General features: G+C 35.1%; 1 pseudogene; it reads left to right on the forward strand.

Annotated features, from left to right (window-relative positions):
• The first annotated feature begins 7274 nt into the window (after window positions 1-7274).
• Window positions 7275-21413, forward strand: LOC149168124 (arginine decarboxylase-like; annotated as a pseudogene).
• Window positions 21414-72089: the final 50676 nt, after the last annotated feature.

Here is a 72089-nt window from a genome sequence, read left to right on the forward strand (position 1 = left end):
AAAATGGGAAAACATGCATGTGTGTGAAGCGAGTCGCCACAACATCGATCATCTGTGAAAATAGTGTCATGCATGTGACAGTAGTGAGATGCGAACGAAAACTAAAACGGTGCTTCTACAAGCTAACATGCATCAAAAAGACAACAAGCACTCACTGAAATCAAGTAGACATCAATCACACAAAGTGAAACCCAAAAAGTGACAAGAATGCAACACAAGACATAGAAAGTGGGCTTACCCCAAAACAACTGAGCTGAATGTGCCGAAGACTCCTAGATGCAATGTGGGATGCCAGAGCTGCAAGGTCAATGTGAGGAATGATCTCTATAGTGTCCGGTTCATGAGCTTTGATAAAATATAAGATGTGATGTGCATGCCACAAATCTAGGAAGAACGATAGTTGGTGGGAGGTTTCTGAAATGATCCTTGCATGCAACCTCCAGCTGCTAAAAGCAGATCCCTAAATCAAGGGATTCCTTTACATACTACCTTGGGAGAAGCTGCCCATGCCTGTAAATCAAGTTTTTCTCAATCCCGAAGGCACATGCAATAGTCTGCTCAGCTAGGAGGAAAAATCACACATTTATGGTAGGGACCTGGGCGGGCTTCCCAAAGGGATTGCACAATTTCTGGGTAGAGAAGCTAACTACTGCCCAGAATTACGCAATTTTTGGGTTGAGCAATCTTGCTGGGAGTATTTGTGCATTCTTTCCAGTGAATAGTGACATGCAAATTTGCGCAATTCTGGAACCCAACAAGTTGCTAGATAGAGTTGTGCAATTTCTGGATGGAAGACTGGTTCCCCTCCAGAATTGCACAATTTCTTTAGGGAGCTTATAATGCTCCCAGAAAAACTATAATTATTTTTGTTTTACCACAGTAAAACAAACTAAACATTTATGGTCGTTATTTGTTGAATTAAATAATATTAGTAATTTTGTTAAATGAGAAATGATTTTGGATGATTGGTGGATTTTGCAACTTCTGTTGGAAAGAAGTTGGAAAGGCAGTTGCCTGAAAGAAACCCTAACTACCCTCCCTAACTGGAAAATGCTCCAAGAAAAAGGAGTGAGGGGAGGAAAAACCGTGCTGAAAGGTCAGACGGTAAGGGGAAAGAAATGCTAAGTCTGGTGATGACCAGATAGCATGAGCACTGTGTGCGGAAATACTTGCAGAAGACAGTGGTCTTGCGAGTGTGCTTGGGGGGAGATGGGGTCCCGAAGGATGAATCTCATGGTTGGGTGGTGAAAGCATCAGATATTGAAGGTGAACTTTATCTTGGAGTCTTATTTGTTTTCTTGGAAAACTCAGGTATGTGGAACTCTTCTGGAATCCTGCCTGCTGGACAAGTACTATCATTGTATTTGAAAAATTATGAGTTTATGAATATAATTAAACATGTTGAGCTATAGCTCTTAATCAGGTAGATAGATGTTACTATTGCAATAGGCTTACAGAAGTAAAACATGAGAACGTAGGAGTCTTACTGTGCGAAATTGGAAATGACCCCATTATTTGAAGCAGGGTTATTGACTGAACTGAAATGATAGATTAAATCAAATATGATGTTGATGTTTAGCTGAGTGGTGCTGGCAAATGTACTGATATAATGAGGCAGAGTTTCTGATGGAGTTAACCCGTGTAATCAAAGTTGCTTAAGAACTGTGAACTCCGTTTTATTAGGGTGGGTGTATTCTTGTACCTAAGGAGTATTACTTAAAAATAACATGTATGAAAACAACACATAGACAGTAGAATGTGCCAAAAACCGGAAACATATTTGTAGTAACCCTGTGTTGGGTTAATAAAGATCTTTTGACAGGCGTAAAATTGGGTCTTGCCAGAATGAAGGATGTCAAACAGATTTGACAAAAGTCACTCGAAGGTTCCACCTGGGCCATAATACGGGATGGAACCCTATAGTAATAACCATCTCTCTCAATATTCTAAATCATTCAAGCGAAAACATAGAAGAAATTATATAAACCCTCTCTCAGCTTATTTGAAATAATTCATGTGAAAAATAGAGGAAATTATATAAACCCTCTCTCAGCTTCTTCGAAATAATTCATGCGAAAACAAAAGAAATTATATAAACCCTCTCTCAGCTTATTCTAAAATAAATCATGCGAAAACAGGGATAATTATAATAAACCCTCACTCAGTTATTCTTAGTGATCTAAGCGAAACAGAGAAGATTATTATAATACCCTTTTCCAGTTTCATTTCTAATTCGGTACTCAAATGCAAAAGAAGCATTCAATGTTGGTAAAAGACAGAGTAATCCACGTAAACAGTCATAGCTGCCTAACCACCATATATTTACCCACAAAATAATTCTTAGGCCCGTTGCAAGGATTATTTTAAAGCAGTATTAATATCTCAATGACCAGTGAAGAATCGTAATTAAAGGAACAGGAAATAGAAAAGAATTTTCTTATTGGAAGAAAACCAAACTGTCATAAACTGTATTCATATTCCAGGTAGCAAAAACGAATCATATATACAAACCCTAAGCTTTTACAGCATATTAATTTATAACTTAGAAGGACTGTAAAGGCAAGAAGACTGTATATCCATACAGATCACATGGCCATGGCCTTTTTCAATAATTGACAGAAAAATAGAGCAGTGTGAGAATAAAAGGCCTCGGCCTTGATAAATAACTTTACATATTAAATATCCTCGGGAGCCGAGAAAGCCCTAGTAAAATTTGAGGAAACAAGCGGACCAAGCCAGCGAAATCTGAACTATAGAAAACCACAATGAAACCCTCGGTCAGAGGAGGGTGGAAACACCGAGAAGCTAGCGAAACCATTGAGCTAGGCAAGAACCTGTAGAAACTTAACCAAAAACTAGAAGCAGCATATCCAGCAAAGCCCGAGTTCATCCAAGAATTCAAAGACCAACACCCATGAATCTGGAAGCTTACCCGGAGGTCTTGCGCGGCGGTGTCGAATAGCAGCAACCATGGGTGCCTCTTGTTGACACCAGGAAATTCTCAGGACTGTATCCACTAACCCTGTAGCAAAAGTGCAAGAAGAATCAAGGATGAACGATATCTGTTAATGGAATTGTGAGTTAACAAAGTAAAATGACGAAAAATACCTTAAAAAGCAACTTACATGAGGACAAGTGAAGAGTCATCCACACAGGTAAAGCAAATCCGCAACCTGGTAACCTGAGGTAGTCCTCCTGAGACAGGGCATCACCAACAGTCCAAACAGACCGGCTGAAGGAACAAGAGAGCAGCCAGTGCCAAAGAGCAAAGTTGTCAAATGAGTCCCTTGTTTCCAATCTGGAGAATGTGAAATTCCGCGGGAGTAAGCTCAGCCATCGGATCAAAGGCCTGAGCCATCCACCATTGATGTGGAGAGCATCCCAAGGCGCACAATTCTGGAGAGACAGCCTTCTCGTGCCACATAGCCATGGCTGAGCCAGTGTACACGCAAATCAACCCATCAAACTATCCAGATGCAAAACAATTATGGTAAAAAATTAATGTATAACTTAAGAACTGGACCCTAGACTTAAATACAACTGACGGATAATAGGAAAAAGGGGTACCTTATGGTACAATCTCTTAATGAGATCAGGTACTAATCGCATCAACACGGAAAGCGAGACCGAAGGGAATCGATGAACACCAAAATGTTACCATGTCACCTGTATTACGTGTCACTTTTATGTAGTGTATATAAACCTTAAACATGATCAGGGTTTGTTAAAGATTTTTTTTTTTTTAATATGGTTTTTGAAATGTAAATAACATTTGTGATTAAGTAGACTTATGGCATGTGGTATTAGAGCCAAGTTTCAAAACGGAGACCTATGGCAACTTCTATATATATATATATATATATATATATATATATATATATATATATATATATATATATATATATATATATATATATATATATATATATCGTGATCCTTATTGTTTCTGATTTGATTGATAATCACTAACTTGTTGAAGCTCAGGGAATCCATACAAAAGTAGACTATGCGAAGAACGGACACTGGACCACTCAGGAATGTGGCTGGTTCTGGACCTGCAACATTTCCTGAGCATAATCCTGAAATATGGGTGCAGTTAGGGGAGGAGGCTCGCAACACAAATCTCACAATACTGGACACGGTTCAAGAGTTAAAGAATGAGATGGCTCGTCTATGAGAGGACAATGCAAGATTAACAATGGAACAGGAAAAAATTATGAAAAAATGAATCACCACCAGCCTATTCCGAGCCTTGAATATGAGCAAAGGTCAGAAGAACATGATTACCATAGAGAACATGAAGGCACCATTGGAGGGGAGGAGAATCAGGAGGAAAAGTATGATAATTCCTTAGAGCATCCAACATCAAAGAGACAAAGAGTGGAATTGCAGGGTGAGTTCTGAAAAGTTAAACCGCCACTATTCGATGGAGAGCTGGAGGAGGCCGCCAAAGCCTGGCTTATTAACATGAATAAATATTTTCAATTATATGAATATGATCACAACCTAAAAGCTCGGTTGCCGATTTTTCAACTACAAGGGAAAGCTACTTTATGGTGGGAGGAAGTCAAGATTGTACGAGGGGTCAATGAGAAAAATATAACTTGGGAAAAATTCCAAAAATATTTTAAGGAAAGATACTTGACTGAACGATTTTATGATGAGAAAGCAAATGAATTTCACGACTTGTGTCTTGGACAACAAACCATGGATGAGTTCATCACCCGATTTACCTCTCTACTCCATTATGTACCTTACATACGAGAGGAAAAGGCCAAGGTACAGCGGTTTGTCAGCAGTTTACCTTTGGCTATGAGAGAAAGAATTGAGTTCGACAACCCAAAGACGATGGATGAGGTCATACGAAAGGCCAGAATATGTTATCAACAAAGTAAGCAGAAGGGAGAAATTCTGGGTAAAAGATGGGTTGATAAGAAAAGTAGTAAGATTTCAGTGGGTAATAAAGGAAATCATGGTGGTATGGGCAAAGGATTTTCCAAAGGACAAAACAACAGAAATCTGCAAAGGAATCAGCCCAGATTTAAGCCACTCTCCGAACCCAGAATCAGTGATCAATCTGGTAAAGTAGTTAATGAAGGGATAGCGAGGCCTCTGGTACAATGCTGGGGATGTGGAGGCCCACACTATGTTAAAAATTGTCCTCATCGAAATGACACCGAATAAATTTCTGAAATACATGAAGCATCAATAGTAGGTGACGTGGCCTGGAGTATGCCGCTCTCGACGATCATCAGGCAGAATATCAACCGACTATGGTAGAATTTGAAGACCGTCAAATTTAAAAACCCTGGGTTGGTACAACTAGTAACCGGGGCAAAGAGACATGTGTTGGCCAATGTCAATAACTGTCCTTTGGTAATAGCTGGTCAACCTGTGTTGGCAGACTTAAACGTACTTCCTCTTGGGTCGTATGACGTACTGATAGGCATGGATTGGCTGGAAAAACGTTGGTATATTATAAACTGTAAGACAAAAACTATCTGCTACAAGAATGAGTTAGGAGAAAAGCAAGAGATGCAAGGTATTTTGAGGCCGGTACAGATTCGACCAATAATTGCCTCCCAATTGGCAAAGTGTATTAGGAAAAAATGTCAGATCTATGCTATTCAGGTTGGGTATACCAACTCAAAGGACAAGTCTACCACCTTAGACAATATTCCAGTGGTTCAAGAATTTGTAGATGTGTTTCCTAAAGAGATACCAGGCCTTCCACCCAAAAGAGACATAGACTTCACTATTGAGTTGGTGCCAAGAGCAGCACCGGTGTCCCGAATGCCCTATCGTATGAGCATACCAGAACTGACAGAATTGAAAATGCAACTGCAGGAACTGTTGGATAAGAAATACATCTGCCCCAGTGTGTCACCTTGGGGATCTCCTGTGCTGTTCATCAAAAAGAAGGATGGAACCCTCCGTATGTGTATGGACTACCGTCAACTGAATAAGTTGACAATAAAAAACAAGTACCCCTTACCTTGGATTGATGAAATTTTTGACCAAGTAAAAGGGGCAACCGTATTCTCGAAAATAGATTTACGATTGGGATACCACCAGATCAGAATCAAAGAGGAGGATATAGCCAAAACTACCTTTAGGACTCGTTATGGACATTACGAGTTCGTGGTATTACCCTTTGGGTTGACCAACGGCCCCGCAACTTTTATGTGTTTAATGAACAGTGTATTTCATCAGTACTTAGACAAATTTGTGTTAATTTTTATTGATGATATACTGATATATTCCCGGACTATTGAGGAACATAAGGAACACCTCAAGCTGGTCCTGCAAACTCTCTGAAAACATCAGTTGTACGCCAAGTATAGCAAGTGTGATTTCTTCAAGGAACAAATTCAATACTTAGGGCATATTATTACCAAAGAAGGAATCGCGGTGGATCCCGAGAAGATAAGGACTATAATGGAATGGCCAATACCGAAGGACGTAGCAGATATAAGATCCTTCATGGGGTTAGCTGGCTACTATAGACGGTTTGTGGAAGGATTTTCGAGAGTGGCCTATCCTATCACCTCCCTGCAGAAGAAGGGAAAAACCTTTAAATGGACCACCAAATGCCAAAGAATTTTTGAGCAGCTCAAGCATCTGCTCACCACGACACCAATATTAAGCATAGCAGATCTGAGTAAGGATTATGTGGTGTGTACAGATGCAAGTAAGGAAGGAGTAGGGGGAGTATTAATGCAGGAGGGTAAGGAGAATTCCTGGTCGAGCCACTAACTATACTCGATCGGAGAGAAGTAATGCTGCAGAAACGAGCCATTTCCCAGGTTAAAGTGCGGTGGCAACACTTTGGGCCAGAGGAGAACACCTGGGAGGATGAGAAGCTCATAAAAGAAGCTTATCTAGGGCTATTTGCAACCAGAAAACATTGGGACGATGTTTGATGTCAGGGGGGAGATGTAATGCTCCGAAAAACTGTAATTATTTTTATTTTACCACAATAAAACAAACTGAACATTTATGGTCATTATTTGTTGAATTAAATAATATTAGTAATTTTTTTAAATGAGAAAGGATTTTGGATGATTGGTGGATTTTGCAACTTCTGTTGGAAAGAATTTAGAGAGGCAGTTGCTTGAAAGAAACCCTATACTACCCTCCCTAACTGGAAAATGCTCCAAGAAAAAGGAGTGAGGGGAGGAAAAACCATGCTGAAGGTCAGATGATAAGGGGAAAGAAATGCTAAGTCTGGTGATGACCAGATAGCATGAGCACAGTGTGCGGAATAATTGTAGATGACAGTTGTCTTGCGAGTGTGCTTAGGGGGAGATGGGGTATCGAAGGACGAATCTCATGGTTGGGTGGTGAAAGCATCAGATATTGGAGGTGAACTTTATCTTGGAGTCTTATTTGTTTTCTTGGAAAACTCAGGTATGTGGAACTCTTCTGGAATCCCACTTGCTGGACAAGTACTTTCATTTGTATTTGAAAACATTATGAGTTTATGAATATAATTAAACATGTTGAGCTGTAGCTCTTAATCAGGTAATTAGTTGTTACTATTGCAATAGGCTTATAGAAGTAAAACATGAGAATGTAGGAGTCTTGTTGTGTGAAGCTAGCAATGACCCCATTATTGAAGCAGGGTTATTAACTGAACTGAATGGTAGATTAAATTAAACATGCTGTTGATGTTTAGCTGAGCAGTGCTGGCAAATGTACTGTTATATTGAGGTAGAGTTTCTGTTTGAGATAATCTGTATAATCAAAGTTGCTTAAGAACTATGAACTCCATTTAACTAGGGTGGGTGTATTCTTGTACCTAAGGAGTATTACTTAAAACTAACATGTATGAAAAAAACACTTAGATAGTAGAATGTGCCAAAAAATGAAAACATATTTGTAGTAACCCTGTGTTGGGTTAATAAAGATCTTTTGACAGGTGTAAAACTAGGTCTTGCTAGAATAAAGGATTTCAAACAAATTTGACAAGAGTCGCTGGAAGGTTCCACCTGGGCCATAATACGGGATGGAACCCTACAGTGACAACCCTTTCTCTCAATATTCTAAATCATTCAAGTGAAAAAAGAGAAGAAATTATATAAACCCTCTCTCAACTTATTTGAAATAATTCATGTGAAAAATAGAAGAAATTATATAAACCCTCTCTCAGCTTCTTCAAAATAATTCATGCGAAAATAGAAGAAATTATATAAACCCTCTCTCAGCTTCTTCGAAATAATTCATGCGGAAATAGAAGAAATTATATAGACCCTCTCTCAGCTTAATCTAAAATAAATCATGCGAAAACAGGGATAATTATAATAAACCCTCACTCAACTATTTTAAGTGATTTAAGCGAAACAGAGAAGATTATAAAACCCTTTTCCAGTTCCATTTCTAATTTGGTACTCAAATGGAAAAGAAGCATTCAACGTTGTTAAAAGATAGAGCAATTCACATAAACAGTCATAGCTGCCTAACCACCGTATCTTTACTCGCAAAATAAATTCTTGGGTCCATTGCGAGGATTATTTTAAAGCAGTAATAATATCTCAATGACCAGTGAAGAATCATAATTAAAGGAACAAGAAGTAGAAAAGCATTTGCTTAATGGAAACCAAACCAAACTATCATAAACTGTAATTATATTCCAGGTAGCAAAAATGTTCATACATACAAACCCTAAGCTTTTACAACATATTAATTTATAACTTAGAAGGACTGTAAAGGCCAGAAGACTGTATATCCATACAGATCACATGGCCACGACCTCTTTCAATAATTGATAGAAAATAGAACAGTATGAGAATAAAATGCCTCGGCCTTGATAAACAACTTTACATCTTAAATAACCTCGGGGAGCTGAGATAGTCCCAGTAAAATTTGAGGAAACAAGCGGACCAAGCTAGTGAAATCTGAGCTATAGAAAACCAAAATGAAACCCTCAGTCAGAGGAGAGTGGAAACATCGAGAAGCAAGGGAAACCCTCGAGATAGGCAAGAGACTGTAGAAACTTAACCAACAACTAGAAGCAACATATCCAGCGGAGCCAGATTTCATCCAAGAATTCAAAGACCAACACCCATGACTCTGGAAGCTTACCCGGAAGTCTTGTGTGGTAGTGACATATAGTAGTAACCCTGGGTGCCTCTTGTTGACACCAGGAAATTCCCGGGACTGTATCCACTAACCCTGTAGCAAAAGTGCAAGAGAGAATCAAGGGATCAACGATCTCTGTTAACAGAATTGTGAGTAAACAAAGTAAAATGAAGGAAAATACCTTACAAAGCAACTTACATGAGGAGAAGCGAAGAGTCATCCACACAGGTAAAGCAAATCTGCAACTCGGTACCTTGAGGTAGTCATCCTGAGATAGGGTATCACCAGCAATCCGAACATACCAGCTGAAGGAGCAGGAGAGCAGCTAGCACCAAAGAGCAAAGTTCTCAAATGAGTCCCTTATTTCCAATTTGAAGAATGTTAAATTCTGCGGGAGTAAGCTTAGCCATCGTATCAAAGGTCTGAGCGATCCACTGTTGATGTGGAGAGCATCCCAAGGTGCACAGCTGTGGAGAGACAGCCTGCTTGTGCCACATAGCCATGGCCGAGCCAGTGTACACACAAATCAACCCATCGAACGATCCAGATGCATAACGATTATGGTAAAAAATTAATGTATAACTTAAGAACCGAACCCCAGACTTAAATACAGCTGACGGATAATAGGAAAAAGGGGTACTTTATGGTACAGTCTCTTAATGAGATCAGTTACTAATCGCATCAACATGGAAAGCAAGACTGAAGGGAATTGATGAAGACCAAAATTTTACCATGTCATCTGTATTACGTGTCACATTTATGTAGTGTATTTAAACCTTAAACATGATCAGGGTTTTGTTAAAGTTTTTTTTTTTTTTTAATGTGGTTTTTGAAATGTAAATAACATTTGTGAGTAAGTAGAGTTATGATAGAGCTGCTCAGCCTGTAGCTTGACCAAGTCTGGTGAAACAACCTTTGGGGGGGATGCAACAAGTTTTGATGGACAGACTGTCATTCTGCAAGAAAATCACTAAAGCTTGTGTACTTGACAAGGCAAGACATGCTACTGTGAAAGGTTGGTAGGGAGGCTCCAAAATGAATCTAAGGAAAAATTTCAGAGGGTGGTTGTAGCCACGACAACAAGACCTTAGAAAATATGAAGTGAAGTGAAGGCTTAACAAATCCATCATCACTCGCTTCATAATCAACAACTGAAGTAAACATTGATTCTTGAGTTTCATGTTCTTATTTTGATGATTATTTTAGTGCATTTAAAAAGAAAAATACAATAATTAGTTCAAAGATAAGAAAATGGGATATGAATCAAAGGGGCTAGGACTTAATGACCAAGGAATTATGAATCCCATCCAAGTGGTGGGATTACGTCGATGTATAGGATTGGACTATGTTAAAATGGAAGAGACATGAGAATATTTAAGTGACAAATCCAAGATAGTGAAAATCACATCACCACCTTCTAGTGATAGCAAGCATTCCAAAGGAAGAACTAAGTCCATTTATCCTTCCGAAAGTCATACCAAAGATGGTCATTCAAGGAAGAAGTTCAATAAATTTTGGAGCAGTAAAATCCATTGTAGTCATTGCAACAAGGGTGGGCATTAGAAAGCCACATATTGGAAGCTCCATATAGAGCTAGCCCAAAGAAGGAAAGGGATAATATCAAAGCACTTGTGGAGGAACAAACCAATGAAGAAGTTCAATAAGGAAGCCATATATAGGAATAAATCCCATTAATTTGGTTAGGTAAGAGATGGGTAGCCTTTTCAAGTAGTTGAGCATGGCCACCATTGTAAATCACATGTTACAAAAGTCTTTGTAAAAGTGATGAGGTGTATAAAATCACTTTTGAATGCATCATGGTGATATTTTGGCATTCTAGTTGAATAAAAAAGGGTATGGGTTATGTTGTAAAACTTGACCATGAGTGTTTTGTAAACTCTTGGAAAGTATGGACGTGTTTGGAATATTTCATGTTGGACATGTATTGGAAATTACATATTTACGTATTGATACAAGTGTCAGTTTCATCACTTCTGGTTTCGAAGTACAAATGTGAAGGAGAAGAAAGTATGAACTTTAATAGACATTTGTTATGCAGAGTGAGATTGTAGTATTGTTTATACTTTTGGAGGACCAAAATACCTTAAGTGGGGAGGAATGATTGCTCAAGTTTCGAAGTCCTCAAATCTCAAAAAAATTGGCACTAAGTTGTAGTTCTCGTCGTTATTATCAATAGGGAAAAACCGTACACACATGTGTACCGGTGAGATAAAACCCAGAGTCAAACAAAAAAAATTACAAGTGAAGTTTCTATAGCTGAAGACATCATAAAACCCAAAAAAATCAAGATTTTTCCAAGGTTCAAGTTAAAAAATAAATCTGCATGGGCTCTCCAAAAGCATAAATTAACAATTGTGCGACTTTTTCTTCGATAGTTCAAATTCCGATTCACTAGTCTATGACCACTTCACACAATTTGAGTTGGGATTCACTAGCATGTACCACCCAAGGAAAGTCAATTTCAAGTTGACTTGGAGATATTTGGCCCATAAGGGATCCTCTTATCATTCTCTTTAGTCATTTTCTCATTAGAGGGCTAAAGGATGGAATCGTGGATTCAAATTCTATATAAACAAGCCATTGGCCAAGAAAGGAAGAATTTTGAGCATGTTATGCTGGAAAAATGGCCCCAAGGAAATGATGCATTGCATTGTCGAGAGAGTTTCATCATCATTGAGATTTCTCTTAGATTCTTTTAGAGAGAGAGAGTTTGCATAGGATATTGAAGAAAGGAGTTCCTTGCTAAGAGACCTTGATGACCTTTGCTCAAGAATTTCTCTTCACGTGCTTTGATATCTCATTGTAGCTCTTTTACAAAAATTGATAAAGGGAATTTTGTTCCTATGTATTTTGTTGATGTGTTTATGCTTCATTTAAGCATTGTTTCATGTTCTTTGTTTTAATTTTGTTTAATCTTCTTCATGTATTGTTCTTATCTCATTCATGCTTTATTGGTTCTTACTCAAGCACTAACATCATCTAGTTGTTTTTATTCTCTTTGTAGGTGATAACCAAACTACAAGGAAAGGTGTTTTCGAACCCTTTATCAACATAAAACCAACTACAATTATGATTTTAGTGGCACAAATGACACTCAAATCCCAATTCTTAAGACCAACATATCACAATTTGAAGTTGATAGCACAAGGAGGGAAGGAGGGGCTATAGCATGCTACATGGGAACCAACTATTTACCTACCATTAATTAACATTTTTCACCAAGTCATTGATTCGTTGGACCCTGCGAAACAGGAAAACAATAAAATAATTTTAAAATCCCATATAAAACAAAAACCATATAAAACAAACATGGTTATATTATATTTAAACAAAAAACCCATTTTAAAACTATAAAAATGGTTACTAATATAACCATATCAAAACAAACCAATGACATGCATATGATTTAATATATTTAAATCAATTATGGTGGGAGTATGTATATGTTTCATACCATATATAACAAACTATTGGGAAGATTCTTTAATGCTTTAAATGATTGTTGTTTTTTAATATAAAATATGGTTCGGGCCTAGTTACCAATGGATATATGAACACACGATTATGTGATTCAAGGTCCAATTCAAATGACAAGTTCAACCAAAAAGGAATTTTTTATACATATAAATGGAATGTGAAGTATTTTTACTGCGGCCCCATTGGGGTCAATGTTTTCCATATGGCGTGGTAACCTAACTGCATAGCTGACTAGCTTTGTTAATATTGTCGGTGCACACATATAAAAACTCATGACATTTTCCATATGATGGGGATGAAGAGTCATGGGTGGAGCAGAATGGTTATCAGAACTGGGAGGGTGGTACTTAGAGCCTAGTGAAACCATGCATGCGGCAAAACCCTAATGGCATGATTCCTATAGGAATATTCCAGGAATATTTTTATGCAGAATATATGGAGGAATTTGAAACATTCCCTAAGGTGCTAGAATTGACAATGTTAGAATGGGATCGCGTTTATACTCATTTTAACCATAATTTCATAAGGATCACAATAGTGCAGTCATTTTTTGCATCTGAGTAGTGGATCTCAGGGGTCATGGCAGAAACACATATTATTCATTAATTGTTAGGAACAAAGTTTGGGACAACAATGCACCTTTCAGAAGTGGGTCATATTTATAGTTAAAATTCTTAGGTGGATGAGACATACTTATTGTTCTTGTGACTACTGTGTTTTGAGCAGTTGAATTTGAAGTCACTCCGAGGATTGCAGGTACAATGATGTAGTTTTCCATGTACTGGTCTTTCGTTACTGAGATGAATGAGGTGGCCTTCCCACTATTGAATGATGGCCCATAGATGTAGTCCACACTAGATGAACTCTGTTATCAAACATTGTGTGCATTGTATTCATGGCCTCGTATATGTTTCTTCTTATTAAAGTATTTGAACATATGGTTATTGTCTAAATCTTCCCACTCTTTTTTCGATTTTGAGCAACCTTAAAATTATGTCTACGTAGGTAATTTAAAGTGTTGGTTCAAGTAGATCAAGTAGCCTATAAAGATAATTGTAATGCACAAGGGAGAGAGCCTGTTGGGAATCACAATTGTCGATAGACCAAAATCCATAGGTGTTAGTCATATATCACATCACTACATATAAGGATCCATGAGAGGTGGTTAGTACATGTTATGAAATACACGGGGAGCATTGGTTTATCTGATGTCTAACAATCTCCCCCCCAACACGAGCTTGGTGTGTATCGAAATCGTGACCTACGCTCTGATACCACTTGTTAGGAATCACAATTGTCATTAGACTAAAACCTGTAGGTGTTATTTAATGATCGCATCGCCAAAGATAAGGATCCACAAGAGGCGGTTAGTCCATGTCATGAAACACAAGGGATTGTTGGTTTATCTATTATCCAACAAAGCCATGTCACAATATTTTGTTTTCAAATCTGATAAGGAAATGGGAAAACCAAGATGAATGATTTGACATCAACAGTATCATTCCTCAAATAGCATTAAGGCTAATGAGCATTAGGAACTCCTTAAACTTTAAGGCCAATGGGAATTTTAGTGTACATTTTATAAGAATCCATCATACAGATGAACCATGATGATCGAATTCAAAACTCAGACAAAGGGATTGATAAGGAGAGTTCACTACCCATTTTTCGTCTTGTTATATTAATTGCATAAACTTAGTATAAATATGTTTCTTATGTCCATGAGAAGAGCATTAGAATATTGAATTTATTAGCTTAAATGATTAGATCATGCCAAGCTTATTATGTATGAAAGAGAACATTCTATTTAAATTCCTAAGAGTTAGTATGAATTTTGAAGCATGTGTGTTGATGAGCATGTGAAGCACTATGTGGAACTGTTGTTTCATAATGGCTGAGGTTGGATTATTGCATTATGAAAAATGAACATTTTCTAATGCTTAAAATGGTTGTTGTTTTAACTATGAATCTAGGGCGAATGATGATGTGACAAAGTTTTTTTCATGAGGAAGGATAAAGGGAAGTGCTTCCTTTTGGTGTATGGATGAAGAACTTAGATGAGAGCTCATATGAGCATCAATAAGTTAGATTTGTAATGAGTTTATGGTACTACAACATATGATAATTTTCCATATGAAGATGGAATAAATACGAGGAATATTTCATTAATAGGTCAGTTAAACCTAAGAAAACAAAACCCCATAAGCTATATCAAATCTATTGGTGGAATCAATGTAAGTATGCACTTAATTATGGTTATACTTCCCATGCATTGAAGGAATAAACTAAGAATCACTTTAGTGATAATCGATATCATGAGGTGGTCATAATTGTTGTTGTAATGCATTATATGAATGCTTGATACAAGATAGTTGAGAACTACTTATGAGTAGCTTATATGCATAAGTATTGATGACTTTTTTATTGTTTTGAAATACTCACAATTTTTATTGCCTATGTGGAAGCACTCTAGCCCTAAAGAGGCCGCTTGGGAAATGGAAAATGAAATCCATGAGCCATTTTCTTCATTATTTTAAGGTCATCCAATGTATTGTAACATCCGGGATAGTGTTGAAACTTAAGGGGGGAAGAAATGTGATAACCCATATGAAAATAATTTAGTATAGTTTTGTTATTAGTTTTTTTCAATAACATGTTAACAATGTAAATATTATAATTAATTAAATAAATAAAAAAAGGTTTTATAGCTATATAACTAAACCACATGTGAAAAAGAAAAATTTAGGGTAAACCTGAAATTTGGAAAAAATATTAAAAACCTAATTTTCTCAGCTATTATTATTATAATAGCATAGGAAAAAATTAGTGTATGTGTAGAATTAGCCACCAAATTTTTTGGTAAGTTAGTTTCGAGGCCATGGAAAAGAAACTAATTATGCTAAATATAAATAGGTGATGCTTTCTTCTATAGGAGCACCTGGAGAGAGGTGTTAGGAAGAAGTACCAAGAAATGAGAATTTGAAGACTAGGAAAAGGAAAGCGAGAATCAAGAAAGTGAAGAGGCTAGACTAAAGTCTTTTTACATCATAGAAGTGGTCTTAGGGGAAACATGTAGTAATTGGAAGTCATTCCCATTACTAAAAGTTGTGGTTGTGAGGAACGTGGAAGGATTGAACTTATCATACCTATTTGCAGATATGTTTATGCTTTTTTATTATTGATGAATTATTTTAGTTTTAAAAATAGAATAATTGTGGAGAAATTTGATATTAAGTTAGCGGTGTAAAATGTATTAAATAAATTTCTAATTCTAGAAGCATATTTTTTAGTATTAGTTATGGTAGCAAATATAGAAGTATTAGTTATGGTAGCAAATATGGAAGTAATAATAAGTTTGAAGAAAACACTGATAAATCATAACATTGTAGATAGTATAAAAGAAATTTTAAAAAGAATGTTATATGCACTTTAATATGTTCTCTTGTTACTACAAATTAGTCTATTGTTAGATTCATGGAATTTCACGTGTAGAGAAATTTAGAAAAATAAAAAATAATTGAAAACCATTTACTTATTTATTGACGATTTTTGGAAATAAAATAAGAAAGTATCTAAGATATTAACTAGAATGAACTATTGTTTCATTTCTATATATATATATATATATATATTTTCTAGTAATCATTATATATATATTCTAGTAATCAATGAGTAGAATTATTAGTGATTACTAAGTTTTAAAAAGAGGAGAAACTAGCATTAGCATAAGAATAAATAAACATGTAGAAAGTAAGAACTTATGTTTTTTTTTTTTTAATTATAAAATGTTTTACTACGGAAATATGGATGGAGTAAGACATAGTTTGAAGTGTCAATAGCAATAATAGTATTGTTCTTTTCATTTTATATTAAATATAATTTGAACACAAATAACATATGTTTATGTATAAATTTTCTTATAAGTCAATATAGTTATTTGATGAAGATAAATGGTCTTTGCCACAATATCTATTATATATTGGTATTCATATAAAAATCGATTAAGATAAAATAAAATGACAACTAAATTCATATATCATTTAAATGCTTCTTTTTAAGTGTTGGTGACTTTATTGGCTAATATATACTTTTCTTATGGGATAAAGGAACAAGAAAAATGGTATTCAACATTATGTTGTAATTTATTTAATAAAGAAAAAGTAATTAATAAATTATTATTTAAACACAAATGTATATCATTGGTTTTTTTTTTTATCTTTTTAATTTAAAAATAGTTGAATATGTGATGTTGTAAATTTGGGTCATTTTGATTGGTTACGAAGAATGGTTGTTATCTCTTCCACCCAAGTTTAATTTCATAAGAGAGACATGATTATCATGAATATTGTTGAAATTTATTTTATTAATAAATATATGATATGAATAAGTGTTATATGAAACGAGTTATGGTTTTTGGGCTTGGTAAGACATAATATTGTCCAATGTTATTAAACAAATCCTAATGATAAAATAATAATATCCATAGTGGAGTGTGTGTAAGTGGTTTAACACTTGACATGGATTGATGGCTACTTATGTGTATCATCCTTTTAATTTATGTTGTTACCCACTTGTTTTATGTCAATCATTCATATAAATTCAAAAGAATGCTATCTATCTAAATATTAATCAATCATATTAAAATAATAATTATATGTGTATATATATGTAGTATCATATGCACAAACAAAAAATTTAAGGACAAAAAAAGTTAAGAGTTAGAGGATGTATATTTTATAGTAGTTAAATTGGTGCATAGTAATTGGACACAAAAATCCACTGTTTGTGTTTTGATGAAAATGAAAAAAATGCATTCAACACCATGGAGTGTAGTGGTGGAGTATCGATACGATTATTTATGTTTCTCAAGAAAAACATTTAGTAACATTCACGAAGTTATAGTAGTGAACAACAAATAAAAATGGGAGTACTAGTGTTGATAGATATATTCGATTTATATGTCCAAAAATAATGTCAATATCTACTCTATGATTAGAAAAAATCTCCTTTTGTCATTTCTTCTAGGAAGTGAGTGTGTTGTTCCACAGTGAGTAGAAAAATTAGTGAAATCTGAATTATAAATTCGTTTAGTCCACATGCAGGTCTCTCTCCTTAATGTAGGTCCACGTTATTCAATTTATACCAGCATATCTGTATTTCTTAGTGTAGCCTCATGCTTAGATCTGTGACGCACATATCTATTGACATAGGATGAAAACTTTTATAGTAGCTCTCTTAAAATTGTTCATGCTTTTCTCTAAATGACTACTTTCCTTCCATGCAACAATGACACTCTACATATTACAAAAAATGATGGACATGCAACAACCATTCCCAAGAATAATCCATGCACACAAAACATTTCAAAGACATAACGAAAATATACAATCAGGAAATATCACCATTGTACTCTTGTTTTCCAATTTCATGGGTTTTACTAAGGGAATCAAGTCCAGATGTACTCTAATAGAAATTTAATATTTAAAAGTATACTTGTATTAATCAAATAATGTTACAATATAAATAGTTGAGTGTTATATTAATATAGAGAAACTATATTGATCACATAATACACTTGGTTGAGATAATATCTCAACTACACACCAATATTGTAGGCATCTAGTTAAGAAAATCTCTCAAACCAACTAGATATAATAACCTCATAAAAACTATGAACAAACTCTTTCTCAAACCATTCATCGCACTTAAGATAGGTAGGAGTTATATTCTCTAACATTTTCTTACATATGACAACAACAACATGGATGTGTCTTCCTACAAACATCTAAGAACCTATACCCATCACAAGCTCAAATGGAAAATTATAGCTTTGAGAAAGGATTAATGAAGGGTGGAAAAATTAGTATGGACTTAAGAACAATTGTAACTCAACAAATATTTGCATATGGCATTAAAGGAAATCCTCTTTGAGACTATTTCTACTACTATTATTTTATATGGGTAAGAAGTTTGTGGATGAAATAAATCCAAAGAGCCAGGGAGAAACATAGAATAGACCAAAAGATAATCGATAACATATAATATAAAAATGAAAGGAAATATGTTTCGGGGGGGCAGGTCAATTGGTAATCCGAGATATGTGAAATCATTGAAACTCAAGAGATCCAAGATCAAATCCCCCTATTGCGACTCGAGGTACGGGGAGGAGGACAGATCATAGCCCCCCAAAGGTTTACTGGTAGTTACGTGCTAGGCGGGATACTGGGTTCCTCTGGGTCACAAAATAAAAATAAAAAAAATATATAAGGTATAAGAAGTGGTGGCAAAACCTGGAAGACGAGGAATTCTAAAATTGCATCAAACTCTAGCAAAGAACACCTTCAACTCAAATGGGGATGGCATATGATGCTTGTTCTTGGATAGATCATTGGGATATAAATAAAGACTTCATTTTGAAAAATAAGGAGAATATTAAAAATAATATTAACTGACATATTAAGGAAAATATCTAGTATAATAAGGAACTAGAGAAAGAAAGAACATGAGCTCTAGGCCTTGGACAAGGAAAATTCTAAAAACCTTCTTTAAATCAAAAAGTGTGACTCCTTTATGAACATAATTATCTTAGAGATAATCAATTTAAAAATATTTTTGACACTACAAACATTTTTAACCTTCACACATTTTAATACAATTTGTTTTTTAAGAAATAAAAGTAATGTCTTACCTTTTGAAAATTCAATTAAACAATTTTTTTTTCTTATCTCAATACATGTTAAGCATTAAAGTTAACATCATTGCAAATGAATGTTAATATTAAATTATACATATATCAACTTAAATAGTATAATGTTAGATATATATTTATAATCACATTCATTTTTTGAAACCCCTCTCTCCATATAAAAAAAACTCATTAACATCATTGCAAATGAATGTCAATATTAAATTATACATATATCAACTTTAATAGTATAATGTTAGATATATATTTATAATCACATTCATTTTTTAAAACCCTTCTCTCTATAACAAAAACTAACATTTCAGTATGTAATTATAAATATTTTGATATATACATTATTAAATATTGTAATAAAAATTATTACACATTTTTAAATATTGTAATATAAATAATTATCAATTATTACATTTTTAAAATTAAAAATTTATATAACGCTAAAAAAACATTATCCGAAAATAAATTAATTAATTAAAAATTGATATAACGCTAAAAAAACATTATCCGAAAATAAATTAATAATTAATTACATAATTATGTTGTAATGTGTTTCCCTCTGGAAAGAAATCCTCATGTGCCATTGTGCACTGTCTTCGATTTGAGGGTTTGACGATTAAAAGAAATTCCATCGTTTGATAATCATAGACCATGGAAACGGTGCATTGGAGGTTAGTTACAACAAACACTAGGATGGACGTTGGAAGTTCGTTAGCTAGAAATTCATTACAATAACGATTCATGCCTCCGGCTTCCTTACTAGTTCTGGAGATCTCCCCATCATAGATCCATGCCTTTGGCTTCCTTACTAGTTCTGGAGTCTCCCCATCATAACCCCTCAGTAGCTATGCCTTTCCCAGGGAGCTATCTCTTAGTGTTCCGATTTTTCCGAGCCCCTTCTTTTCCATGGCAGTGGTGTAGGCACTTCTACTGCACTTGTCTCCTAGTTTGTTTCCCATTCTTCTACATTGTGGAGAGTCGAGGGTTGGGTAGCTCCATATTTTGCGTGAAAGATGCCTAAATTTTAACTTCATTATTGTGTTGGAGTAAGAAGAAGAATTGGATTTTTCCCTCAATCTGAACGCAAGTAAGTTAATGACGAGGCCTGTTATTGGGGTTTGAGTCAAGTTGATGACAAAACATGGAGGCCATTTCAACGCAACATCCAGTAAGTTGGGCTCAGGATTTTGGAAATGGTTGGCATCGTTCGGAAATTGCAGAAATTGGGGATGCTCGATTGTCTCCAGCGTACAATCCAACTTCTTCATTTCCATATTGCGTCTCAGATCCATGCATTGAAGATTTTAATAATGGTGCGAGTGAAGTGGCGTATATATATATGGTGAGTTGGTTAATTTGGGTGCCAATATGAATATCATTGACATTGGAGAAAGGCCTGGTATTGATTATGAAGGTACCAATTCTTCTTTCTCTCCTATGTTTGTTTCTTACAGTCCGGAAGAATATGCAGTGATTGTGGTTAAGGCAGTTCTTCTGGACTGTAACCATAAAGGGGTAAACCATCCCATCATATGCAGTGAACTGTAACCATAAAGGGGTAAACCATCCCATCATATGCAGTGAAAGTAGGAGAGCTCTGGTTTCATACCATTCTCTTCTAGTGTTTGATGCTCTGGTGTTTGATGTTGTGTCTGTGCATGACGAAAAGACTCTGTATCTGCATCTATGGCTGGAATGAATCTGAAGCCTTATGTGGATGATTTTCCTGAGGAATTACTGGGTGAGTATAAGTCGCTCATGGCTTATACTGCCATGGGGATTACCACAACAACCAAATTTCTGCAGAGCGTATGAAAGCAAGGTGTTGGATCTGTTCAAAGAAGAGTGCCTGGGGCTTGAACTGTTGGCCACTATAGACCATCTGGGTGATCTAGTATCTTCTCCAGTTGTCGAAGGGTCCTCTGTGTGTCACATAAATCTGTTAAGGGCGCCTGGGGATTGAACTGTTGGCCACCGTAGACCAAATGTGTGATCTCGTATCTTCTCCTGCTGTCGAAGGGCCCGCCATGTGTCACATATGTTAATATTCAAGTCGATTCTTAACTTCTGGGCAATTGGGTGACTGTTTCCAGTGATGCCTATCCACAGGCTCAGCGACCGGCCCACTATGTGATTGAGTCGGCTTTGACCAGAGTATTTATCTACCGGTGAATATTGTTAGGGTCTTTCTATGGACATTGTCTGAACTATTCCGAGTAAAATTTTGAGTATAATATCTGAACAATTAGATCGTCCAAGGAGGGGCAGGGCTGGATAGTGTAGAAATTTGACAATCTTATAAGTTTACAAGTTTGACAATATAATGAGTTTACCAGTAGAACGTTTTCATGTACAGTCAATGTGTTCCTGTACAATCAATGATCTGAACAGTTAGACTGTCCAATGCAGAGCAGGGTGCATAGACTAGAATTTTGAAACAATAAGTGTGAAATTATACTTGGATCTATTGGAAATTTTCAACCTAGGATTTAAACAAATATTGAATCTATTGGAAATTGGCGCAAATTGTGAAAGAAAAACCATATGGGTGAGGCTATGCGTGAATAAAGATGAATGAAACGTATTCTATCATGGTTATTTTTTTATTTGTAGTTTGGAAACTACCAATAACAAACACCATACACATAGTTCTATATTTATATTTACCTTTTTACATTTTGAGTCTCAGAACTAATTGTGATGGGGCCCACTCATTACAGCAAACTGTGTTTGAAAGGTGACTGACTAGGATAGAACAGGAACCTTACTAATGTGCAAACAAAATTACAGTGGTATATAAATACCATGTACATATATTATACAAATACAGTAACGGATGTCAGTATAAATGGTATATAAATACCATGTACATATATTATACAAATATAGTAATGGATGTCAGGATACGGTTGATCTGTGGAATGTTTGATTGAGGTTGTGCAATTTCTTGTTATATGATGCATGGGACTAACTAGCTTGACCATAACTTTAATAACTTCAACAAATCTATGTCTTGATCCGCTATGAAGACCAATTCCAGTTCGAAAGTCAGTTGTATCTGAGACTCGGTAAACTTAATCAATAGGGTAAGATAGGGTCACGAAGCTTCGTTAGCTGCTAAATACCCCGACCGAAGAGATGCCCAACAACAACGAAGCCGAATGATCGATTCTAAATAACTTCTTGTTTTCGAATCCCTAAGGGTGCTAAGTATGTAACAAAACGAAATACATTTCCCAATCGGTGATACCCAGAAAACAATCGATTTTAGATCGTTTCTTGTCACCAAATCCTAAAGCGCATTCTTCATAAGAATTCGTTCCATTTCCCCAGCGAGCGAAGCTGGCCAAATGATCAATTTCTGGTAACTTTGTTGCCATCGATGTGCGAAGAATGCATTGTATGTAATGTGAAACGTAGTAGATTCTAAAACGAGACCACCGAATGATTTATTTATTTTTTGTCGGAGGCTACGGCAGTCATTGCTCGGTTCATGAAGGAGGGAAAACGTGGATCTAGCCTGGAACTGAATCTAATGACTATGGTTCTTTCATATGCTTCAATGGCTTCCAGTGGGGAAACATTGTAGGATCTTGGTACCCACTGCTATAAAGTGGAACCGTCAAAGTGAATAGGCTATTGGTGAAGTTCGAGAAGCATAGCCATTCATTGAATATTCATAGCGATAAATCCCATGAGCATCGCTAATTTGAGCCGCAGTGCAGTCACCACCTGTCACTCTGTCAATGGTTGAAACGTACCGCCCATCACTATCCTAGTGGGAAGATAAAGAAAACCTTCTCTTAGCTAGTGGGTTATGAAATAAACCTTTCTATTCCCTCTATAAGCTTCTATGAGAGGCTGAACAAGTATGGGTAGATGAAAAACTTCTATCTCTAAAGTGGTAGTTGTCTCACCCACTCACCCATGAGTATCAAGGAAGTAGAAGTAGCTGCTTCACCTCTTCCCGTTCCGTCCATAATCCCATAATAAGCGGCATCCAAGTATACCTCATAATCATGGATGAAACTAATGACTAAAGAAAGAAATCAAGAAATAAGATATAGGCTTAAATCATAAGAAATTATTTAAAATTAAAATGGGTGGAAAGGGTTTCTTTGACTTTAGTTGGAGGCAATAAAGATATAATGACATCACCATCATGAAGGATAAACAGTGTGCATCCAACGTCCTACCATATTATTTCACGAAAAGGTCCTCTCGTAACCAATTATTTCACGAAAAGGTCCTCTCGTAACCAATGATTCTTAGTTATCGAAGCTAAATGAAAATGTAAAATGCCCAACCAAAAAATACTTAAAAACTGAGAATCCAGATGCATATTATCAATCAAATATAATTATATATATACAAAGTGTTGTCTCAAGATAGGGACATTATTTTGGACATCATACTATTAATCAAATACAATTACATATATACAAAGTGTTGTCTCAAGATAGGGAGACTATTTTGGACACACAATCTGTTGGTTGAGGAAATCTCTCAACCACACACCAAACTAGGAAATGGATCCTAACTACTAGGAACAGACTCCTTTACTTAGTGAGAATCACAACTAGAGACAAGTAGGAATTAGATATTCCAACACTCCCCCTTAATGAGTACTTGTCTCGATATCAGTTTGCAAAATCTAGTTGTGGTCAAATATACCAAAAAAGAATATGTTGATGTCCATATAAAAGAGCAACCATCCGCCAAAATGCATGGGTACTAACCACTACAACTGCCAGTCTTGTAGGATGTCCTTCGCGTACATGGTTCTTCCAACCATTATAACTGCACATATGTACTTGTACCTGTAAATCCCCCTCCATCATTGTTAACCCGAGTTTTGTCGGATTACTCGTAACCATGTTCTGGGTTTTAATGGATCACCCTCAACCATGCCACCAAGGGCTCTGTTAGTGGTTTTTAGATTACCACGAACTGTATGGGGATACACATGCCTTACAAGGCTTACAACACACTCCAATTTTTGGAGTTACCAAGTACATAGTTTACAAAAAACCACAATAAAACATCCTAGACTTGGTTACATTACAACTATGATTCACATTACAACATAATAGAGTCTATTCCACAAACACGAACAAATTCACACTTTCACCTCGTTGTCCACCACAATTTGATCGTTGTTGCTGCAGATTTCACATCTTGGGCATCTCTTTCTTTGTCAATTAAATCTTGGAACTCCATGCTTAACCTATCATTTGTTAAAGTCGCGAATTCTAACAAAATAACCTTACCTAAATTGAGTTAGCTAGGCTCAATAAGGCACAATAATTTTATCCATAATTCCAAGAAATAAAAAAAATAAAAATAAAATTTAGATTAACAAAGCATCAAATTTCTTTATCTCTGCAGTCTGACAAACTCTGAAGCCCAAGTGCAACATTGACCACCATTCTAGCTTTAAGGACTTTGTCATTCCTCGCATTCAAGCTCAATCCAGACAAATATGCAGCCTCCAGCAGCTTGATTCGCTTCATTGTTACAAAATTTCGCAATTCTAAAGTTGTAACCCAGACATTGTAAAGCAGTTTCTCAGCTGTGACTTTCTGAGCATTCATGGCAGCTTCTGCTCTGGCATTAACAAATCGCCATTGCATTAATCTGTTGTGAAGTATACGCAGATGATGGGCCTCTTCTACCTGGCTCGTCCCCTTCTTCCTCTTTTGAACATCAACACCAAACTTTAGCAGAGATGATCCACCGAGCACTGACGATGTACTATGCGAACGTACGTGTAAAGAATTCGTTGGAGGCACTGATGGTGGTAGCCGTGTCCTTGTTGGACTTGGTAGGCCTCTTGAGGGAGAAGATGAGGCCATCACCTTGATTTGGGAAACAGAATGTTGCGGCCCTGAAAGTGGTGTTTCCTGAAACTGATTCGCAAACCGTGGAGAGGATATTGCTCGTTCTGGCCCATTCATTATATGACCAGTTGTTGATGATACAACCTTTGAGTGTGTCGTTGACCTCGGGAACCCTGATGATATATCAGATTCCGGCGCAGACGACCGCACCCCTGACAAACGATGCAATCTGTTATTAGTTTCCTGCCAAAAATGAGGCAGAACCGTTGTATTCCAGCTTATGTGACCTCCAGAACTACTTCTTTGACTGATACTGGTAGTTTCTTGTGCCACAGAGTTGCTAACCATGTCAGGGCTCAAATCACTGAGTGTAGGGCACTGCCACTGCTACACCCGCTACCACCGCTGCACCCGCTTGACCTCCACTGCACCAATTGAGAGCCTTTCTAAAACCATTTTTCAATGACTCAGTGCAGTAAGAAGCAACAAGAACCATGGCTACAGGGGACTCATAGCATATACAGGCAGATTCACGCAAACGAGAATCCCAGTATTTTTTTAAGCAGACGACCTGCCATCCATCACCGCTGCCCGAGCGACATCTGTCACATCTCGGACTCTGTCTCTCAGCTCATGATCCCCTTCATCCTCCATGACGAACCTCACAAAATTTTGATGGACAAATAAAAAAAAAATCACCCACTCTTTATTTCTTTAGCCCAGGAGAGGCCAGGCCCTCACCGGCTCTAATACCAATTTAAAAACTGAGAATCCAGAATCATATTATTAATCAAATATAATTACATATATACAAAGTGTTGTCTTAAGATAGGGAGACTATTTTGGACACACAATCTGTTGGTTGATGAAATCTCTCAACCACACACCAAATTAGGAAATGGATCCTAACTACTAGGAACAAACTCCTTTACTTAGTGAGAATCACAAATAGAGACAAGTAGGAATTAGATATTCCAACAAAAAAAACTCACTTCAATTTAACAGAATTTCTTCCCACAAAAAGGCTTTGAATTATGAAACAAGAAAACCCAACTACTATCCTCCATGAGGTTGCGAAATAATATCTCATAGTTTGTCACTTGGAACCAATAGAAAACCCAACTATTAACATCCAGAGAATAAATTTGGCACTAGGAAACAATATTAAATCATCCATGTATATATATGATAGTTGTATATAATTACAGTGGTATAAAACTACCATGTATATATATTATACAAATACAGTCATTTTGAGTAATGTATTAAGAAATTTCCTAAATATAGGTTCAACTAATGCACTGGGATTTTAATATAATTTCAGGTAAACATTAAATTTTAGAAGATTTTCTTATTAAATTATGTTTATTTTTATAGGAATTATATGTTTATTTTCTTCAATCTCTCAAAATCATCTAGCATACAAATAATGCTTATGAATTTAAAAACTAGTTAAAACTATTTTTTGAGCACATGAATATACATATAAGCACTTGCATTTCTATTTACCCAAGATTTAATCTCACAAATTTTTTGATACATAAATAAGAAATTCCATTAACATACCATGATAAGATGTTGGAGGCAGTAGAGATATACCTCAGAATCATAGATGAAAGAATCAAGAAATATAAGCTTAAATCATAAATAATTTAAAATTGAAATGGGAGGAAAGGGTTTCCTGATATACCTTAGTATCATGGATGAAAGAATCAAGATATATAAGCTTAAATCATAAATCATTTAAAATTAAAATGGGAGGAAAGGGTTTCCTTACCTTTAGTTTGAGGAACATTAATGTCACTAGGGATAAACACTGTTTAGTTTTCCCGCATCCAACGTTCTGCCATATTCTCTTTACTCATTGATTAAGGAGGCATGAAAAGGTGTTGTGGTAACCCAATGCTTCTTGGTCATCGAAAGAAAAGAAGAAAAATACAAAACAAAACTATAAAATTCCCAACAAAAAATATTTAAAAACGTTTTTCCCCACAATATGGCTTCAATTGGACTTAGATCTCATAAATAGATCTTGCCATGAAACAAGAAAACCCAACTACCATCCTCCAGAGATTACGAAATCAAATATCATAATTCGACACTTCGAAACAATAGAAAACCCTACTACCATCCTCTAAAGATTAAATTTGACACTAGGAAACAATAGAACATTGGAGCATAGTTACCAAGTTCAAGTTCGATTTCAAACTTGAGTTCGATTTGATACGGGAAAAATATGACTAGTCCATGCTCAATGGCATTAAATGGTTCCTAGGCATTAGATGGCTAATTGGAGGAACGAGAGGAAGCTCACCTTGACAAAGCACTGTGATCACCATCACCATCACATGCAATTTCGCGTACTAAGAACGCAACTGATGAAATCACACTTAAGTAAGTTCTTTGCATCAATTCAATCATTTTGGCCTTGAAATTCCCTTTCTGGGGTTTTATTTTTTTCTCAAATCATAAACCTATGGCCGAAATAGGTGCAAAACTCTATGTATGAACTCAATGTAACTAAAAATTGTTGGATGCATTAGACCTTTGAAGCCATGAAATTTCCCTTCTGGGGTTTTGTTTTTTCCTCATATCTTAAACCTCTGGCTAAAATAGGTGCAAAAGCAAGGTCTGTCTCCTAACAACAAAGAATACATGCTATATCAATTCCAATACATCAAATAAGCATGGCCAAATGATTGAGGAGCATAATTGAAAGAACAAATTAGGCTTGCATAAGCACACCAGATTAAGCTTGCATAACAAATCAGTTCCCAACACTCTAATGAACCCTGATCTTAGGAAGCATAATGGATTAACACTTCAAATGGAGTGGGACAAAGCATTAGACCCTCCCTCTCATCCTTATCCATCACTAGGCAACATCTAGATTACATAACATATCACATATTTTTCATCTATGCTATTATTCCATATGTTATAGCCTTACGGCATTTCCTTTGCAACATGTGGTGCAATTTCTATTTTTAACATTATTATTATTGCATATGAGTTGTAGTTCAGTTGGGGAGTGTCTTGTTATGAAGTAATATGTAAAGCATGAAATTCAATGTTCAAATTCATATGGTTTAGACTAAAAACAAACATTATTATTATAATTTTTCATGAACTTTAATTAAAATTATCCATTTCAAAATACTTACATTATTAAATCAAATTCTTATTTATTAATTATTTTGCAAACTTATCTATTTTGTAATTTTTCAGTTAGAGGTTTTGCTATAATGCTTCTATTAATAATAATAATAAATAAATAAACAACTTAGCTGCTTTTTTATGTTTTCTTATATTGTCAATTAAATTTGAATTATCTAGTGATTTCTGTTTTTTCCTTTTTCCTTTTTTTTCATCTTTTCATTAATATTTGAAAAGTAATGAAAACTAAACTTTGATTCTTTATTTTTTTTTTAATTTTTAATTTTTAACATTTTCATCTTTTCTTTACTATTCAAAAATTAAACTTTAATTCTTTAATTCTCTCATATATACACATGTATATAAAATATTTTATAATAGGAAAATATATAATCAAATTAATTTTAATGCAAAACGTTGAAACATTTTTAAAGTGTAGGTATAACTTCCCATGCATGTTTCATTAATCTACGATCTTCCATCTTTGTAAAAATTCATAACGAATGGATCCTCACATGGATAAACCGTTAAGATCAGAGAAGCATATCAGAGAATAAAACTAATCACAGGCACAATAGGAGATAACATGAATATGCAGAATTCATTAAGGAGTGAAAAAACTACAAGGAAGAACCACATATTTCTATTAGACACAGGCCTTCGGCATGGCTTGCATTCTAAGGCTTAGGAAAATACAAATTTCTAGAAGAAGACAAAGCCGATCTAGAATTAACTACATGTGAAATTCATGTGTGGTAGGTTCGGCTACAGATGATGTCGGTCATGGATAGTGATAGCTTTCGATAGAGTGTCAGAGAGGTAGGACCGATCACTGTTGTTGTGTTGGCGTCATTTGGATTCACATCTAACGTGCTTCCACTTAAAGCCAAATGAAGAATCATGAATCAAGTCATGGCTAGTCCTACCATGTCTCTACATAACTCATGTTTATTTCTTGGTAGAATCTTAGTGAGCATATTGGCAGGGTTCTTATATGTATGGATATTTTCCAAGGATAATTGTTCTTCCTCCAATACATGTGAGGTCCAATGGTACCTTAAGCCAACGTGATTTGTTTTTGAGTGAAATGATGGGTTTTTCGCTAAGTGAATGGAACTCTGACTATCACAATATAGCACATACTTGTCCTGCTTTATTCCTACCTCTCCTAGGAATCACTCAATCCACAATATCTCTTTATAAGCCTCTGTTTCAGCTATGTAATTTTCCTATGTTGTGGAGAAAGCTTCTATTCTTTGTAGCCTTAACACCCAAGATATAGCTACACCTAAAATGTATACAAATAACTTGTAGTGGAATTTCTGGTGTCCATATCTTTAGCTGTATATGCATTTGTAAATCCTTCAAGCACAGTCTCAATATGACCAAAATATAAACAATAATTACTAGTACCTTTAAGGTACCTCAAAATCCATTTCATTGCTTCCCAATGTTGTTTTCTTGGATTGGAAACGAACCTACTCACTTCTCCCACTGAATATGCAATATCTAGTCATGTACATACCATGGCATACATCAAGCTGCCAACTATTGAAGTATAAGTAATATTTCTTATCCTAGGACATAACTGAGTACTCAACTTGAAGTGAATTCTAAGGGGTGTACCAACTGGCTTGTCATCCTTCATATTAAATCTGTAAATCACCTTATTGATATATTTGTCTTCTCATAATCACAACCTTGTGTTTTTCTTGCAATGCATGATCCTCTTGCCCAATAGATGTTGTGCTAGACACACAACCTTCATTGAAAATTTGATACCCAAATATTTCTTCAACCTATTGATCATATTCTTATCATGACCAACAATCAACATGTCATCCACATATAAAAATATATTATATACTTTCCTTGATCATACCTCTTAATATAGACACAATGGTCAACTTCCAAATTGTGAAAACCATGTTCCAACATGATTGAATCAAATTTCTTGTACCATTGTCGAAGTTCCTATTTCAACCCATAGAGACTCTTATTTAACCTACAAATAATCTCTTATTTTCCATTTTCTATGAAGCCTTATAGCTGCTCCATATAAATTTATTCTTCCAATTCACCATGAAGAAAAGAAGTTTTTACATCTAACTGTTCACATTCTGAGTCTAAAGCACAAACCATACCAAGATTGACTCTAATGGATGACAATTTAACAACAAGTGAGAAAATTTTAGTGAAGTCAATACCTTCTTTTTGGGCAAATCCTTTCACCACCAATCTTTCGTCATACCTCTCCTTATTTTCGTCACCTTCATGCTTAATCTTGTAAATGCATTTGTTTTGTAGAGCCTTTCTACCTTTTGGGAGCTCTACCAACTCCCAAGTTTTATTTTCCAACAAAGAGTTATTTTCTTCTTCCTTTTCTTTCTTCCATTCCTTACTGTGGTCAACTTTACAAGCTTCTTGAAAACAATTAGGCTCACCTTCATCAGTTAATAAGATATAGTTTGAAGGAGGATATCTTTGTGAAGGCTTATGAGGCCTAGAAGATCTTTGAACCAAATTTGGTGGTGGATTATCAGGTTGTATCTCCTATACAGGTTCCTACAAGATTCCATCTTCTTGATGTTCATCACTTTCCACTTGATGTCATTCCTACTTTTGAATTTTTTGTCCATTTTGTTGCATTGGTGGGATGTCTTCATGCTGCGATTCAAACCTGTCAATAAATTTCTTGACCTCCATATCACCTAAAGTCCTCTTAACATTTCTGACTCATTAAATATAACATCCACGCTTCTAATAATTTTATGTTTGATTGGATCCCATAGAAGATAACCAAATTCTTCATCCACATATCCTAGAAAAATGCCTTGCATAGATTTATAATCTGGCTTAGTTCTATTTTCTTTGGGAATATGTACAAATTCTTCACATCCAAATATTTTCAAGTGAGAATACTTCAACTTCTTAGCAGTCTAAATTTATTCAGGGATAATAACATCCAAGGATGTAGTTGGAGATCAATTTATAAGGTAGCAAATTGTCCTGACTGCTTCTACCCAAAAATATGTCTCCAAACCAAAATTGGACAACATACTCCTCACTTTCTCCATAATGTTGTGATTCATCATTTTTGCAACACCATTTTATTGAGGAGTACTAGGCACAATCTTCTCATTCTTTATGCCAAACTTGTTAGAATATTCCTTGAATGCTTTTGAGAAATATTCTCCACCATTATCTGCTCTTAAGAACTTGAGAAACTTATTAGTCTCTCTTTCAACAAAAACATGGAATTTTTGAAATATTTCAAACACTTCAGTCTTACTTTTCATAGGGTAGGCCCAAACCTTCCTGGATGCATCATCTATAAATATTGCAAAATATGATTCTCCTCCTAATCACTTGATGTTAACAGGCTCAAACACATTTGAGTGTGTCAATTCTAACAACTTTTTCTTTATGTCATGGCCACCTCTAAGGAATGAAGCCTTTCTTTGTCTACCATATATACAATCCTCACAAAGATAAAGATTGTAGGATTTCAAACTTGGTAGTAAATTTTGACCAAAAAGGATTTTTAAGCCCTTCTCGCTCATGTGACCCAAGAACTTATGCCATAGGTCTGTAAAATTTCCTTCTTTTATGAAAAAAACCAAATTTGATTTTCCTATCATTGCATTCAATGTATATAATGTCTCTATCTTGGGTCCTCTCGCCATGGTAAATTCTCCTTTTCTAATTTTATAGCCTCCTTTTCCAAAAATTATGGAATAGCCTTCGTCATCCAGTCATTCCATAGAGATCAAACTCATGCACATTTCTGGTACATGTCTGACCTGTTTCAACAATATATCTTGTCCATCCTTCATCTTGATCTAAACATCTCCCACTCCAACAATACTTCAAAAATGATTATTCCCCAAATGCAGTCTACCATAATCACCAAGATTATATGCAAGAAAACTATCTTTGCATGGGGTTACATTGTGATATTCCCCAGAGTCAAGGATCCAATAAAAGCTACTGCTAGATGTATATAAATATGTATCCTCTACTGAAATAGTAAACAACACATCACCATCTGTGACTACAACAATAGTCTCACTTTGAATTGTGTTAGATGACGTGATTTGTACTGACCGGTCTTTGATCCTTTTGTCCTTTCCTCCAAACTCAACATTATTTTTTCATGTACCTAGGTTTTCCAAAATGAAAGAAAATGAGCCTGACTCTCCTTAATTTCAATCATCTTCTCGATATCGATCAACCCTCGCAACCTCGATCAATTATCCTACCACGATCAACTACAACTAGAGCTTCTCTTCCCTAATTTTCCACAATTGACTTGCGTTGCAGCTCCTCAGTCATCAAATTGTTGTTCACATCATCAAACTTTACGGTCCCTACAGGTGTTGAAGTACTCATAGCTACATTTAAATTTTCCCAACTATCTGGCATAGAACATATTATCCTCCACAATATCCCAAGGCTAAGAAAGGAGATCGACGAAGGTAACCTCAAACTACTTAGGGTTCAGCAGTTGGCCCTGCTAAACTAGAGAGGGCTCTCTCTATAGAGCTCACAGCCAAATATGACCAGAGTGGGAAAAATATATTATGCTAGGTATGCCTAGCTCTAGGGTTTAAAGATTTTAGGGTTTTACTCGATCAAGAGTGAAAATCAGGGAACTAGGTCAACAAATCAAAGGTTTCAGTTGCAAGAAATATAAAGGAGCAGGGTAGGTATGCCTTTGTGATACTTTTTGTCGATGTAGTGTAGGGTGGAAAATAAAAGATAAAAATGATCATGGCAAACATGAATTCATTTATCAGAAGATAGGTGACATAAACATGAGATTATTAACAAAACAAAGCTTAAAACCTAAGAATTATGTTTAAAACCTCTTAGGAAAATCACTGAAAGCATAGATATGGAAAGAAGATGAAATTATCATTCATATCAACTATAACAGAGAGAGAACATTATCACAAACTCACAACACAAGAATTCCTGAATAATAGCTGCAACTGTCCTTTGATTTCCTATAAAGAGTGATGAAGTACAAGCTCCAAGAGTTCTATTCACTGATGTCCGACCCTAATTATGACTCAAAACTAGATACAAATAGACCAAATAACAATTTCCTCTCTCTCAGGGTCAAATCCTTCAGTTTAGGAACTGATTACATGAAGTGCTCAACAAACCCTAATGTCTAGGGAGATTAAAACAAATCGTCCTTTTAAAATTTGACTAAACTTCTACTCATAGATGAGGCCTAAGATTACATGAAAATTACTCTAACAAGATTATTTACCTCCTATTACATAATTTCAACTCATAAAAGAAGAATTACGTCAGAAAAAGTCGAATCAAACTAAGAAAAATGAGAAAAATGATTTCTAGGCAAAAACGTAGCGAATTTCCTGAAAACATGGCTTGCTTTGAGAAAACATAGTGTGAAGCTTGCAAGAGACTTTTGGAGGGGTTTATGTGCTCCAAATTTAGCTCATGATAGGTCATTCAAAAGCTTTGTCTGTCTATTACACTAAAGAGTCCTCAAGAACTTAAAAAGACTAATTCTAGCCCTCCAAAATGCAACTCTCCCATAGCTACTCCAAAAACATAGCGTGCTACTCAAAAAGAGGGCAGAAAGGTGTTTTTTACGAACTTTTTTGACCTTTTGACCTACCATATCATGTTGTAGTGGAACTCCGGTTTGCCAAGATTTATGTAGAGGTCAGAAGGCATCCAAAACACTAAGCCATTTGTCAAATATAGGCTCGCAAAAAAAATGTAGCGTGGGCCACGCTACCTTCTCTAGCCAAAACTTGCTAAAAATTGGAAAAATGCCCAGAAATTCAAAGAATTGCCAAAATTGCTCAAAATTTGCTCCATTGACCCTCTAGAATATATGTCAAATAATCAAGGATGCATCAACAAACAATTCGAAGCTATCCTTCTTCTTGAGCTTCTTTAGGGTTTACATGAGTTTTGTCTTCATGCTATTAACCCTAATTTGACAAATCTTGTTCTAGGTGTAGTAATGGCTAACCATGATCCTTTTCAAGTTGGTGTCCCTGTTGGTCCTTTCAAGGAGTTTATCCAATTGGAAATTAAGTTTATCCAACAAATACTCCCTATCTTTCTCAAAATCTTATTCAATGGATTTGTTAATGTCTAGTTGCTCCAAAGGTGTAGATGGCTCACTCATTTGTTCTCCTTTCATCTTCATGGCCTTGGTTCTAGGCCTATTTATCTTGACATGAAATTTAGTGTCCTCCATTTTCTCTAAACCAATGAGTTTTTTACCTTTTCCTGGCTCATCCTCTACACCCATTCTAGGTTTTGACATTAGAATTTGATTCACTTTGAGTTGCCTATTTTCCTGCTGCAAAAATTCAATCATGTAGTTGGCTTTTGACAAATAATCTTTCAAACCTTGAATCTCAGCCTCTTTCTCCATGACAAGATGCTTCAATGTTTTTCCCTATTTTTCATGAATAAGCACATGGAATGATGTCTCATGGTGATGTAGAGCTTCTACCCTATCAACTAAAGTAGGGTTGGCCCTTTCCTCTTCTCTAGGTTTCTTCCTCACTGAAACTCTGGTAGATGAGCCAACCTCCCTTGGTTTGGATGATTTTGGTGGTGTACTGTGGATAGTAGGCTGACTATTAGAAGGCATAACTATTGTGAACTGCATGAAGGTTTCCCAAGAGATGTTCCACTTTTCAAGCTTGTGTAGGACAATGATTTTAATTAAAGCATGGCGGTAAAGACTATATTGGTGATCACCATTTCTATTTTTTAGTTTCTTTGCAATCTTAACTAAATTTTTGTAAAGGTAGTGAGGTAGGTTGAGAATCTTTATATTGGTGAAGTGCATCAACAATATGATACGATACTTATACAAAACTAAAAACCTAACCTCACATGTAAAATATTTCATGATGAACTTCATTAATGGAGGAAACTTTTCAAGAAACAAACCAAAAAGAAAAATAATCTTGGGAACCTCTTTGAACTGAATTTTGATGAAAGACCTGTAATTTGAAGTGTCCAAATCTGAGATTTTGAACCATGTTTACCCACTGTTTCGTATGCCTGTGGCAAGAGGTATTGCTTTTGACGACATGATGAAGTCCACCTCAGCAATATTGACCTTATCTCCTCTAAGGTTTGTGGAAAACAAGCTAGTTAGTTTAGCATGATAACCCACTTGTTGGATTTGCTCTCAAAACCTTAGGCAACCAACATTCTGGAAACACTGCTTAGCACATGGTGAGGAGACCAACTCCTGAGTGTTAAGGGGTTCAAAACTTGACACTTGTCCTCCCTTGTTGTAGGTTTTCTTTTCAATTTCCATGTTCAAATGTTGCACAACAAACTAGGTTATGAGGAACAGAAAAAATTGAGTTTTAATTAAGGAAACTGGGGATTTAGGTTTTGTAATTGAAAGTGAGGGGAAAGAGGAGTTATGGAGATAATTAATCAATCATAAAAATTTGGGAGGTGGGTAGGGGTCCTAGGGACCTTAGGGAAGTGAGAAATAGGATAGGGAGTAATGGGATGGACAACAAATACTTTTTACATAGTCCACGCTACTCTTTGTACTAAAAACGTAGCGTGGGGTCTAGGGTTTTTCCTAGAAGCTATGGGGATGAATGAGAAGGATTAGAAATGATACGGGAATTGTATATTAGTGTGAGGAAGGGTATTAAGTGTGGGGAAACTAGTTTAGCTGTGTGCTAATCAAGTCATGGAGTGAAAAACTGAAAACATAGCGTGGAAATCTTAGGAGAGGGTTCCACACCTTCAAACTAAAAATTTCACTTTGCTGAGGTGGTGTTTTCCTTTGACATACATGTACTATTGTGAAAATAAATTCACTTGTTGAAGAAAGTGCTTGGAGATGCGTTTCAAGCCACCCTTGCAAGAAAACATAGCGAGCAGGGTAAAAACGAAGCGTGCGAGTTTGAGATGCACAATAAGAGTGAGATTCAATATTGAATGAGTCTTTTGGGATATGGATGATTACTTGCAGTATTTTGTACATGTGAAGGATGAAAATAATTGGAATGTCTTTAAAACTTACAAAAACACCTTTCTTGTATATGTGAAAGGATGACAATATACCCATCCTTTTACAGTAATATCTTCATAAATATTGCTTGATACCTTTTGATACCTTTATTTCCTAATATGTTATCTCCCTTGGTGTGAATAATTAAGACACATAACAATGATGGCTCTTTTCTTTGAATTTGGACATATCAATGACAACACCAGTGGAAACCCTAGAGCAAGACTTATATGCTGACACTTCAACTAATCTGACACCAATAATGACATGACCATGACAAGTAATGAGAACCATGATTACTGAAGGGAGTAGCATTTACCTAGATTCAACAACCAATGATCAAAATTTTTATTTGAATACCTACTGAAACCATAAAAAATTTGACCTAAGACCCTAGCAAAAACTTTGAAAGAGAATATTTGATCACTAGTGTCTGACATGACTCATAGGCACTAACATTGGCTCTAGCTGGGGATGGAAACTCCTTTAGGAGGTGTCAAGAACACCATAGACCAGGTAGCCTTATCCATTGGGAATGGAGTAAAAAACACAAAGACCAAACTCAAAACTGAAAACTGACCAAAAAACTGAATATACTTGACAGACTGTAAAAAATGACTTAACTCTAAAACCAACTACTGACTGAACTTACTTATGGTAGCAGACCATCGAGATCTTAGGGCCTTTACCTCAGGCTTCAAATCCTAACTATAACCGCTCTCCTGCAGAATATATATATACAATCATGTGAAATGATCCCTCTAGTGTAACCAATCCAGCAAATGGCTACCTATTTGAATCCTTCTCGTACATCCTTCAGCAGGCAGAAAAAACAAAAGATTGGCCACTCCAAGTGTGCACTGAAAATGTGCTCATGATCCATAAATACAAGAAAATCCATCTTCCCTGTTGACTTTAGAAAAATAGTGTAAGGATCCTTAAAAATTTTAAATGTAACCTTGTCTTGAAATCCAAAAAAAATACAAGTACTCCTTTCATTTTGATATGAAAGAATACTTGGTTGTTGATCCATAGGAGGACATAGGGAAGTATGACTTTATGCTACTTGAGTGTTGGTTGTAAATTCCTCAAGAATGAGGAACTTTGATTCTATCTTTGGTATACTATCTATCTCAGACTCATACTCTTCCAATTCATAGCCTAAATCTTCCTTGAATAGAAAAAATTCTTCAAGATTATTAAACATTCCAACCCTAGCATGTTCATGAAAGAAAATAGTCCATGTTAGTTGATCTCCTTGCAAGAAATTTACATCACAAATTGACTTAATCAAAACAACTTCGTGTATAGTTTCATTAGTCTCATGACTATCATCATTTAAACCGAGATTTTCATTTTCAATAATGGAATAAATTTCATTCACACATTCTTGACAGTGTGAAAACTACAAACCTACCTTAACTTCGGCTGTAACATGGCTTTCATGAGCTGATCTATTTTATCTTCAAACAAAGGAGAACGATAAGTTCTATAGAAATCAACATTGGCTTGGTGATTTTCATTTTCAAGATCAGGAATAGGCCTTTCTCTATTTTGATCCCAATCTGCTTCATCCAAAACATCAACTATTGGATTATGAAGAACTTGAGAGGACTGTTGTAACTTGGCATACAATGGTTCCAATGAGATTACATGATTTTCTATAAGCCTGTCATTCTTTGCTTCAGAGATATTATCAAATTTTTTCTTCAAAAACTGAAATGAATCAAAACTTAATGGTACAAAATTATCCTACATCAATTCATAATATGTTTCAGATTCTAAACTTTCATCTGTGATTTAAAACTCAATGTAACTCGGCGGTTGCAATTCTAGAGCGAAAGAAGCTTCCAGATCACAAGTGACATCCTCAACCAATTGATGAGAAGGATGCCCATTTATGTTGTTAACAACTTGCTTATATGCTTGCTTATAGTTTTCTCTTATTTTTTCAAATGAGGAGAAACACAAGGGTAAGGAGTCTTGATCAAGAAGTTAATCGTCTTCTTCATGCTCATTATCACAATTGAAAGACTGCTGATTTCTAATCTTAGGAAATTTTTCTCTCAGTAATTGAAATGAAGTAAAACATAAAGGAAAAGACCTTTCACCTGCTTTGATTTTTTTTGGATTCTCTTCAATTCTATCATGATTGATATGAATAGGCTTAGTGATATATTTGAGTTGTTGTAATTGACCTTCCTCCTCCCAACAACATGCCACATATTGCCTTCAAGAGTCAGCCTCTATTTCAACAACATAATCATCATCATACTGATAATACTTGGGTAACTCATCAATATAAGGGATGACATCAAGAATACACATTAGATCAGCATATTGATCCTCCACGAGTTGATCTACAAATCCATTTTCACGGCTGTCCATAAATCAATACATAAGACAATCATTTTCTGATCTATGGTAACTGAGATTAGCAGCAAAATGGTTAGGGTCAACAACCTCTTCTTCTTCTGCAATAAGTGGGACATGACATTTCTTAACAACAAGTTCATATCTCATGGTGATATTTTGTCTCATTTCTTCCATTATACTTACAAAAATTTCAAGCTTCACTTATGAATTTGTCAGGTGTTCCTTCTCTATGTTTTCCATCTCTGCCACCTCTTCCAACTTTGACCTTTTGACAAGTAGATTATCTTCCACAGCTATTGCATTGTCCTGCATTTATTTGAGTGTGGTAGGATTCCTTTCTCTCAATTTAAATTTCATTTCCAGATCAAAGGCATTCGAGTAATGTAAGAGAGCTAAACCGGGTGGCGGTTTGATATCAACAGGGATTGAATGGTATACTTGATTGAACCTATTTGAGAAGTGTTGCACTGTTTCACCTGGCTATCTTTTCAAATGTTTATATTCTTCTAAAATTAGAAAATGATTCATCTTGATCACCCATTTATCAAGAAATACTTTCACAAACTAATGGAAATCGAAAATTCTTGCAGTTAGTAAATTCTTGAACAATTTCTTTGCTTTGCCTTGCAAAGATAAAGAAAAAATCTTGATACTAAGATCATCTACTTCAACCTCAGAAAGGTCGAGAAAATTTTCAAAACTATGAATGTGTTTTTCATCAGTGATGCTACCATATTCTCCATCAAACTTGAGAATATATTTGTAATAATTCTCAGGGAAGTTATCGAGTAGAGGAGGCAAGATGAGTGGCTTGTATCTATCTTGAATTTTACAAGGTGTAGGAGTATCTGCAGAAGTTGTAGGATTAGTCTTGATCTCTTGAGGCTCATCAAGTTGAAGATGGTCATCATAAGATTCAGAAGAAGGGTCTTGACCAAGATCAAAATTTATATTCACAATCTTCAAAGGAAAGGAATAAAATGCAGGTCTGGAATCTTTTCTCAAATACAATAAACTTTAAAAAACTTTCTTTACATTCTTAGGAAAAGAGAAGAAATAATTTACAATAAAGAACATGAAGTATTGGATGAAATTCCAATTTGAATACTTGATCTTCCCATATTGTCCTTTCATTTTTCTGTTGGTAAGGTTCATCCTCCAGTCGAGTCTTCAAATTAATTTGAAATTGATTTGGAGTCACTAGGTGAATGACTTAAGCCTTCTTGTGTCTGATCACTATCCACCATTAAAAATGAAATCTGATCCTTGTCGTTCTTTCCCAAGGAAGATATGATCTTGCGTTCCCCAACAATGGCGCCAAAATTTTGACCTCCACAATATCCCAAGGCTGAGAAAGGAGATCGATGAGGTTAACCTCAAACCACTTAGGGTTCAGCACTTAGCCCTGCTAAACCAGAGGGGGCTCTCTCTATAATGCTCACAGCCAAATATGACTGGAGTTGGAAAAGGATATTAGGCTAGGTATGTTCAACTCTAGGGTTTATATATTTTAGGCTTTTTCTCGATCAAGAGTGAAAATCAAGGAATTAGGTCAATAGATCAAAGGTTTCAGTTGCAAGAAATATAAAGGAGAAGGGTAGGTATGCCTTTGTGATACTTTGGGGTTTCGTCGATGTAGTGTAGGGTGGGAAATAAAATATCAAAATGAGCATGGCAAGCCTGAATTCATTTATTAGAAGATAGGTGACATAAACATGAAATTCCTAACAAAACAAAGCTTAAAAACTAAGAATTATATTTAAAACCTCTTAAGAAAATCACTGAAAGCATAGATATGGAAAGAAGATAAAATTATCATTCATATAAACTATAACATAGAGAAAACATTATCACAAATTCACAACACAAGAATTCCTGGATAATAGCTACAACTGTCCTTTGATTTCCTGTAAAAATTGATGAAGTACAAGCTTCAAGAGTTCTATTCACTCATGTCCAACCCTGATTATGATTGAAAACTAGATACACATAGAACAAATAACCATTTCCCCTCTCTTAGGGTTGAATCCTTCAGTTTCGGAACTAATTACATGAAGTGCTAAATAAACCCTAATGTCTAGGGAGTTTCAAACAAATCCTCCTTTTAAACTTTGACTAAACTTCTCCTCATAAATGAGGCCTAAGATTACATGAAAATTACTCTAACAAGCTTATTTACCTCCTCTTACATCATTTCAACTCATAAGCGAAGAATTACATAAACAAATTCGAATTAGACTGAGAAAAATGAGAAAAATGTGTTTGAGACAAAAACGTAGCATGCATCTTGCAAGAGACTTTTGGAGGGGTTTATGTGCTCCAAATTTAGCTCATGATAGCTCATTGGAAATATTTGTCTATTTATTACACCATATACTCCTAAAGCACTGAACAAGACTAATTCTAGCCCTCCAAAACTCAATTATCCCACAACTACACCAAAAATGTAGCGTGCTACTCAAAATGAGGGTAGAAAGGTGTTTTTTAGGCACTTTTTTTGACTTTTTGACCTGCTAGATCATGTTGTTGTGGAAGTCCGATTTGTTGGGATTGATGTAGAGGTCAAAAGGAATCCAAAACACTAAACCATTTTTCAAATAGAGGCCACCAACAAAAACGTAGCATGGGGCATGCTACCTTTTCTGGCCAAAACCTGTTAAAAATTGGAAAAATGCCCAAAAAAAAAAGAAAAAGTTGCCAAAATTTCTCAAAATTTGCTTCATTGATGCTCTGAAAGATAATTCAAACTATCAAGGATGGATCAACAATAAATTCCAATTTATCCTTCTTCTTGATCTTCTTTACGGTTTTCTTGAGTTTTTCCTTCATGCTCTTAACCCATGTGACAAATCTTATTCCAGGCATAGTAATCCCTAGCCATGTGCCTTTGCAAGTTGGTGGCCCTATTGGCCCTTTGAAGGAGTTTCTCCAAGTGGAAATTAACTTTATCCAGCAAATACTCCCTATCTTTCTCAAAATCTTGTCCAATGTATTTGCTAATGTCTAGCTACTCCAAAGGTGTAGATGGCTCACTCATTTGGTCTCCTTTCCTCTTCACGCCCTTGGTTCTAGGCCTCTTTAGCTTGAATTGAACTGTAGTGTCCTCCATTTTTTCTAAACCAATGACTTTCTTAACTTTTCCTAGCTCATCCTCTACACCCATTCTAGGTTTTGACATTACCATTTGACTAAATTTAACTTGTCTACTTTCCTGTTGCAAAAATGTAATCATGTAGTTGGATTTAGCCAAATCATCTTTCAAACCTCTAATCTCAGCGTCTTTCTCCATGACAATTTTCTTCAATGATTTTCCCTGTTTTTCATGAATATGCTTATCGAATGATATTTCATGGTGATGTGGAGTTGCTTCCTTGTCAACTGTAGTAGGCTTGGCCCTTTCCTCTTCTCTAGGAGAAAACACAAGCCTCTTCCCTCTGATGTAGTTCTAAGTGATTTCTGCCCTAGTTGTCTTATTCACTCAAACTCTACTAGATGAGCCAACTTCCCTTGGTTTGGATGATGCTGGTGGTGTACTATGGCTAGTAGGCTGACTAATAAAAGGCAGAAATACTGTGGATTGCATGAAGCTTTCCCAAGAGATGTTCCCATTTTCAAGTTGGTGTAGGACAATGATTTTAATTAAATCATGGTGGTAGAGACTAGCTTGGTGATCATCCTTTTTGTTTTGCACTTTCTTTGCCATCTTAACTAAATTTTTGTAAAGGTAGTGAGGTAGGTTGAGGGGCTTTACACCGTTGAAGTGCATCAATAATCTAATATGATACTTATACACTACTGAGAACCTGCCCTCACATCTAAAATATTTCATGATGAACTTCATTAATGGAGAAAAATTTTCAAGCAACAATCCAAAAGGAAAAACACTGTTGGGAGCCTCTTTGAACTGAATTTTGATGAAAACCCAATAATTTGATGTGTCCAAATCTGAGTTTTTGAACCACTTTTCCCCATTGTTTCTTATCCTTGTGGCAACAGCTATTGTTTTTGATGAAATGATGAATTCCACCTCAGCAATATTGACCTTATCTCCTCTAAGGTTTGTGGAAAATAGGTTGGTTAGTTTAGCAAGATAACCCACTTGTTGGATTTGCTCACAAAACCCTAGGCAACCAACATTCTGGAAACACTGCTTAGAAAATGGTGAGGAGACCATATCCTGAGTGTTAAGGGGTTCAAACCTTGACACTTTTCCTCCCTTGTTGTAGGTTTTCTTTTCAGTTTCCATGTTCAAGTGTTGCATAACAGACTAGGTTATGAGGAATGGAAAAAACTGAGTTTTAATTAGGGAAACTGGGGATTTAGGGTTTGTAATTCGAAGTGAGGGGAAAGAGGAGTTATGGAGGTAATTAAGAAATCATAAAAAATTGGGAGGTGAGTAGGGGTCGTAGGGACCTTAGGGAAGTGAGAAATAGGATAGGGAGTGATGGGACGGACAACAAATAATTTTTACACAGTGCACGCTACCCTTTCTACCGAAAACGTAGCATGGAGTCTAGGGTTTTCCCTAGAAGATATGGGGATGAATGAGAAGGATTAGAAATGATAGGGGAATTATATATCAATGTGAGGAAGGGTAGTAAGTGTGGGGAAACTAGTTTAGCTGTGTGTCAATTAACTCACAGACAGAAAAAATAAAAAACTAGCTTGGAAACCCTAGGAGAGGGCTCCACACCTTCTAACTAAAAATTTCACTTTGTTGAGGTGTTGTTTTCCTTTGACATACTTGTACTGAGCCGAGAAGACATTCACCCATTGAAGAAAGTGTTTGGAGATGTGTTTCAAGCCACGCTTGCAAGAAAACATAGCCTCTAGATAGAAATGTACCGAGTAGGCTAAAAACGCAATGTGAGAGTTTGAGATGCACAATAAGAGTGAGATTTGATGTTGAATGAGTCTTTTGGGCTATGGATGATTAATTGGAATCTTTTGTACATGTTATTGATGAAAAAAAATGTTTGGAATGTCTCTAAAACTTACAAAAACACATTTTCTTGTATATGTCAAAGGATGACAATATACCCTTCCTTTTGCAGTAATATCTTCATAAATGTTGCTTCATACCTTTCATTACCTTTATTTCCTAACATGCTATCTCCCTTGGTGTGAAGACTTAAGACACATAACAATGATGGCTCTTTGCTTTGAATTTGAACATAATAATGACAACATTGGTGGAAACCATAGACCAAGGCTTAAATGCTAACACTTCAACTGATCCAAGACCAATAATAACATGACCATGAAAACTAATGATAACCATGATTACTGAAGGGAGTAGCACTAACCTAGACTCAACAACTAATGGTCAAGATTTTTATTTGAATACCTAATGAAACCATAAAAAATTTCACCTAAGACCCTAGAAAAAAATTTGAAAGATCATATTTGATCACTGGTGACTGACATAACTCACAGGCACTAACATAACACATAAACAAAATGGATCTAATTTCATAATCTAGTATTATTTTAATAGAGGCGAGATGACTAGTAATAATATTAAATTCATTCAAGTGCTCAAAAACTGAAGCACCCTCCTCAATCTTGATATTATAAAGATTTTTCATTAAGAACACTTTTTTGATGATGTATTCTTCTTATATAGATCATGGAGATTCTTCCATAATCCTTTTGTCGTCTTTTCTCCAGACACAGTGAAATACACATTCTTTGCTAAATATTTGCGGATTATTGAAATCATCCTTCTATCTAGCTTATTCCACTTATCATCTGTCATCGATGAAGGTATTTTTGTTACACCCTCAATCAGAAAATACTAATCTTTTAAAATCAGTATATCCTCCATCGGTGATTTCCATAGGGAAAAACTAACCCCACTCAACTTCTCCATGTCTCCATTCTCAATAAAATTCAATCTCCATAAACCAAACTAAAACTTTAATGATTTCACTTTACCAACTCTTAAACAAATGGTCAATAAATCTCTTTTTTGACCCAAAAAAAAAAATTATATAACAAACTATGATACTCTCCCATTTTTACTTTTATTTAAAAATACCAAAATTATTTTAATAAGATTTGAATAAGAGCGACAACGCTCAAAGATCTTCCTCCATACGCTCCTATTGGAAAAACCTCCCCTACACTCTTATTAAAATGAGATAACGATTGATAAGAATAGGATAGACTTTAAAATGATTTAAATCATAGAGGAAGAATACACCACATTCAAAATAACATACAATGACATTTACTAAATATGGTATTCCTACAATGACTTTCAACACACCCTTTCTGTAGCGATCCCACCGGAATTTGACCATCGTACCTCCAATTTCTTCAGCGTAGGTTTTTGGAAGAAATATCCATATCCTTCCTCAAACTCTTTCACAGATTTTATTCTCTGCTAACTTCATAAGAAGACTTTGGCATTTTCTCGGCAATCAAAGTTGTGAACCTTATTCTCCGCTAATTTCACAAGTAGACTCTGGTATTTTCTTGGGAATCAAAGTTGTGAATCTTATTCCCTACTAATTGTACAAGAAGACTCTTTAAGTGGCGGTGATGAAGCAGAGTTTGGGGCATGATTAACCATAGAGTACAACCAAAGAGATCCATTCTTACAACCAAAGAGATTCCTTCTCTCTAGCTTTGATACCAGTTGTTGAGATCAGAGAAACACAACAGAGAATAAAATTAATCACAGACATAGAAAGGGATAATAGGTTATTAACCAGAGAAAAAAAATACAATGGAGAACCATAGATTTCTATTACACAGGCATTGGCTTAGGCTTGCGGTAAATATGAATTTAGAGAAGAAGATAGAGTTGATCTAGAATTAGCTACATGTGTAGTAGGTTCGGCTGCAGACTACGTCGATCGAATAGCTTTCGATGGAGTGTCAGAGAGGCGGCGTCGACCACTGTTGTTGTCGTGACGTCATTTGGATTCACATCTAACGTAAACATTAAACGAACACCCTATCATTTGCGCACGAAAAATCTAAATATAGTGGAAAACACAAAGATCCCCTAGGATTATTTCCATCATTCCACTTTTACTGATTCTGTTTGTAATGATGCATTAGAATCGACACAATAAAATCTTGATTTTTTCTAAAATATAAATCTTTCCTCAAGATCAGCATCACATTTTTGTCCTCTCTTCATATTTTTAATCATGATCTGAAATCCACAAATCCTTCCTCAAGATCAGCATCACATTTTTGGTCCTCTCTTCATATTTTTAATCATGATCTGAAATCCACAAATCCTCATTACTGGACCACAATCTTCTGTGTAGATTGTCATCGATTTTCTTTCTTATTCTATAACGGTGGGCCTTTTATTATGGATTTTACACGCTAGTATCGACAACCTCTATTGGAAAAACTTTTAAAACACTTACAGCTGGAGATATTTCATCCCATCTTATCTAGAGAATTTGACAGAGCCTGGTCGCATCTGATATCTCAATTTCAACAAAATATTATTGGGAAAGTCATTAATTAAAGGATTTCTGAATAATAATGTGTATGTATAGGGACAGAATATTTTACAAGACATGTTTGAACACTTTCACTGAAAATTTTGTGCAAATGAGTTGAAAGAAAAGCTACATAGTAGCTAGTCCATGTTTCTAAATTTAAATATAGCTAAATTAGAGTAGAAAATAATAAAAATACAAAGATTTTAAAATTTAAAATGTTATAATTAGATTGATTTTAAATTGTAATTAAATGCATTATTAAATTTTGTAAATTAACATTATTTGTATTGCAACATAGAAATAATTATTAATAGTTTACATTTGGCTTTTTATAGTTTGTGGATATGGTTTTATGAAAATCTTATTATTAGACCTGGGTATAGAGATCCTATCTTAAATTTCTATTATACCTTGGTTTATGAATATGGGAAATGTTATATTTATTCGTATTACAAACATCTTATTATATTGAATATCATTCATTCATTAATAGTGTAAAATCTATCATATGTGGTTAAATTTGCACAAAAACCTATGTGACCTCTACCACTAAAAAATATAATGTAAAAAAAATAATATATCTCTCACATACCATTAATAAATATTTAAAATTACATATGTGATTTTAAATAATCATTTAAAAATATATATATAATTTTAAATAATATATTTTTTATTAGATTATATTAATCATTAGCCATTCCCATAAATAGGAATATAAAATGACTATACTCATTAGCAATAATTTTATCACCTTCCCAAAACAAATTGTATCATAAATGCCCATCATAAACCTTGATGTGATCTAATAGAGGCAAAGGCCAATAACATGTTCAATTTGATAGCCAATCAAATTGAACATAAATAAACTAAATTATTTTTAAAAGATCATATATTTCAATGTGTAATGTTATACTATAGATTTTTTTGCAATTTTTTTTGGGTCAAACCCAAAGTTTGACCAAAAACCCATTGCAATATCCATATATTGAGGCATGGATAATAAGGTACTTAATCTATCTTTGGATATAATCATACTTCTGTCATTCTGTTGTATGATATTAACCAGAAAGGAGCTCAATTGTTAATTGGGCCAGGGCCATGGGATCAACGACACCAATTTTTCACGTCCCTATGTTTGGCTTGCCAGAAATCAACTCGAAACAGAGGAGCAATGAACAGAGCACTCGAAGGCCACATTCTACACACACAGTTTTAGGTTTTTCTATATATAAACTTTTAATTGACCGAAAATATCACAAAAGAGGCATAAGGATTTCAATCATTCCTAGTTTCCCATTTTTAGAGGGAAGTAACCATCCGGTCCAATCTGTATTCGAATGTGAAAACATTGATTTAAAGATACATGGACAATATCCCTGCTGCTTCGCAGCGTTTGCCTCACAAGTTGAATATTTCCCACCTAAAGGTACTTAGGTGGAGTGCGGTAACACACATTTCAAATCCAATTAATGATGTGGGGGAGGAAGTAGTAAATTATTGTCTAAATGCTATAATTCTAGTTAAGGTTGTGATAATGACATCAAGATATTTGTATGAAAGGAATTTTCTATTAGTTGTTGTTATTATGTATGAAAGTATTATAGGTGATATTTTTAGAATTAATTATAATGACTTCAATTATTTTGGTGTTAAAAAACATACAAATCTTGGTATATAATTTCTTGAAAAATTTTAGTTGTTTGTGAAGATTATAATTGTTTCTCACCAAAAGAACAAGATCATCAACATCATGAGGAGAAAAGTGACGATTATATGGTTGAACATGGGAGCACAACCTACAGATTTTTAGCACTATTCTTTATTATTAATGTATATTCCAATATAGGTATGGATAATGATCAATCTTACTTTACTCTAATAATGCTATTTATTTCTTTTTACCAACCCATAGTGATCCTAAAATTGTCAATAGCATTGTCATAAAGCCTAGTAACAACTGTTGGATATAATGCTTACATGGTAAATTTCGAATTTGTTTGGGATTTGGTTGAGAGAATATCTCAACTCCCATATTCATATTTAGATTTAGTTGGATCTCAATCCAAGTATATATTTGTATAATATTTGTGAATGAATGTTGTGTGAAAAATAGTTTTTGGTGTGCAATTTGATTTTCTAGTTGGTATCAAAGCCCTTCGAGGCTCGCCCCTTCCTAAGAGGACTCATAGACATGGGAAAATAAGGAAAATAGAAGTAGGCGTGTATAATGTGTTTGTGTGTGTTTTGGAAGACTATCTGTAAATCTTGTATGTGGAGGATCTTGCGACCTGCGTGGAGTCTATGGAGATCATTATTCCTTCATATGCCTTTGGCCACTAGAGCAGAGTCAATGATAAATAGATGGAATTTATCCAAGATGATTAACAGTTAGATATTCCCCTACCCTGAGAAAGTTTTTGTGAGTTTGATATGGATATGGCTCAAGTTGACTAATCGGTGGAGCGTCGTATTTTTATAATCAGTGTGACCAATTGTCTGAAGACATTATATTGAGGGGATAACATTGAGTTCGTTCCTGATTTCCTACATAAGGAGGCTAAGATTTGTGATTTTCTTGTCTAGGCTCAACAATTTCATGTAAATATAGTCTATATTTCTAATGTTTGATTGTGTTTGTGGAGGAGGGCATGAAACCTTAATTCCATGTTCTTTTCTTTGATTTAGTGTTTATTTATCAGTGATCAATCTTTAGCCATAATTTGTACCTGTTGTTGTAGGTTTTGTTTGGGACCCACGACAATGTCGAGCTCATCCTTTGCCTCTCAGTCAATGGGACAATTATCCCTAGAGTATTACTAGAAATATCTGACGATGAGGCATTCTTGTGTGCGCAACTAGGTGTGAGCCACTGGGATTTGAATTCATTTAATGAAATGTGTTCATAATGTGTCCACATTTGATCAGTTGTTGAGCTTTCTCGGATGTATAAATATTTTTTCTTTAGGATCACTAGAGATATTCTAGCAACTACAAGAGCATATTTAGGAAACTCTTTCCCTTGTTTGTCATGCAAGAGATGGGGATGAATATTCAAAACTCTTGGAGGTTCTGACATTAGTACTACTACCACGGTATTCTAAGGTATGTGGGTATTCTTTGTAGACGTATTCTCACTGTATTTTTGAACATATATAGGTTTGGTAGGATGGTGCATCTAGTAGAGGAGTGGTGTAAAGATGACTGATCTCTAATTGCTGAAGTAAAGGAATAATGACACTAGGAACTTGGAATTTTTTGTTATTATAGGTTGAATTCATCCAAACCTCTTCATTCAATGAGCGATCTTTGCAATTCATATATATTTTTTCTTTATGAGATCTTTGTGCCTTGTAGTCAATGGTGCTAATCAAAATCATTGGTCAAATGTGAAATGACATATGTTTTAAATATGTAGTTTGTATAATAGACATATTAAGTTTGGTCAAGTTAATATGGGAGTGTGAATTTGTCAGAATTGACCTCTATAACAATTGCTTCATGAAGACAAAAACTCTAGGATAAAGATTGAACTAGATAAAAAATATTTGACTTGTGCCAAGGATGGATGTAGTATGCCTGGATGCAAGCCATGATAAGTTTCATGATTATTGATTTTGTTGTTGTGAGATTTGCATAGTTTTCCATTTTTTTATGAAAAGTGTAGAACCAATTATTGAACGATGTTGCATAAATCAAATTAGTGGTTCTTGGCACTCAGAAATCCTTGAACACTACACTAGTTTGATTTTGTTTATATACTGTTATGGTTTTTTATTCTTGGTGCTTGAAAACCCCTGAAAAACGACCATAGGTTACAAATTGAGATCCATGTGTGTGAAATAGGTGAATTTGTTTGATCAATTTTTGAACACGTTCAATATTTAGACCATCTTCCCAACCATTGATGGATAGCCAAAAGTGAAATATCTTATAGATGGTTATTGGTCCATATGATGTTTTATTACTTGACAAATCTTATCACCGAAGCCCTGATGAGACAAGTTGTCAATATTTTTGATCTTGCAAAGTTCATCAATGATGGTCCAAGGAAAGCATGTGTTAAATGGAGTTTCAAGTGACAACTCGAAGTAGTGGATGAAGAAAGAGTGATGTTCGCAAAGATTCCAAAGTGGACATGAGTGTTGATGAAGACCAATGAGACAAAGACCAATTATATTGTTGTAATATGTATTATCTATATTGTAATTTGTGTTATTTTTAATTTTGACATGTAAGCATTAAGGGAGGCACTTGGAGATAATGCTTACATGGTAAATTTAGAATTGGTTTGGGATTTGGTTGAGAGAATATCTCAACTCCCATATTGACATTTGAAATTAGTTGGATCTCAATCCAACTATGAATTTGTATAATATTTGAATGAATGTAGTGTGAAAAATATTTTATTGGGTGCAATCGGATTTTCTAGTACAACAACCCTAAACTCAAGGGGAACCATTATCTCTTCGAGCCTCTAATGTTGTTTTTTCATAGGAATGATGTCATAATCTTTTCTAAATTCAACAAAACAACAAAAGTTATCAGTTTTATTATTGCAACATTTATTTGCAATGACCCTAAGAGTAACAAGGTGATCCATAGTTGCATGAGATCTCCTAATCCTAGCTAAGTGTTTAACTCATTTACCATGACTTTATATACATTGGATAATCTTCTTTTCCAACAAAATTCGATGCAACTTGACTAAAGTTTTATAGATTATAAGGATATCATAAACTATCATATATTATAAGGATAGAGGCATCAACAATCCTCCCCTCTATAAGGCTTTTGATTTTAAAATTCATGGATTATAAAGATAGCATCTAAGGCCTCTATCACAATTTAGTCACATAATTAGAGGGAATGATTTTATCCCCACTTTTAAATATAGTTACAATGAGACTTTGTTTCTAAGTTTTAAGGAAGCCTTGATTCATTTATAAATTGAAAATATTGTGTGTGTGAGGGATGAGGATAGGTGTTCAATATCATTACATTTCCCATTAGCCAGCCACTTAAGCAAAAACTCAATCTTCTAAAGAAATAATATCATATCTATACATGCATTCAATTGGTGCGAATGGTTAGGGGATTCATAAGGCTTTTTAAGATATGAATTATAGGTTTTTAATGAAACCAAATTATTTTATTTAGTTTAAAGAACTAAAATTTTTCTCCAAATTGTTTTATGACTAGATTTAGACAGTTGTAACTTGGTTGCTATTTTTTTCTATTAATACTGTACCTTTTCATTTTTTCAATAATATATTCGTAAATATTTGTCTTGCACACCTTAAATATTCATTATAAGGATCCTTAGTTGTTTTTAAAGAAATTTTTCAATCATTATCATTCTAAATGTGAATGGTTTTATTATTTTATCTATATGACACCTTGATAGAGAACTTGTTAATGGTAGAGGAGATGGTTTTTGTAAAATTGTGATAGATACCTTTGATGTTATCTTTATAAGTTACGAGGTGTAAGTCTCTATTTGAATCCTTTAAGAATAGATAAACCTTAATTTTGTAAAAAAGAAGGTTCCATTGATTCTCATAATTCTTGCGCTTGGTGATTTTGTGTATCACAAATTTTAGAGTTGAGGTCAAAGGTGTATGATCAAAGATATGATGATTGTCATCTAAGAGGTCAACAATTAAAATTTGATTAGAAATAGTGGAAATAAACACTCAAATACTCAAATAATCTCTTGGTAGAGGTTTGGTGAAGATATGAGCTACCTGCACTTTTGTGTTTACATACTCTAACTTACAATTTGGTTGGAAACTTCTTGTTGGAGGAAGTGGTACTTGATTGAAAAATGCTTTGTCTTTGGATAAAAACTAGGATTCTTGGACACATTGATGGCACTTATATTATCACAAACGATAGGAATAGGTTGATCATATAATACTTGTACATCTTGGAGAGTATGCTTCATCCATAAGAGTTTAGTGCAACAAGAAGTTGTTACTATGTATTCTACTTAAGTAGTAGAAAGGGAAATTGAAGATTGCTTCTTACTCAACCGTGGACCTAGACATTCTTGAAGAAATAAAAATCCACCATTAGTGCTCTTTCAATAATCTACATCACCTTCCCAATCAAAATCAGTAAAAACATCTAGTGAAAAATCTTTACCTTGGGAATGCCAAAGTCCATAGTCCATTATGGTTCTCAAATATCTAGGAATTCTCTTGGATACTACAATATGACTCTGTTTGGGGGATGATTGAAATCTTCCAGCAATACCAATATTTTTCATAATGTCTAGTCTTGAGGCTATCAAATATAAGAGGCTTCCAATAATTGATTTGTATAAATATTAATCCACCTCTGGTGATTATTAGTCTTGTTGAGCATGCAACCTATAACCATTGTAGTGATTACCAAAGTACCTTTGTCCATGCCAAATTTCTTCAAAATTTCCTTGATATACTTTCTTTGTGAGATAAATATTACTTTTGGAGACTGTGTGATCAGTAACCCAAGGAAATAAGAAATTTCTCCAAGCATGGGCATCTCAAATTCGGCCTTCGAATCAGGTGAAAATTGGTGTGTTAGTTGATCTAAATCACTAAAAAATATAATATCATGAACATAGAAAATCATCACTAACAATTTTCCATCATTAGATTTAACATACAAATTACTATCAATTGCACCCCATTTAAAACCACACTTGATAAAGTAACTATCCAACTTGGAATATCAGGCTTGTTTGGATTTATTGAGACCATACAGGATCTTTTCCAAATTACGAACATAATCAAATTTATCTGATAATTTAAAATTGTCTGGCTACTCAATGTAAACTTCATCTCACAACTCTCCATTTTAGAAGGTGGAATTGACATCCATATGATATATCTTTAATTTATTGAAACGAGAAAATGGTAAAAACATTCTAATTTCCTCTAGTCGAGTAATAGGAGAAAATATTTCATCAGAGTCAAAATGTTCAATTTTTCATAGTCTTTGGAAACTAATCTTGCCTTATTTTTTACCACTTCACCAAACTCATTCAATTTGTTCCTAAAGACCCACTTAATTCCAATAACATTCTTGTCCACTAGTTTAGGAACAAGTTCTCAAGTAACATTTTTCTCGATTTGGTCTAATTCTTCATGCATAACTTTTAACCAATTAGCATCCTAGATGACCTGCACAAGACTCTTTAGTTCCATCATTGATTATAAGGCTACATGTGCTTTAGTAGGGTGATTTAGCAACATTATTCTTTTTTGTACACATGTATTTAAATAACCAACAATTTGGTTAGCTAGGTGATGTGTTTCCATATACCTTGTAAGATATTGGTTTGAGGACTGAGGTGATCTTCATTATTTTCATCTAATAATAATTGTTGACATGATCACTAGAGTTATTGTTTATTGGATAATAGACGCTAGATTCAATGTTCTCATCCACTTTGAAATCAACACATTTAACTATTTTCTTTGTATTTTTATTGTTTGATCTATAGTCCTTGTTATTTTATGAGTATCTAAGAGAAATACCTCCATTGGCCCTTGCATCGAACTTACCAAGTTTTTCATTATTCCTTTCGATGTAGAACTTGCTTCCAAACACTCTAAAATTATTGATTGTTGTAGGTATGCCATACCAAATTTCATAAGGAGTCTTATCAGAGTTTGGTTTGAAATGTGCTTTAGTGAGAATCCCACTACTATGTGAATGACTTCAGCTGAAAATCTCTTCTGAATATTGTTTTCTCCCATCATGGTTTTCGCCACCTACTAAACTGATCTATTGCCTCTCTCTTCTACATTGTTCTACTATGATAAACTACCTTTTTATGTCGTGTTGCTTGAAAATATAATCAAATTATTTTAAAGAAAACTAGCCTCAATTACCATACCTAATACTCTTAATTTATTATTAGTCTAATTTTTATCCATTGCTTTAAAGTCTTTAAACTTCTCAAAATATTTTGATTAATCCCTAAGAAATGCAGCCCATATCATCCTCATTAAATCATCAATAATAAGAATCTTATACAACTTACCTGTGGGTGTCTGCATTTTTGAAGAACCACATAAGTCCATATGTACTAATTGTAATGGCTTAGTTGATGTTTCTCCTTGGACTTGAATGGTGCTTACACTTGTTAACCTAAGTGACAAGACTTGCAAATAGTATTCTTAGGCTTCGAAAGTTTTGGAGAGTCTTTAACAACATTCTTCTTTCCCAACTTGACAGTCTGATAAAAATACAGATGTACAAGTCTTCTATCCTGCAACAAACTCTCATTAATATTTGATAAGAAAAATCTCTATGTATTCACTTTTATGACATAGACATTCCTATCTGTCCTCACATCTTCAACTACTACTTCTCTAGTTTTTACGTACTAGTTTTGATAATTTTTAGCCTTGAAAATCACATCATATCCTTGGTCACACATCTAAGAAACACTAAGTATATTATGTTTTAGCCCATCAACATAAAACACATTCTTTCCTTCACCTCTTCCATTAGATAGGCTGGCAACTTTAACAATAATCTTACAGGGTGCATTATTTCCAAAAGTCACATTACCTTTCTCAATTCATTTCCATAATAAGGACTTAATTTTGTCTCCAAAGATGTGATTGGAATAAACATTGTCAGCATACCAATGAATTTTTTCATTATGGGCATATAGAAAAATATCACATTGCTCTATTTTTTCTTATTTGTTCTAGACTCTAGATTCGTCGCCTTTTTACCTAATAGCTAGATTGGGATTTTTATTCTTAAGTTTCCAATGGAAAAAAATTGAAAGTTATAGAATTGAATTAAATTGTTCAAAAGATTAAACATATTATTTTACATGGGTCTTCTAATCCTCTACCTAATTAACTGATTAGTTGGTTGAATTTTTTTTCTTCATGACCTGAGTTGTCTATAAAATAAACTTAACCTGAAATTTGTTGCCTTGTGCCCATAATTTATGCATATCCTTGAAAATTTCCTTCATATCTAGGAGAAAATTGACTTATGATCATTAGTTGGGCTTCGCTCTGTGTATTTTGATTTTCCTCTCCAACTTTGTTTCTTTCTTGTTGTGTGGGATTTAATTTGTTTTTTAAATTTCCCCTTATATTTCATTGTTGTTGATTTGTCTCTTGTTGTAGATTGTGTTGCATGTTACCTTTATCTTTTTGTTGTTATATTTGATCTCATTTTTCTATGTTGTCTCCATTTTTTACTTCTTTCACAAAGGTAATTGATTTCTTTCCCTTCAAATCATTTGTTGAGTTTGACTTGAACTTGAATCCAAAACTTGCTCTATTATTGGAGTAACAAGGAGCTCATTTAAATTCTTAGTACCTTTTCCAAATTTTGCATCAAGTTTGAGTTGTATTTTTTCGTTTTCGAACTTTTTCCTTAGTAAAAAAATTCTTTGTCTAGCCTTTCACATGCTTGATTTTTTCACTAAGCTACTAATTTATAGTTTCTTGAATCTTCATACCTTCTTCAATTTCCGAGATTAGGGGTTTAGTGGCTTCAACTTTGTCTTTAATCGACAATTCCTTTTGCGATTTATTTTTCTTCCTAAGTCTTTGAATTTCTTTAATAGAACTCACTAATTATCGTTCTAAGTCGACCTCATCCTCTTCTCCATCAAAGTTAATAGCTTATACTTCCAAATTATCTATGGCCATGAGCGTAAAGTCCTTTGGACTCTCATAATCATTTTCCTCATAAAAATATTAGATGACTTCAATTTCATAGGAGTTGGCATCTTTGGTGTAGAAGCTCTTCTTTTAGCCTTATTTCTTTTCATTTGAATTTTCCTAAAGTTCTCCCTAGGGTAATATGCTTTCTTCTTATTTATAGGACACTTAGAAGCATAATGACCAAATTTAACATGGTTAAAGCACTTAAAAGGTTTATTACCTTTGTAATTTGCTAAATCTCTCTTGAGCTGCCTTATGAACTTAGATTTCTCTTCATTTGATTCAAAACATGAAGCATCATGCTCTTCCTTGGGCTTCTTTTCTTCTTTGAAGGATGACTCCTTTGTAGTAGGATTGCCATTAGGAATTCGCATCTCATAAGAAGTAAGAGTGCCAAGTAGTTAGTCTAAAGTGGGAGTCTTCAACTCATTCATCTCTATAATGGTTGAAACCTTGGGATTAAATCTCTCAAGGAGAGATATCAACACTTTTTGAACTAGTAGAAACTCTTCTAACTTTTCATCAAGACCTCTTATAATGTTCACAACCTCATCAACCCTTGGGAAGTACTTAGCAATAAATTCATTATCATTCATCTTCATAGACTCAAATTTCATTCTAAAACCTTGAAGCTTGACTTGCTTTACCTTGTTGTCATCTTCATAGCAATTTCTTCATCTTGTCCCAAATAGCTTTGGCAGTAGAGTAGTCCATGACCTTGGCTAGTTTTGATTCAGGTTGACCAGTAAGAAGAAAATTGATATCTTTAGCATTTCATTTAAACACAATCTTCTGATCTCTAGTAATCAAGGTTGGAGGATTTTTATATTCTTCTTCCAATACATCCCATATATCAACTCCAAGTTATTGAATATAGGTCTTCATCTTGACTTTTCAAAACACATAGTTTGTTCCATTGAACATGGGTGCCCTATTGGTGTATCCTCCTTCCCGGTGTTCCATGGTCCTTGATATTTCTTCCTATTTGTAGATTGATCAAAAGTAATCTAGTTTTGCTCTGATACTAATTTTTCTGAAACTAGGATAATACTGAGAGGGGGAGTGAATCAGTATTGTAGGAATTTTAAAAATCTCTTTTACTCATGTAAAATACTAGGACACCAATAAACACTTCAAAAATTATTCCATATATATGTCAAAAGAATAAATAATTAGAAGCACAAATGGGACACATATATTCTTCAAACTTTATTAAAATTACTTCACAAAGAAAAGATTCTATTTGTTACAAATTCCTTTGGTTCCAACCAAAATTAGGTTACTATTCTGTGATTTATTAGTTACAACTAAAAGGAGCTCTAACCCCAATATTATTAGATATAACTTAAAGGATATCCAACCACTAAAGTTTTTACTAGCAACTATTAGGAGCTAAAAACCCTGATCTAGAAGCTACAAATTTCTTGAACTCAATGATTCATCTTTGATACAATTTTCAAACTCAAATCATGAAGGCCATTACCTTTCATAGAGAAAATAATTTCTTCCTTAATCACTCACCCAAATCACCTTTAGCAATCTCCAATCACTGATCAACTCAACCTCACACCAACAAAAACAATCCAACACACATACTAACAATAATTTTCACACATCGTGTACATACGATTATGATTTTAAAGAATTTGCACTAATATTTTTTATTTCTTTTGAACATTAGTCATCATGTACTTTTATCCATGCAAAAATGTTTCTTTTTATTCATCTCATTATTCTTTCAAGTATTATGAATGTGCTCTTCAAGTATTTAAATATTGATTACCTGTCTCTACAAAAAAATCTAAGTTAACTGCTCAATTTTTCTATTCTAGAATTTTTATCAGGCTTGAGTAGTGACTTTCTAAATCTGGAATATCAGCAAATTTAGCGATTTTACTAAAATTTCCTTGAAACTTTCCATGTCACTCTTATTCCTTCCAACTCATTCATACACCCTAAGGCCTTAACACTACTAATCTTTCAATATAATCCAAATTGATTTTACAAAAATCCACCATATATATCTTATCACATGCCCATTGTGCTTATAGCCTTGATGACTAATGTAATGCTACAAAATTTTGCGGCCTTGGTCACAGTGCGACATATAATAAATTCTTACTTCTAGACATAGCCTCCAACCTTTATTTCCTGAGGTTAATTTACAAAAACCTATGGGGTCGTACTTTTGGGATTACGTATCATGTCAGTCTACCACATTCCTTGTGTTCCTTTACCATTGGTCCTTTGTTTCTTGTTGTATTCGTAGTTGTGTCCCAGAGCCTCATAAATCCAGAGCTACCTCCCATGTGCACTTTTGTTGATGGTGTTGGACCCACCAACATTCAGGGACCTCTCTAATATGAATTCCAAATTATACCTCACACCGTTAGGTGTAGGATTCCCATCCAAAATAAGACTGGGTTGCCGATGCAGTGGGTGCTATTGTTATGCCTTGGTTGCAATTACGCATAGAGTGTATAGTGACTTTGGTGAGAACAAGTGTGTGACCCTGTGGAGATTCAAGTGCGATGTATAAAGGTTTTTCCACATGAAAGGGAAAATAATTGAGACCCTTAGAATCCTATAATAGCAAGCAAATTGAAAGGAATGCATGAGCATAACGACATTACAAGATAATATGTGAAATAGTTCACAATTTAATAGTAAGTAATTAATACAACAACACACATTCAACAATATTCATACCAATGCAAACGAAATAGTTCATAAGCATAAGAGTAAGTTAAATAACATACATTGCAAACATAACAAGAACAATTCCACTACATGTACAACATATGCATGAAAAATATGAGCTTTTATTAAGTGAAAGTTCTAATCATACATACACCATTGACAGACCACTATCCCCAATAGTGAAATGTGAATTCAACATCACCTGCTCCTCTAAAGAAACATGCCTCCTCTATGCTACGGACAAGCCAAGGCTCTCACAAAACTCCCAAGCTCCTGACTCTAAGCCTAAGAATAGCCAAGAGCTTGGCTCCCAAAAGCCTTTTACATGAGTGATGAGGTTGTATTTATAACAAGATGGGGTGATTCTTTAACTCCCCTTTGTGAATTTTGATTTACCCTCATGACTATTCAAATTCTTTGCAAAATAACTCATTACATTACATCATGACCCTTCACATTCCAATATTGACACTTAGTATTACACTTACAAGTTCATTACAAAATAAAATTACAATTTACACTTGTACCCATATAAGACAAAAATAGGGTAGAGCCAATTAGATAGCCTAACAGGAAAAAAACACTATCATGCTTGAGTTTGAGAGAACTCAAGCTCAACAACTTCCAATTGATGTTTTTCAATCATGCATCAGTCTGAAGCTTGGTATTGTGCGATGACATCCCGAAACTGTGTGATGGTGTCTGGATAGAAGCAGACTCTAGTGTCCATGGCATCTGGGTACAATGATTTGGAACTAGTTTCAACTTCCTTCTGAATCATGAGCAACATTGTCCGCACTTGGACAAGGCCATCAATGTAGTTCTACATGGTTTGTCTATTCACCTCCAGGTATTCCTGGGTGGAAATCTATCTCATTTGGTCCAAGTATTCCTCTATCTCCCTCTTGAACTACTTCTTAGGTTTGACTTGAGTGAGTGAGCCAATTGATGGGATCTTTTCGGTCTTTACCAAGTAATCCAAACTATTGTATAATTGTGCATACGAGGCATGAATGCTACCAATTAATGAGGTAATTTCTTTATTGTATTTTGGATCAAAATCAACACTCTTACTTTCTCCAGCTCTTCTTGTGGCCTCATTTGCTTCCCCAAGTTAAGTGGTGCCCCTTTTTATTGCATTTTCCATTCATGAAAGGTAGCGATTGCGGCTTGCACATTTATGAGTTTTTTGAAAAGGTATGTACACTACTGCTGCAAGCCATGAAGGTGGACAAATACCTTATGCATGGTAACAAGCTCCTCATAGAGATTTTTCATGGTCTCTCCAGGTGTCAATATTTCACTAAGTATATTTTCCCTCAATTACTCTAGATGGACCTGTGCAAAAGATATTTTCTAAGCTGTTGCATGGAGATGTTCAACCTCTTTCCTAGAATCCTAAAAGTTAAATTACAATTATTTGTTTGAGGCCATCGGATACTCAATGTTTGAATTCGATGTAACTAGGAAGGCCAAGTTCGCTGAGGCAATGGCTTGGGGATTCCTCCTAGTGTCGGACACAATCAATCCCTCTTTAATAAATGTAGGAGATACAAGGTCATCCAGAAAATGTTTATGACATGCTTGTATAATATTCTTCTAGATTTCTTCGTATGATAAATTGTACGTGTCCATAACCGGATCATTTTCAAGAGGTAAAACTTCTCATTCCTTACCTAGAACTAACTCTGCGGTTCGAGGTTATGGGGACTAAATAGTTACATGTTGTGCGCTAGACATTAGGTCAAAATCTTGATTTTGCAGCTCTAGTTCTGCCTCTATGTCATTGCTCTATCAACTCTTTAATATATTGAGAAAGTTCTTGATCCTGTACCTTTATGCTCTCCTCCTTTTCTAGTTTTTGGTTATATTCTTATTCTTCAACTTGTTTCTGCATTATTTTTTCTGCTATTGTGCTATGCCTTTCTTCTTCTTCTTGCTTCTTCTTCTCTTCTTATTCTTTATTCTACTTTTCTTCCTCCAATCTCCTCTTCTCTTCGCTCTTCCTCCATTCTTCTCTCTGCATTTTTGTTTCCTCTTTGCCTGTACTTCTAAAGTCGCCTTCATAATAGTTGGATCTTCTTTCATCTTGAGGCTTTGTCGTCCCCCTGGACTATAACAAACTTGTCTTTCCCTTATCCTACATGTGTTTTCTCCCTTCTAATGACACTTCTTTCGAAGTAGCTTCCTTATGTGGAGTCACCTATGAAGTTCCTCCAAAACTGATCGGCTCACAGGTCTTGGAGGCATTATAGAAATTCTTCCATGGATCCTCTGCCTGCGAATAAAATGTCTCGTTAAGCCAGTGGAAGTGAATTATGGCATAGTGGTTTTTGCAAATACCATAAGGATCCTACCGATTAAAGTCCCGAGTACCGAATGCAAACATTTATATCATGTTTCCTTTGATATATGTTACCTTCACGTTCTTTATCTCATACAACCTAATTTGCATAGGAAGAGTTAGCCAAGGTTCTTTCTTCTTCCTATGCAAAGCTGTTAACAACCCTGTGGTGAGATGATATGAAACTTCTTACATGACAAGCTTGTTAGTTGCATACCTTGGCAAAATATGTGGTGAATTCTAACTCTCAAACACTTTAAGGAAGGTTCCATCTGGTGAGACAATCCAATCTGCGATCTTTGATACTTCTTCCATTGCCCAAGGTTACATGCAAGGTGATTCTTCCTCAAATATCATCTTGTATAGTGGAATGAGGAAGTGGTTAGTCAGCTTCTCTATAAATCCTCAATGGCTACAATCCTAGAGAAGCTTGTAGTGGATGTGCATGATAGGGTCTTGAGGTTTCCAAACCTAGTTCCTGCTAGGGAATGTGTTATTGATTGCCCTTGGGAGGATTCACTGTGTTACCTACATGGATATTTAACTATCAAGCCAACAATTATGACCAATTGAATGACGTCCCCTCATCCAAAACCTGGTTCAATAAGATATCCCACCCTTTACGAAAGGTCTCTATGCTCGACTAATCATAGATTCTTCAAGCTAAGATGATTAATAGATGATAAGCCCTCCTGAGAGACCTTGTCTTATATGTGTTCGTGGGTGTCCATCAAAACTTTGATGGCTCCTTCACCCAACTCTTAACAACACATTTCATGTGAAAACACTTGGTGGCATAGAAGTATGAATCCATGAGTGTTTCTAGCTCAGGAAGATGGTACATACTTCGGTAATCTGCTGCTAGAAAGTAGCAAGCCTACGTCCGTTGGCACTGCTCAAAGTCATGCTCTTCACATTTGTATGTGAGACAATCCAAAGGTTTGATATCTACATGAAATCCTATATAACCTTGATTTTTAGACATTAATGTATACCTCTCAGTCCTCTAGATTTGATTTGAAGTTATTTGTTGAAAAATATTCTTTCACTTTATGCCATGTAAGATATGATTCATTTTACGCATAATGTCTAAGTATATAGGAAAGTTTATCGGCATGCTCTCAACTTTTTCCCCGCTATTGATTTTTGTGGTATCTTGTGAGGCATCTCTCTTAGCTACCATATTAACAATGACTACTAGGAAAAAGTGTTCAACAAATGTGGTACCTACGGGAAGGAAAACGCACTCATGGCAAGTATAAATTATCTTTTGAAAAACCAGTTTCAAATCAAGATGAGGTAGAAAATCAATGCATTGATAATTAATATTGTGCAATTCTAATGAATAAGGGAGGGAGACTGGCTAAGGGAAATGCACATTGCACAGTCCTAGTAGCCAGTGGTACAACCTGAGGCTTGAGATTGTGCAATACGTAATTTAGCCTAAGAAGTGAGAGGGAGAGACTACATATTGTGCAATATTAGTGGTGAAGGGGGTGTGACTGAGCCCTTAGACTATGCAATGTGCAGTTGGGCCAGCCTGTACTGCACATTGCGTAGTCTCAGAGGCCAAGCCTCATCTTGAGCTTCAGACTTTTGCAATGTCCAATTGAGAAAGGAAGTGTATTTCCAATTAAAGTGTGTGTCTGACTAGGTATGGATAGATCAATTTGAATCAAGTGCAAAAACTCAACAAATGGGAGGAAAAACAAAAACATGAGGAGAATTGTCAATACGATGATTACTAATTTGCAAAAACAAGAAAATTGATGTGACACTTATAAAAGGTGAACAACAAACTGAATCAACATTTCCACAAGCTAATATAAGTTAAAATGCCAACAACCATGAAGAGAAACAAGGAGAACAACACTCACAAAATAAAAATGAGAAAAAGGAACAGAAAAAGCGAAAAAACATGACAAAAGCTAAACTCACTTGAAAAAGTGATGCAAACTCCACCGAAGGCTCAATGATCTCCTTGGGAATGCTATATCTCCCAGATCAAATGTAAAAATGAGCTCTAGAGGCCTATATTAAATATATTTGGGCCTAAAATCAAGGAAAAACCAAGACTTGGAAGAAATTTCTAAAAATAGGGATTGTGCCACCTTCATAAAACTATTGATGAAACCCTACTTTCTAGGGATCTCTTTTTTTCTTTTTGTTTATTTTTTTATTCTTCGAGAAACTTGTCATGCACACTACCAAGGAAGATTGCACAATTATGGAAGACTAGGAAACCTCTCGGCTAAGTGCATTTTGAAGTTTTTGAGCTCAAGGAATGGATTGCACATTTTCTAAGCTTAGTGTTGGGTTGACATCCATGACTGTGCATTTCTCAAGATCAAGGTTGAACTACCTATCAGGATTTCATAATTTCCATCATCAAGGCTAGCTTTCCCTCATGGATTGTGTAATTTCTGTAGGAAAGCCCATAAATACTACAAGGTCAAGTCATAAGGTTAGCTTGTGACTCAAAAATATCAGATAAGTATGAAAACAAGAAAAAAAGCCATATATGAAAAGAATAATTCTTGATCAAATCATGAATACTTGACAACACTCAAAGTTAAGATTCTGTAAACATAAAGGAAGGCTCCAAATCAAAGCAGAGGAAAAATTTTGGAGGATGGTTATAGTAGTTATAACACTTGGTGACACATAGGTAGAATTCCAACTCTCTATATGGGTCTTGTCTCATGCAAAACAAGTCTAACTCTTTAGGAAGTATTTTTCAGCTCATTAATTATCGTAGCTTCTTCACTTAGCTTATGTTAAGGCTATAGTTTGTACCATTCTCTTCATCGGTGACACACTAAACCAAGCCAAGTCAAACTAAGTTTTTTCGATTGGGGATGAGGAGTATATATATACACAAGTGAAAATAAATGTTAGATTCTTAGTTTTCATCTCTCGTGTTGCTCTCCTGCCAGCAAGCCTAGATAGTACCCTGACAGAGACACTTCAGGAACACAAACATTGCTCTATTGCCATTGAGCCTAGACAATACCTCGACGTAGTTTTTTGCTTCACCTCTCTGCACAAGAATCCTTTCTCTTCTTGCACCATTAGTTTGTTTTTTCATTTTCTTCATAGAAATATGCATAGGAACTTATTGATTTAATGAGGCGGAAGAGGGATACCAACTTATTGATAGAAGAAGAGGTTGTCCCTTGAAAGAATTATATTTATATGTATACCTTTGACACAGTTGTTAAGGTTTTCCTCCCTTCCTTACTCTACTCGAATTAGCTAACAAGGATTAAATAAAAATAAAAGACTGATTAGAGTAGGTGGTACTAGTTATAGGTTCAAACATAATGATTCCACTATAGTCTTCTCCAAAAGCAACGTATTTTCCATCAAGGTATCATGGACCAAAGGAAATCACGATTCACACAAAGAGAGGTAATAAACAAATAACCAAACATTGATAGTAGCACAACTTCTTCATGAATATCACCATGCTTGCTTCAGAAACCAAACACGGTCTTATGCAAAAGCTATTCGACAAGTGAAAAGAAATGAAAGATAGAAAAATGAGAAAGACAAAAAGTAAATCGAAGAAAAAAAATAATGAATGAAACCAACTACTCATACTCCTAAACTAATAGAGAATAGGCTAGACCTACATAAAATGATATTTCCAGTGTAACCATTGACACAATCATTACCCTAAGTAAGCGAGGCAATTCATATCAAGAAATATGTTCAACGATAATAACAAATAAAAAAGTTAAGACAATATATAACAAGACATTCAAAGTTTGCACCCATAACATGAAAAGCATTCTGATGGTGCATTAAGGTCTCCAAACACATTGTGACACAAGGACATAAAAGAACAAACTTTCAAACTACGAAACCAAGTGAACATGAAGAAAGAATAAAAATTACATTTAGAAACCGTGCTCGCGAGGTATGACTCTTCCAATGTCTGAGTGATAGGATAGTGCAATGCAGATGGAGGATGTGAAAATTGTGAGACTGATTAATTTTCAATTTGTGCAGAGGAGTGATGAGGATCCTTGAAAGATACACAATTGTTATGATTGAAATTATAACTAATATCAAGACTGCGAGAACTAGACATAACCATCAGTTCGGATTGAAGTGCCTCAACACCTTCGGAAGTTCCAAATCATCAGAAGGCTGATTGTCAAAGACCAATGGCTTGAAAAAATTAGACTCATGGTCGAATGAATGAGTGAAAAGTGCACGACAAGCATGATCATAAAGTTCAAGATAAGAAATAGAGGCATCCTCATATCTAACAAATCATAAAGAGGGGAAGACTGAAAAAAATAAATTTCACCCTCTAATTCTTCACAATGATGAGATGATATATTGAGGAGTTCCAAAAGAGAAGATTTTTCCTCTCCGTGTTTAGATGAAAAATAGACAATCCAAGAATTCTAAAAATGATCAGAAGTAATAATATCATTAGAAACTAAAATTTTGCAATATTTTATAGGAATGACAGAATCAAGGAGAATGTTAGGATAATGAGGGACAGGTGTGGAAGGAAAAGAATCATCCTTCATTGTAGATTCTTGTTCAGTATTAGACTCCCACACATAGTCATCGTAAATGATATCACAAGTTTTATGCAGAACACCAAATCCATGGAGAACTTTATCCTCATGAACATCAAGATAAACATTTGAAATGGATGAACACAATAGCTCATAATCCAGAGGACCAAAGGAACCAAAGGATGGGGATGAGGAGATAATACTTCATCGTAATCATGGGATTCACAGTCAAAACTTGCGCTGTAATTCTAAGTATGTGGGGTGGGAGAAGATGGAGGTAAATCAGTGGATGAATTATGAAGTTCTCCTACCTCCACCTATGGAATTGGAGTTGTTTTATTAGAAGGATATGGAGAGCTAATTGGGATAGAAACCTCATCCGTCACACATTTAGAATCTCTAATATTGAGGTATGTTGGGATTCTTTCGAAAGATTCATATTCATGCAGATTCATCGAAATGTGAACAATAAACTCGAATTTCTCTTTCATTAATGGCCAATCAACATAATATTCAGAAAATTCAAAGAAAAAATGAATGAAACAATCGTGAAAATCATCAAGAGATTCATCAGGTGATTTTCACAATCACATAATTTTCTTGAACACATATTTGTAATCATACCTATCAATGGTGTGGTAAAGTCTTGCGGTAAGATGTTTGAAAGAGTGTGTGGAAGCGATGGAAATTCGTAACACCATTCCCTTACGCACCCTTCGAACGTAAGAGTGAAAAACCTACAAGAAACTTCCTCACAATGAATATTTTGTTTTGTTCAAAATTCAAGAAAACGAGCGGTGTACTCAAAGAAGGTTGTTTCACCTTTGCCATTGAATTTAAGATTTGACAAGTCATTAATAATTTCCACCGACACTTGTAGTTTTGAGGTTCTATAAAAACATGTTTGGGCTAAGATATGGGAGGAAGCCATTAATGAGTAGGAAAATTTAAAACATACTTATTGGGATCAACTTATCATTTGGCCCTCCTAGTGTCAGAAATGTTGATGTTGTTGAACCCACCAACATTCAGGGGATCTCCACGATATTAAGTCCCAATTAAACCTCACACCATTTGGTGTAGAATTTCTATCTGGAATATATCCCAGTTGTAGATGTAGTGGGTGTTAATGATATGCCTTGGCTGCAATTATGCATAGAGTAATGTATAGTAAGTTTTGTGAGAACAAGTGTGTGACCCTATGTAGAGTTAAGTGTGACGCATGAAGGTTCTGCCATGTGGAAGGGAAAATAAGTGATCCCCTTAAGAGCTTGTAATAGTATGCATATTGAAAGGAACACAAGAGCATAATGACATCACATCATAATATGTCAAATAGTTCACAAGTTAACAATGATGAATTAATACAACAACAAGCATTCAAGAAGATTCATAGCAATGAAAACAAAATAGTTCATAAGCATAAGTGTAAGTTAAATAACATACATTCCAACATAATAAGAATAGCCCTACTACATTTACAACATATTCATGAAAACGTGCAAGCTTTAAGATTTTATTAAGTGAAAGTTCCAATCATAATACATTATGGATGAACCACCAACAAAAATAGTGGAATGTGAAGCCAACATAAGTAAACATACTTCCTCTATGCTACGAAGAAGCCAAGGTTCTCACAAAAATCCCAAGCACCTGACTCTAAGCCTAAGCCTAGCCAAAAGCTTGGCTCCCAAAAGCCCTTTACATTAGTTATGAGGCTCTATTTATAACAAGAGAGGGTGACTCTTCTACTCCCCTTTGTGACTTTTGGACTACCCTCATGACTCTTCAAATTCCCTACAAAATAACTCATTACATTACATCATGACTATTCACATTCCAATATTGACACATGGAATTCCACTTACAAATTAATATTACAATTTACACTCATACCTATATAAGACAAAATAGGGTAGAGCCAACTAGACGACCTAACAAGACAAAACACTATCATGCTTGATTTTGGGAGAACTCAAGCTCGGAAACTTCCAATTGATGTTTCTCGGTCATGAATCAGTGCCAAGCTCAGTACTATGCGATGACATCCCCAAATTGTGTGATGGTGTCTGGTTGGAAGCAGATTCTATCCACCATGGCATCCATGTACAATGATTTTGAACTAGCTTCAACTTCCTCCAGAAGCATGCTAAACATTGTTCGCAATTGGATAGGGCTACCAATGTAGTTATGCACATTCAATCTATTCACCTCGAAGTCTTCCCTAGTTGACATATTTCTTAGCTGCTCCAAGTATTCCTTTATCTCCCTCTTGATCTCGTTCCTGAGTTTAGATTGAGTGAGTGAGACAACTGATGGGATCCTGTGGCTCTTTACCAAGAAATATAGATTGCTTTATAACCATGCATACGAGGCCTCAATGTTACCAATCCACCAAGAAAGTTTTTTGTTATTATAGATAAACATCTGCAATCTTTCTTTCTCTGGCTCTGCCTCTAGCTTAATTTTCTTACCCAAGTCAAGTGGTGCCCCATTGTATCGCATTTTCCATTCATGCACGACAACGATTACAACTTTCACATTTCAAAGAGTTTTGACAAAGTCTTTACACTGCTGTTTGCAAGCCATGTAGGTGGCAAACCACCTTATGCATGGTAAAAGGGTCCTCATAGAGATTTCACATGGTCTCTCCACGTGTCGATACTTCAGTAAGTGTCACTGCCCTCATTTCCTCTAGATGGACGTGTACGGAAGCTTCCTTCTAAGCTGCTATGTGGAGGTTTTCAAACTCTTTCATGGAATCTTGCAAGTTATTTTCCATTTACTTCTTCTTTGCCATTAGATACTAAGTATTTTACTTTGCTTCACCTATAAAGGCCAAGTTGGCTAAGGAAATGGCTTCAGGATTCCTCTTGGTGTCATCCACAACCACCTTCTCTCTAATAAATGCACGAGGTGTGAGATCAACCAAAAAATACTTCTTACTCTCATGTACAATCTTCTTCTCATGTTCATCGTATGAAAGATTGTAAGTGTCCATAACTAGATCATCATCAAGAGGAAAAACTTTTTCTTCCTCACCTGGAGCTAACTTTTCCACTGGGGGTGGTGGAGACTGAATAGTGACCTATTGTGCACTGAATACTCTAAGGAAGGTGTCATCTAGTGAGGAAAACCAATCTGTAATCCTGATGATGAGTCTTGCTCTAGACTCGAAACGTCGACAAAAAAGATGAACACTGTGGATTATCCGAATTCAATCTCTCAATCTGTAATCTCTGAAATTGCTTCCATATTCATCAAAATAATCTTGTATATGGAAATGATGAATTTTTGGGTTAGTTTCTCCATAATTCCTCAATTGATGCAATCTAATATTAGCTTGCAGTGGCTATGCACGATAGGTTCTCAAGGTTTCCAAGCCTAGTTTATGCCAAGGAGTGCATCGTGTGCACAAATTACATCTAGTAAATAATAAGACATATAAAATATCACTTGTCTTCCTTTGGCAGGATTCAGGGCATTACCTACATGGATATTTAATTGTCGAGCCAACAAGTATGACTAGTTGAATGGCTTCCCCTCATTCTCAACTTGGTTCAATAATGTTTCCCACCTTTATGAAAATGTGTTTGTGCTCTGCTAACCTTAGATTCTGCAAGCTAATATGATAAAAAACGGATAGGCCCTCCTTAGAGACCTTGCCTATATGTGTTGGTGGGTGTCTATCGATACTTTTATGGCTCCCTCATTAAGCTCTAAAAAACATATTTTATGCCCAAATAGTTATTGGTGGCATACATGTATTAATCCATAAGTGTTTCTGGCCTATAAAATGGTACATATGTTGGTAATCTGCTACCAAAAATTAGCAAGCCTTTCTCTACTAGCATTGCTAAAAGTAATGGTCTTCACATCAATATGTGAGACAATCCACTCGATCATATATAGACACGGGAAGGCTAGATATCTAGATACAACCCTGTGTAGCCCTGGTTTCTGGACATTAACGTATACCTATTTTTCCTCTATATCTGCTTCGATACTCTTTGCTGAAAAAGTGCCTTTCACTTTCTACCATATAAGATATGATTCATTTTTCACATTTAGTTGAGTGTTTGAGTATAATGGAAATTTTACTAGTGTGCTCTCAACTACTTCCATGGTACTACTTTATGTGGTATCTTTTTAGGTAGCTCTCTTGTGTGCCATAGTAATAGTGACTTTTGGGGAGAAGTGCCCAACAACTGTGGTACCTACAGGAAGGAAAAGACACTCATGGAAAGTATAAATTACCTTTTACAAAACCACTTTCAAAGAAAGATCAAGCAGAAAACCAGTGCATTAATGATTAATATTTGCAATTTTGATGAATAAGGGAGGGAGATTAGTTTAAGGAACTATGGATTGCACAATCTCAACAGCCAGTGGTGTAGCCTAAGGCTTGAGACTACGAAATGCACAGTTTCACCTCAAAAGTGATAAGGAAATACTGCACATTATGTATTCTCAATGGCCAAGGGGGAAGGACCGAGCCCTAGGACTGAAAAGTGCATAGTTGGGCCAACCTGTATTGGACGTTGCATAGTCTCAGAGACTAAGCCTCAAATTCAAGCTTGCGCAATTCCCAGTTGGGAAAGGCAGTGCATAGACGAGTAAAGTGCAGATCTGCTCAATGAAGGTGTGTGAAACAATCATATCTAAGATATAATGCAAGTTAAAACATTGGTCTGACTAAGCATGGATATGTCAATGTGAATCTAGTTCATAAACTAAACAAATAGGAGGAAAACAAAATATTGGAGGAGAGTCGTCGAATGGTGATCACCTGTGTGCAGAAACAAGAAAATCGATGCGACACTTATGAAAGGTGAACAAAAAAATAAATAAACACTTCTACAAGCTAATATAAGTTAAAATTCCATCAACCATGAAGAGAAACCAGCAAAAAAACACTCATAGAAGTGAAACGACAAAAAGTGACAAAAAAGAAGCAAAAGATGGCAAAAGCTAAACTCACCCAGAAAAGTGACGCAAACTCCACTGAAGGCTCCTTGATCTCCTTGGAATTCTAGATCTCCAAGATCAAAGGTACAAATGAGCTCTAGAGGCATGTATTAAATATATATTGGTGGATTGGGGTTATGACACACATGCATAAAATCAATAAAAAAGTGACACTTCATGGAAATTTCTAAAAATAGGGACTCTGCCACCTTCACGAAACTAATGATGAATCCGTAATTTCTAGGGATTTTCTTTTCGCTTTTGTCCTTTTTTTCTTTTTTTCATTTTCAAGAAACTTGTCATGCACACTTCCAAGGAAGACTGTGCAATTCTGGAAGACTGAGCAACTTCCCAGCTCAATTCATTTCGCAGTTTCTGAACTCATGGAATGGATTGCAAATTTTCTAAGCTTAGTGTCAGGTTTGCATCCATGACTATGTAGTTCTCAAGGTCAAGGTTGAGCTTCCTATTAGGATTGTGCAATTTCCATCATTAAGGCTAGCTTGCCCTCATGGATTGTGAAGTTTTTGGAGGCAAGCCCATATCTGCTGCAAGCTCAATTTAAAAGTTTAGCTTGTGAAAAAAAAAGAAACACAAGCACAGATGAAAATTAAGTCTTGATCAAAGAATATGCAAAGTTTTGGAGGGTGGTAATAACAGCTACAACAACTTTTTATTACCTCCTAGGATGATGTTTCCCATGACCTTTAATTATTGGTTATGTTATTACTTACATAAAACCTTGGCTACAGAAAAAAATCTAAGGTAACCTCTAACCAATCTTTTGAATTGAAATCTATCCCTTTCAATTCGAAGGGGGATCCCTTCTATAATTTAGTCAAATATGATTGGTTATTTATTCAACACATCGACTAGATTTTATTGGATTTAGACAAATTTGGTATGGAAAGAATAGGAAAAACCATTGGGCATGGAGCCTATTTGAGATCAAATTATGGATTATAGGCTATATGAACAAAATACAAAGGCAAGGCAGCAACACATTTCTTAGATAATTCCTCATTCGTTTATGATAGAAGTAGATAGAAATGAATATCAAAAACATACCAACTAGTGAATTATGCAAAATATATTGAAGATCAAAATAAATAACACTTTTGTAATGATAAATCTAAGCTGATAAGATAATTCAAATTTTATAACTCAATTTCCAAAACATAGAAGACATATGGATCAGATTGTGAAACAAAGAAGATGGTATGCACTAGAAAATAGATAGGAAACCCATAACATAGGAATCTATGCAAATATGAATGAATAATGTTGATCATAATAATATATAAATGTCCAAGTACACATAGTACCAAGGTTCTTCAAGAACTTTCCAACCAGGTTTCATTTTATAGAACTTGTCTTTATAGAAAATATAAACTAACAAAAAAAGGTTTCTAGGAAACATTTAATTACGAAGTCTAAAAATCACAATGTACATCTCAAATACATGCACATAAATTTTTTCAATCTTATTAGCATCTAAACATCATGTTGTTGCTAGAGTCATGGCTGCAGATAAGGATCACCAAGGTGAATTTCATGAAGTGGCATCCAAGTTAACAACTATCCATGAGCTTTTTTATTCACAGATTCCTGAAAACTAGGGTCCATTGATCCCTTTGAAACTCCAAAAACATGATATATGTTAGAAAATCGAAA

Source organism: Pinus tabuliformis, chromosome 4_2, assembly GCF_031772625.1.
Source record: "Pinus tabuliformis cultivar Carrire ecotype Pingquan chromosome 4_2, CPIR1, whole genome shotgun sequence".
Taxonomy (NCBI): Eukaryota; Viridiplantae; Streptophyta; class Pinopsida; order Pinales; family Pinaceae; genus Pinus; species Pinus tabuliformis.